Source organism: Melozone crissalis, unplaced genomic scaffold (genome assembly GCF_028551555.1).
Source record: "Melozone crissalis strain CALT ecotype California unplaced genomic scaffold, PUWL_Pcris_2 ptg000005l_1, whole genome shotgun sequence".
In the NCBI taxonomy this organism is placed as follows: Eukaryota; Metazoa; Chordata; class Aves; order Passeriformes; family Passerellidae; genus Melozone; species Melozone crissalis.
This window is the reverse complement of record NW_026535783.1, coordinates 49247758-49318418: the sequence shown is the minus strand read 5'-3', so window position 1 is coordinate 49318418 and position 70661 is coordinate 49247758. Positions and strand designations below refer to the sequence as shown.

At 39.1% G+C, this 70661-nt stretch overlaps 4 protein-coding genes across 6 annotated transcripts in view; 2 read left to right on the top strand and 2 right to left on the bottom strand.

Annotated features, from left to right (window-relative positions):
• FAM169A (family with sequence similarity 169 member A) overlaps positions 1-21538 on the top strand; it is a 34900-nt gene extending 13362 nt beyond the window's left edge. Inside the window, exons 2-13 of the mRNA XM_054286336.1 lie at positions 1131-1268; positions 2712-2811; positions 3883-3968; positions 5322-5493; positions 7361-7540; positions 8977-9105; positions 13511-13620; positions 16101-16155; positions 16494-16632; positions 18764-18929; positions 19800-20006; positions 20767-21538. Of these exons, the coding sequence (XP_054142311.1) occupies positions 1131-1268; positions 2712-2811; positions 3883-3968; positions 5322-5493; positions 7361-7540; positions 8977-9105; positions 13511-13620; positions 16101-16155; positions 16494-16632; positions 18764-18929; positions 19800-20006; positions 20767-21300 (2016 nt within the window). The 3' untranslated portion in view covers positions 21301-21538. The remainder of the gene's footprint in view (positions 1-1130; positions 1269-2711; positions 2812-3882; positions 3969-5321; positions 5494-7360; positions 7541-8976; positions 9106-13510; positions 13621-16100; positions 16156-16493; positions 16633-18763; positions 18930-19799; positions 20007-20766) is intronic.
• A 7906-nt stretch (positions 21539-29444) lies between these two features.
• Positions 29445-35179, bottom strand: NSA2 (NSA2 ribosome biogenesis factor). Its single transcript, XM_054288853.1, has 6 exons — positions 35095-35179; positions 34680-34867; positions 32895-33045; positions 32386-32565; positions 31132-31324; positions 29445-29713 (listed from the first exon to the last, which is right to left on the bottom strand). The coding sequence occupies exons 1-6, from the start codon at positions 35095-35097 to the stop codon at positions 29646-29648; spliced, it is 783 nt and encodes a 260-aa protein (XP_054144828.1). The 5' UTR covers positions 35098-35179; the 3' UTR covers positions 29445-29645.
• Positions 35180-35288: 109 nt separating this feature from the next.
• GFM2 (GTP dependent ribosome recycling factor mitochondrial 2) lies at positions 35289-52447 on the top strand. 2 transcript variants are annotated; one of them, XM_054288821.1, is made up of 22 exons: positions 35289-35691; positions 35881-35963; positions 36244-36333; positions 36900-36984; positions 37922-37967; positions 38918-39015; positions 40073-40198; positions 40599-40687; positions 42894-42982; positions 43209-43269; positions 43366-43518; positions 45202-45282; positions 45993-46141; positions 46679-46819; positions 46900-46999; positions 47527-47716; positions 48886-48962; positions 49458-49596; positions 49716-49901; positions 51318-51433; positions 51676-51858; positions 52313-52447. In XM_054288821.1, the coding sequence occupies exons 3-22, from the start codon at positions 36271-36273 to the stop codon at positions 52439-52441; spliced, it is 2301 nt and encodes a 766-aa protein (XP_054144796.1). In that variant the 5' UTR covers positions 35289-35691; positions 35881-35963; positions 36244-36270; the 3' UTR covers positions 52442-52447. The 2 variants fall into 2 exon arrangements, with proteins under 2 accessions (XP_054144796.1, XP_054144787.1); XM_054288812.1 differs by having other exon boundaries at positions 43366-43551.
• An 851-nt stretch (positions 52448-53298) lies between these two features.
• Positions 53299-69964, bottom strand: HEXB (hexosaminidase subunit beta). 2 transcript variants are annotated; one of them, XM_054288833.1, is made up of 14 exons: positions 69596-69964; positions 69345-69502; positions 65948-66013; positions 65121-65167; positions 64812-64922; positions 62199-62300; positions 60512-60641; positions 59660-59840; positions 58568-58654; positions 57924-57996; positions 57077-57251; positions 56193-56283; positions 55862-55966; positions 53459-53548 (listed from the first exon to the last, which is right to left on the bottom strand). In XM_054288833.1, the coding sequence occupies exons 1-14, from the start codon at positions 69886-69888 to the stop codon at positions 53485-53487; spliced, it is 1683 nt and encodes a 560-aa protein (XP_054144808.1). In that variant the 5' UTR covers positions 69889-69964; the 3' UTR covers positions 53459-53484. The 2 variants fall into 2 exon arrangements, with proteins under 2 accessions (XP_054144817.1, XP_054144808.1); XM_054288842.1 differs by lacking the exons at positions 64812-64922; positions 65121-65167; positions 65948-66013; positions 69345-69502; positions 69596-69964 and adding an exon at positions 63113-64776 and having other exon boundaries at positions 53299-53548.
• Positions 69965-70661: the final 697 nt, after the last annotated feature.

Here is a 70661-nt window from a genome sequence, read left to right as displayed (position 1 = left end):
AATGTAGACTTCTAATTTCTACTGATTGAGTCAGAATAAGATGGTTTTTTCACCCTTGATTTACCTGTGTCAGTAGAATAATGAATGGTGGATAAAATAGGCGGACTGAAGGTAAAGAGGAGAAAAAAATCATTGCACACTAAGGTTTAAAATAAAATTGAAAAATAAGCCTCCATTGAGAAGACTAGGAATCATAAAACTTATATGAAAACTTCTGTGTTCAGAAACTTGTGTGATGGGTTCATGGGAGCTGAGAAAGACAGAGTAAAATCCCTATGTTCCTCCAGAACACTGGAGAAGGTTCTCATGAACTTGTTTTTGTGTTTGTTCAGGCTTCTGAGATTGAGTCATATCTTTAAAGCAGCTGTGGGGTATCTTTCTGTATATAGTTTTGTAGAGCTGGAAGAACCTTACCTGAAGACCACACAGTGGATTCCAGGAGCTCTTGCTCATTTTAATTTCACACTGTTTTGACAAGGAAAATTTGAATCTAAGAGCTTTTAAGAAGTTATTGCCACTATGGTTTGGCTTCAGTGTTATAGTCTTGTCTCGTCACCTCCTTAAAGTGTCTCTCTTTAGTCTGTTGTGGGCTCTTGTTTTTAATGAGCTTGTGTAAGTTTCTGTTCACAGCTGAAATGCTTTTGGAAACAACCATCTGTTAAGAACACTAACTGGCCAGTTGATGAGAAAAATCCTGAGCAATGTTTTGGTTTCTTCAGAGATGGATTTAAATGCAAAGTCTCAAATTAACTCCATCTTGTTATCATCTGGGTAGTTTACTTTTTTTTACCACCTAGTTGTAACATGACTGGTGACATCATAAACATCATCTGGGAGGGAGATATAACCAAGTCTGCCACCTCAAAGCAGCATGTGCTTATGCAGCAAACATGAGGCTTGTATGTTGGAAATCTGCCACAAATGAGATCTAGGGGGATCTATAGGCTAATCTTATTCTTTTCTGTTTATGAGCCCAGATTTGATTATTTTACAGACTGGGTGTTACTGGTCACCATCCTAATTAATTGTAAATGCTGGAGCATTTCTCTTTTCTGTCATGGATGTAAGAGTCAATGGCAGAGTGTGTGTCTCAAAGTACCCACATTAATAATGTTGCTTTATTTCTCAAGAGCATGTCATTCCCTGTGGATATATTGAACAATTGCAGTCATGAGGACTTGGAGAACTCAGCAGAGGGCTGTCTCTTTGACCTTCGGTGGGCGAATCCAAACGCTCCTGAATTCTTTTCTCTGCCAGACCACCGCAAGGTAAAAACCAGCAAATACTGTAGTACTGGTATTCTTAATATCCTTATAGATCTAAAATTTAAGATATCTAGTCCTCTTGAATTTCAGAACTCTTTTATCAAAGCTTTCATATTTTCCAAATTCAAATTTTTTCACTCTGTAACTGGGTTTAAATCTGGGTTTCAGTTATTGTGTGCTTCTTCTAGGCAATGGATCTGTATATAAAGAGCAAAAAAACCCAACCTGACTATAACCTTAAATTTTCAACTGATGAATCAAACTTCATGCACTCTCAAAAACCTGTCATCACTAAGGGGTTCATGATTTACTTAAGCTAACTGGCTCTTTTTTTATCTCAGTCGTTCAGTGTTCTTTATGTTTGGGGTCAAGTTTTGATTAATAACTTCACTAATCTCAAAAGGTGGTTCTTTTTTCTTTATCTGAAACATCCTGCGCTGTTACTAATCTCTAGCAGAGAAGAGCTGTGACACTTTTATTGTTTTAAACACTTATCTTTTGTGATGAGTTGGTCAGTGTTGGTTCTGTCCAGACAAATGCTTTTATTAGAAATAGTACCAATAAAACCAGCAGTGTGTATAGTTTTAATGTAAAGTAAGTGAGCTGAGAGGATTTTCTGTGGGATCTAAAGGTCAGTGCCACAGATTCCTTGGCAGAATCAGAGTCTTGACTACTTTCCTACCTTTATACAAGTGCTGTATGCCTAAATGATTGCTTGTATTAATGTCCTCATTTGTGACAATGGCATGTCATAATCTTCTCAAATTTGTTAAGCAAGTCTATCTACATTCATGTCTGCCAAGTTTTGTATACATTAATTTAGTAATAGAAGCATGTGAATTTAAATATCAAAATGCATTTCTGCAGAGTTACTTGATTCCTTAAAAGAAGATTTTTTGACCCTTTCCATATTCTTTTCTGAGGAGGAATATCAAGTAGGCAACTTCAGAATTTCTAACATGTGTGTAACTTCAGGGAACAAAACCCTTTTGAATTTGCCTTCCCACTGTAGCACATTAGAACTTGCTAACAAACACAGTTTTGCTGTGCCAGCTTGTTTCAGTGCCTGACTGACTGCCTCATTCTTCTGTTGGCTTTGACAGCTTGCACAGTTGGGACTGTTGAAGGGAACATAATGCTGGCTCCTTGCACACCTTACTTCAGTTGTGCACACAAATGCAAACTGTCAGCAGAAAAGAGCTGTACAAATTACTGTAGCTAAATCTGCCACAGCTTGAGAGTCAGAGCTCTTTAAATGCAGTTTGTCTTTAGGAAGATGTGGAAGATGTGTCTAAAGAAAGGACTTAAAGAAAGGCTTGTCTTTTACAGCTAGCTGCTAAGGACTTAATTTTTAATGTTCTTCTTTTTTACCTTGATAAACTCTCTGTATTTTACTACTGTTGTTTTAGCAAAAGTCTACTGAATTATTGTACATTCTTCTTGCAGGTTCCTATTACCTTGACATCTGTGGGCTTTGTTCCTCTTTATGGTCAAGAGCAGACAAACAAAGTTCTTGCACTGTTTGCACCATGGGACTCACTCACAGGTTTAATTTTATCTCTGTGTTGCCTTTTTTTATTTTTGTGGAAAATGTGTGTAACCAGGCCCTTGCTCATTTCATGCTACTGTAGCCCATAACTTTTCCATTGTACATTTTTTGTTCCCTGTCTTTTTGTTCACATACTATTATTTTTTGTTGTATAGTTATATACAGAAGTGCTAGAACTTCACACACTAATCAGATCAGAACTGGACCCATTGAATTCAAAAGATATGTAGTAAAATAATTTGGTGCTTGTCTGGACCATAGTACAACATGTATCTCTTGGTCTCTTTATGTATGCTTCACCTCTCCAAAAGGTATTTATTGAACATTCTTAGAATCCATCAATTTGCACATGAATTTAAATGCTCTTTTTAAATAGTGATTGATCAGAGTTGTGTGTAAATTTGCCTTTAGCTTGAAGTCCTAGCATAGCTTTGGCTGAGATGATGGGTTTTGTGATTTTCTCCTCCCATTCTTCCTCCCTTCTTCCTCCTCTTCCAGCTCTCTACATTTCCTTCTTCCATTTATTGCCATGTTTATGATTGCCTAGTATGCCACTAATGCCTATATATCATACTCTTCCTAATTGCTGCTCAAGTGGCAGCCTTTTACATTCATCTAACTCCCTAAAACTTGCACAGTTTCAACATGAATATCTATTAGCCACCCAATAGTAAAATACATGTATGAGTGAGACTTACTTTGACAAGCAGTTTTTAGTGGAAGATGTTTGAGCACAGTGTTGAAGGGTAGTGCTTCTGTCTGAAAAATGGTTCCTGTATACCATATCACAAAAAAACCCCAAACAAACAAACAACCCCCCCCCTCTAGTGTTTATTAGACTCAGTTATCAAGAAAGGTTTTGGACCAGGGAGCATTTATATGGGTGAGGTGTACAGTGCCCCATTGGTTGTGCTAGGGTAGTAGGAGCTACATTAATATAGTGCCATCTAGAAGATGCCTAATGTGATTACTACATTGTTATTCCTGGGTATTTAGCAACTTTAATGAATATGTTTCTTTTGGAATAGCAAGAATCACTAACTTTGTATTTCCCTTGTTTCTTTCAAGCTGTAGCCCTGTATCTTGCTGACCAGTGGTGGTCAATTGATGACATTCTGAGAACATCTGTCCCTGCTAGACAGGGGCTTCATCAGGTAAAGCGCTCCAACATTCACCTAGAAATTAATCCTATACTCCAAGATAATGGCAGATAGATAGTGTGCAAGATATTACATGTTTTAGTTTAATTTGGAAATGAGAGGACTGTTGCAAGGGAATAGAGGAATAGATACAAGGGCGAAAGGAACCTCAATGTGAAGATAGTCTATAAAAATGACCTTTATAGAGTAGCTTCAGATGTAGACAACTTCGATGTTAGCTGTGTTACCATTTATTTTCTTTATTCTTTAGAATATTGTGATCTGGTTGTGTTGAAGCATCTTGGTAGAATAGTGCATTGTACCATAGCAGTACCTATTGATCTTATCAGGAGACTAGTAAACTAAAAATACTGTCAGGAATGTGTTGACAGAAGCAAGTTGGAGCTGGTGGCTTGCAGTGGCAACACGTGAAGTTTGGAACAGTAAGTTGCCTGGTATCTGCTTTATTGCCCATCATTGACCTTTGTTACCATTGTTTAACCCTGTGTAGCATGGAGTTTTCTAAAACTGGAAATTCCAGCAGTGTAATTTTTATCTGCTCATGGAATCTAGGCATTTGTCTTTGATTTTTGTGATTTTTAAAGTTTTCTCTTGAGAGTTTGGCATGTGGCCTGGCTTTCCACATAATTCTTAATGGTAGGAAAATCAGGAAAGCCAAGTCTTTTACAAGGGAGGTAGCTGAGACTAAGCATTGGAATAGATCATGGTTCCTCCTTCCTTTACAATAAGTAGAATAGTGGTGAACTCATATTTCATATATAAAAGGAACCCTGTAGGATAGATAAAAGAATATTTAATTCCTTTTAATTAATCCTTTAATAAAAAGGATATTTAATTCCACAGAAACTGTTGTAACAAGTTTTTTCATGGCATCGTGTCCTCTGCCTGCCACTCTATCAGGAGTGATTGAGTGTGCCAAGTCCTGCCACACTGAGGCTCATCATTTCTCCTTTGTAAGACTTCAGTTACCTGCTAACCTGGAAATTCTGAAGCTGGTGTACTACTGTTGTGCTTGTTGAATGTTTAAGTGCAAGTATAGGTTTGAGTTAGATCATAATATTCTCACTCCACTGCCCTTCTCACAGATTTTACACATTGGATTGGGAGTGACATTGAAGACATGAAATATCCTCTGTGGTTGTGATTTGTATTTAACCTATAACTTGAAGTTAACCTATAACTTCTGAGCATCTTCTGCCTAATAACAAACCTCAGAGAGTCATCTTGCCTTAACACTTACAGCCTTCCCTTGAAATCTGTCTGCAGCTGTGTTAAATAAGGTCTCTCCTGTATGGGTATTAACTAATCTGACCAATCTTCTGAAATGTTTTTTTTGTGTGCCTGTAGGTGAAGTCTGTTGGAGAGAGAGTTGTTCTCTATGTTCTAAATCGAATTATCTATCGAACCCAAGAAATGGAAAGAGATGAGATCCCATTTCTCTGTCATGGTAGCAGCCATTATGCTAAGATCATGTGGAAAAAAGGAGAAGCTATTGGGTTCTATTCTGTTAAACCTACAGGTAGAACATTTGAGGATTGTGGGATTTGGGAAGTAAAGGGGAGGAGATAGTTTGTTTGAAAAATATTGTATTAGTAGGCTTTATAAGCCTTTCAGGCCTAATTGAATTGGTGTTTTCCTGCGCTCATAAGAGATCAGATGGCTGTTAAAATCTCTAGCTGAAATAATTACATGCTTTAGCAGTATAAGCTCTTCATAATTACAAATTCTATTTAAAACTAAGAAACTTGATATACCCAACAGCATTTTTTCTTCTCTAGCATGATTATTTACACTTGGATTGGACTTGAGTTAGCAAAATGGAAGGCTTGAGTTAGCAAAAATGGAAGGCTTTTCTTTCAAAAAATTTTCAAAATTTCGCCCATGTTTGAGTGTGTGTTGTATTCTCCAAATGAGTAGCCTATGTGTGTGGAAAAGACCACTCTGTAAACGGACGTTTTGAGGAGTGGTGGAGCTCTTCAAGCATCCGAGAGGGTACCCAAGTAATGTGACCTCTCTGCTCAAGTTTCTCTTGCTTGAAAAATGAAAATAATAATAGACTCACAGAATGTTTTTGGTGGGAATGGACCATTAAACACCATCTGGTTTCAACCCCCCCTACCATGGGCAGAGACACCTTCCACTAGACCAGGACTCCATCCTGGAGCCTGGCATGAACATAGGGTGAGGCATTCACAACTTCACAGTTTGAACACAGTTTGAACATCCCCTTTCAGAGATGGGGCATTCATACCATCTTTGAGCAACCTGTCCCAGAGCCTCACCACCCTTGCAGTAAAATATTTCTTCCTAATACCCAATCCAAATCTACCCTCCTGTGGCTTAAGGCCCCTTATCCTATCACTACATGACCTTTCAAAAAGCCCTTCTGCAGCTCTCTTGTAGGCTCCTTTCACGTGCTGAAAGGCCACCATTAGGTCACCCCAGAGTCTTCTCCAGGCTGAACAGCCCCAGCTTTCCTTATGTGAGCAGTGCTCCAGCCCTCTGATTGTTTTCATGGCCCAAAAATAAGTATGTTCATGGGTCCTAAAAAATACAAGGTTGCAAAGACTATCTAAAGGGTTGTATAGACAATTTTGTTTCTCATTGGCCTTGTTAGAGAAGAGGGCAACTCTGCCATTGTTCACAGGTTCGCTGAAGGGCCTGAAAACAGATTGGCTATTAATGGACTGTTTTAATGCCATTATAAGGCCATCCTTTTCTCACTGCTGAGTTCATAGCTACCCTTGGAATGCTTTGATACTGAAGTACCTGTGTGTTGTCGCCATCTGTTCCACGTTTGTTTAATTTAGGATAATATATTGTTTACAGGAGAATTTCAGTGTAAAATGTCCTAGAATTATTTTGTGTCTTCATTTGAAAAATTGGAATCACTGTTTCAGTCTTTAAGCAAGAACTGAATTACTTTTCAAATTTGTACTGAGAAGTCATGTAATCAGCCTAAAAGTGTAGTTAAATAACTTTGTTTTCTCCTATTCCCTCCTCCATCTTTCAGCTCCATTTTTGCTAGTTTTCATATAGAACTCTATAGTGAGATTTCAAAGTGAGCCTTTCCTCTCTGTCTTGTCTATTCTTTTCTGGTGCTACAGACTTTTGCTGTTACATTATTGTATTGATGTATCTAGGAAACCTTATGAAGCTTGTTCAAAAAAGTTAATAAGTGACTATTAGAAATTACTTATTTTTAATAAAGTTATAAATTATTTTTATAACTTTACTTACTTGTACTTACTATTGTATAGTTTGGAATTTTTATAATTTATAAAAGTCTGTATTTAAATATGCTTAAATCCATGCTGCAGCCTGTCAGTCAGCATGCAGTTATGTCATCCTTACTGATGGATATTTTTTCTCTCTGATTATTTCAGGAAGTGTTTGTACCTCTCTTCCTGGTCAGAAGTATAAGTTGCCAGTGCTAGACACAATGTTTGTTAGAAAGAAACATCGTGAGAAATACTCTGGGTTAATCATGTTGGAAGACTTTGTGGATTCCTTTACTGAAGAGTCTCTTGGCCTACGATATCCACTGTCACCTTTCATGTACACAGGCAAGCTGTCTAATTTTTTCTTCTGATCTTATTTGTGATTTCTTTTCATGTCCAAATGAGTATTGTCATTCAACCTCCATATTTGTGGCCTTATCCTCAGGTTCTTCATTAAATTTTCTGCACTTTGGTGGAGGCTAAAAATCCTGATTTGTGTAAGATGAAGTAGTTTCTGATTCAATTTTTTTATCCTCTATGTAAAAGTGAATTATTTGAACTCTGTTGGCTTTCTGCTGCTGTGAAGTTTACCACCGTCCCATTTCCCCCATCAAGCCTGTGGCATGGGCAGAGGTGTTTCTCTGTGGGATCTAATGTCTATCTGCCTTGTATCACCATTTTCTTGCTCACACCTAAACCTCACGGGGTTGTTTAATTAATGTGTTCTCTGAACTTCTGGTGAAGAGGACACACTAGCCTCTGCTTTCACTTGTGTATCAGAAGGGACAGTTCTAAAACACAAGGAAAACACATATGGTTCTTCCATTAGCAGCCTAGGAGAACTATGTCATGCAGGAAATTACATGGAAACTATGTTCTTGGGACTGTGCTCAGACAAGAGGCACATTTCTTTTGCCCTGTTTCTCAAGGCATGCTCCTTCTTAGGCCATTTGCCAGTATTCCTTCTATGAACATTTTTGTCTGGCCTTCTTAACCGCTAGAAATTTTCTGCTGTTTGAAGCACCACAGTCTGTCACTGGATCTGGTAAGACCTAGTTGTTAGGCTTCAATGAGAAAAATTACTTGAGCAGAAATTAACGACTAATTCATTTTTGTAGTCAAGAAATGACACAGTGGGGGTCTTGTGCTCGGAAATTGTGTATCAGTATTGAACCCGGTGAAAAATGGTAGCTTTTTCTAACAAAGACCAAAAAATAGTGTCAAAGCATGCATGCCTCTTCCCTTGTATGTTTGATACAGGTATAGAGAGAAAAAAGATGGAAGGACAGCAGTGCAGAAAATGTTCTGGAAGTGAACAGTGATTAACCACTCAATGCTAACGTATTAACACTCCCAGGGAGTGCTTGTCACAGATGCCTAGAGAGTGTGAGGGGACAAAAAACACTTGATTACATCCTCTGCTTAAGAACCCTTCTGTCCTGAGTTTGGTTTTGTAGTTGGCAGGAACAGTAAATAGTGAGGTTTCAAAAATCTCAAGTGGGTACTAGGAAAAGAAGAAAATCCCATTCATCTTTGTTTGCAGATTAAGATAATAATGGAAAGTATTTAAACTTATATTCAGAAAGGGTTAATTAGGAGAGATGTGTAGGGTAAAGCAGAGTTTATTTCAGACATGACTGTTTTGTTAAACAGTTCTTTCTATTGTTGTTTGTGTATGATGGTAGATTGCAAAATAATTTTCTTTCAGATGAACTTTAAATCTGAGATATAGCTGAGTATATGGTAGCTATAATACAGTGTTTTTTGTTGTGTTTGCTCAGCTTGTAAGCAGTACCTTGAGAAGTACCCTGGGGATAAAAACCTTCTTTGGCAAGTGGAGGGAGGAGGAGATTGGTTCCAGAAAAAGTCTATTATGTCTATAGTGCAAAAGGAAAGTCTCAAAATTGCAGGTATGGATGCTTTGTTTTGTTGTTTTCTGACACTATGTAAAAGTTGAACAAATACTTTACAAGAGTAATTTCTGTGAACACTGTGTAGAAACTAGCAGAAAGATTTCTATTTGTCCTGAGACCGTTGAGATCATATTTGGAATGCTGTCGTATTTTAACCCCAGCTGGCAGCTAAGTACCATGCAGATGTTCTTCACCCTCTCCTCCCCCAGTAGGATGGGAAGGAGAGTCTGGGAAAAAAAAAAGTAAAACCTCTGGGTTGAGATAAGAACAGTTTAAGAATTTAAATAAGATAAAATATAATAATGGAAAGGGAGACAAAACCAGATAAATAAAACTGAAGAGAGAAAAGTGTTGCACAGGGCAGTTGCTCACTACCTGCTGACAAATGCTGAGGCAGTCACCAAGCAGCCCTTTCTAGCCAAGTGTCCCCTGTTTATGTACTGACCGTGATGTTCTGTGGTGTGGAATATCCCTGTGGCCACTTCAGGTCAGCTCTTCTAGCTATGGTCCCTCCCATCTTCTTGTGCACCTGTTCACTGGCAAAGCATGGGAAACCGAAAAGTCCTTCAGAAAGGTTAAACACCACTCAGCAGCAATGAAAACAGTGTGGCATCATTATTCTTGTACTGAATTCACAATGCAGCACTGTGTCAGCTACTAGGAACAGTAATAATTCTATCCCTTCTGAAAGTGGGATGATATCCACTCCTTATTTGCTGTGTCTTTTATGTCATACCCAGGTTCTGTTCTTTGCAGTTACCAGTTACTCTGACGCTGCTACCGTTCCTGTCTTCTGATATATACACATGCATCATGCACGTGTATCATTGCCTTTGGGCCATCTCTCTAAAATGAGTTTCTTTAGTCCATGACTTTGAGTTCTATCTGTTGTAACTGTCTTCCAGGGCAGAAAAGATTTTGCATCAAGTTGGATTGTTGCGTGCTGGAGCCAGTTCTGCTTCTGTCACCACTGCACTTGTTTGCCTTTGCAAAGTTAATTCTTCATTGATCTGGGTGATTTTTACTGTAATACCCTTGATATGGCAATTGAATGGGAATCAGGTTCTGATCCCCGAATTCAGAATGGTGAAAGCAGGTGCTGTGAGGTACCCAGTTGAGTGATAGGTGCATAACCATGAAAGAGACAGTATGAAGTGTTATATGGCAATTAATTTATTGGCTTCATGCAATTTAATTTATTGGCTACTCACACCCAAAATCAAATCCCCATAAGGAATGCAAGTGATTTCCCCATCTTCCTGTATTACCTGCTAAGTGGAGCCAAGTGCTTGAGCAAACTCAGTTCCACAAATTGCTTTTCCTGAAGCAGGAATAACCCAGACTGTTTCCCTCAGCACACCACAGGAAATTTATCTCTTTCTACAATGTGTAAAAGTGTGGACTGTGATGTGTCAGACTGACTGTCAGATTCCCTAGTGTTTACTTAACAGGTGGCTTCTGCTAAATGTGTGTCCGAATGTTTGAAGGTCCTGCCATCCACTGTTCCAGGATAAATGGATTATTGTATCATTTCATTTTTCTGGAGGGTGGTACATGACAGAGAATGTGATATCCCCAGTCAATGCCATGGTCTTTGGCCCAGTTGTCTATGATGTTGTTTAGAAAATTAGTTGCACTACCTCATTCTGGAATTTCTGTCATCTTCTTAAGGTTTCCTTCTTAAGGCCCACTGTTCCTGGTGGTGGCATGGGGTTCAGGCTATGTTTTCTCCTCTCTAAGTGTTGCTTCCACCATTATAAGGACATGACATTTTTCCCTGGAGTTTTGAGGGAGTGTGATATAGTCTATGTGCCCAGTCTCCCCATATTTCTATTTCAGTTGTCATTCTCCATACTAGAGAGGTTTTAACCACTTGGCTTCTTTAATTGCATGTTTCACATTTATGAATAATCTGTGCAATTGTGTCCATGGTCGAGTCCACCCCTGGATCATGTGTCCACCTATAATTTGCATCTCATCCTTGATTATCTGAGGTGTCATAGGTGTGCACCAAGCTAGAAATAATTTTCCCTTTTATTGACAATTCTGATCCACCTGAGTTGCTTCCATCTTAGCAGCCTGATGCACTTTCTGGTTATTCAGATGTTCCTCTGTGGCCTATTTCTTGGGTGCATCAGTTGCTACATTGAGGTACTTTCACAACCAAGTTCTCCACCTAGACAGAATTACCTTGTCACAATGTGGCAGCTCAGATGGCTTTACCTTTTTGCTGCCATCACTGCAACCACCCCACAGGGCATTTGCCACTACACAAGTCAGTATAGAACTAAAATATTGCTCATTTTTCTTATTCAGCAATGTCTAAAGCCAGCTGGATGGCCTTCACCTCTGCAAACTCACTTGATTCACCTTCTCCTTCAGCAATTTGTTGTAGGAGACTTGATCTCTGATCCTTTCCTACAATGTGGCAGAACAATCAGTAAATAAGGCATATTTCTTCTCATTTTCTGGTAATTTATTACACAGTGAGTCCTCTTCAGTATGGGTCACCTCCTCTAGTGATATTCAAAAATCTTTTCAGGCCAGTCCTTGATCACTTTCAAGATTCCTGGACAATCTAGTTGGTGCAGTATTTCTGCTGGTGCACCGTTGTGGTAGTGACTGGCACCTTTTATTCTTGAAGAGCCCCACAACAGAAGGGTCCTCTGAGAGAAAAAGCCAGGCAGACAGATGCTTAATTTCCCCTGTCTACAAGGCAGCTGTAGTGAAAGCCCAATGCTACCCTTTTGGGTCCGTGAAATGTCCTCTTTTGAAATGGTCTTTGCCAAAGGTGCACAGGGTCTCTGGGCCAGTCACAGTGACATGCTTTTGCCAGTCAGGCTAGTTTCAGCCTCCATTATAGTCAGCTGTTGGGACCTCCCTGTCACCCCAGAACTACATTGGGTTATTGTCCTCTATAGCAGGATGGCATTATGGCGCACTGTGCACTAATGTCTATTAGACCGTTATACTCTTGTGGGTTTGACATTGTAGGCTACTGAATCCTCACATTCCTGTGAACTGAACTGATCATCATCTCCCACTGAAAGGAGGCAGGGCCCTCTAGTACTGGACATAGAATTCTCCACCCACTTTTTGTGAACAAGGATCAGAATTCTTTACCATAGAATCAGGGTAAGATTAGCCATTCCTTTCTGTCTGGGAAGTTGCGTGCTAGAGACTGGAGCAACAATTTTCCTGGAAGAATCCACATTTTTCTGTGACTGTTTTTCCTTACAGTTCATGCCTCTAGGGTGCAGGTGGATTTCCCATATAATTTTTTCATATCCTTTCTGTGGTCCCACAGGATTTTAAAAGCCATGGTGTGTACCCTTTATCCTCTTTTTTGAGCAAAAGAATGCTCTCTTAATAGCTGAGATACTTGTCTATACAGGTGAGGAGTAGAACCTGTCTTCTTTTTGTTGCTTTTTTGCTCCAGCAAACTCCTGGACCTGTTTTTCATACCTTTTGAACAGATTTTTTCACAACTGAGAGGCAAGACCATAGCTAGGAAGAAAGACTTTCTTTGTATTCCCAGAATTAGCAAACCACTTAATCCCCTGCAGATATTCCTTCATCTCTCTAGGTCATGAATGCCAGTGAATTGAGATGATGGTGTGCTACATATACAAATATCTACCATGTGGGTTATGTGCATTGGACTTTGTCTAAATCTGTGTGTGACTGCACATTCTTTGGCTCATAACAAATCATCTCTAGCAGAGCTAGCTCCCTCAGGTACTAGACATCTCTCTGTCCGTGGTGTCCACTTGCCTGGCTGATATGGAATGTCTTCCTTGAAGGCCTTTCCTTCACACTCGACAAGCAACTAAGTGCCACATATCTGCTTGTTCCCCCCTTGGTGGGGTGGGGAGGAGAATCTGAAAAAAACGCAAAACCACTGTATTGAGACAAGAACAGTTTAATAATTGAAATAAAATTAAACAGAAGCATAATGTAACAATAATCATAATGAGAAGGGAGACAGCAAAATGAGAAAAATGAAACGCGAGAGAGAGAACTGATACACAATGCAGTTGCAGTGATTAGCCCCTCCCAGTTTCTGTACTGGGATTAACAATGTGGTATGGAATATTTCTTTGGTCAGTTGTCCTGGCTGTGTCTTGTTCCTAGCTTCTTGTGCAACTGCTCACTCAGCATAAGAAAGTGAAAAGTCCTTGAATTAGAGTAACCCTTATTTAGCACAACTAAAACATCAATGTGTTATCTTACTCTAAATTCAAGACAGAGCACTGTATAAGCTATTAGGAAGAAAAGTAACTCTATCCCATGATAGAAAAGTAACTCTATCCACGTACAATGTCCTGAAAGCAGGACAAACAGTTGTTATATAAAGGTACTAATTTTCTCTTGTGCTGTTTACTCTTTAAAATCTTCACAGCAGAGACCTCAAGGGCGGAAAATAAGAGTTTGCAAGCAGAGGACAATTTTTGTCAGTCTGCAGTATCTGAAGCAGGTGGACCCAGTACTGAGGTAGAAACACAACTAAGTGTAGGTACACTGTCTGTTACCTCTTTTTTTTTAGTGTATTGTTACTGGAAAAACAGTTATGAGAAATTATTTTTGCTTACGTTTGCTTACTTGTTACTTTCTGTGTGGATGTAATGCTTCCCAGTGATGTAATGCTAATGACTAAGATGGGTTGGTGGTTTTTTGTTTTGGATTTGTTTTGTTTGTTTTTTGCTTTGTTTGGTTTTGGTTGGGCTCTTGGTCTTGGCTTTTTTGTTGGTGTTTCTTGTGGACAGGTGGGGTTTCCCCATGCATGTAGAGTCTGTGCTGCAGCTGTCAGGGTCTGCAATTTGAGCCTTTTACCAGCAGATTACATAAAGGAGAGTATTTCAACTATCTCTGAGATTGAACTGTTTAGAGAGTTTTTAGAGGTACATGTCCATGTCACAGTTCAGTACAATGGCTGATGTTAAGTTTGCATGAAGAGTTAAACATTGTCTGTACAAAAAGATTGCAGCTTTCTTTGTATGTATTTTATATAGCAACCAGATTACAGCTGCTTGTGGACATGTGCTTATGAATATGTTTGGGTCATTAAATATTATGAAGCTCTTCCTTTATTTCATTTGTATTCTGAAGGCACACAGAATCTGCTTGACAATAATTCATAGCTCCAAATACCATGGGCATGGATTCGCATGCTTTAAGAAATGTCTGTGTTACTGACAGGCTTTTATAGAAGTCACTGCTTTAATTAAAAATGGGAAATAATGGCTAAATCAATACTCTCAGATATTAACGTTTAAACTTTGGGTTTGGAATTTAAGTCAAGTTTTCCCAATTGAGAAATTAGTATTTCCCAAAGCAAAATTAACAGGAAAAATAGTGATGTTTTAAATCTCTCAATGACAGGAAGCAATAACTCTTAGTTGTCCTTCATTTGTAACCGTGTCTCTAGCCTCATCTCTGTGTTTTAGATAGATTCCAGTTATTATCATATCAGCAAAATTATCTAAAAACTTAAATGTTTTGGTTATAGAGCTATATGGATATACCCGGAGAAAATAGAAGAGCGACAGTAGTTCTTTTGATTTTTGTTGCTGTGAGTTAAGAAGTCAAGCCCTGCCTCTTGCCCTTTTCCAGAGGAAAAGACAGTAGATACCAAAGTGGTCCAGCTCCTCATAGCTTGGTAAAACTGCTGGCAGCTCTAAAATTGGCATCTGCAGTATCTATAAGCAGTTCTGCAAGAGTTTGAAAATTGCTGGACCACCTAAGAAAGTAAAATACCCCACCTTCCCCCAAACCATGAAAAAACCATCTCCCAGCTTTAATTTTCACCTTTCCATTAGTGCTCCCCATTTTGTGCATTTGATTCTAGAAGAATTTTTTGTTAGTTTACAAATTTTAATGTATTTAGTAGTCACTTGACACTACTTGTCTTGGTTTGAAAAGACAGGTGTCTGCTAAGGAAGGCAGGAGCCTCCCTTGAACTGGAAACTGTAAACCCCCTCCCTCTCAGTTGTTATAAATTTGAAATTAAGGGGCTCTCAAAAGATATGGGAGCAGGAATAACAGTTCTTGTTTGGTTTGTGGAAGAGATAAAGTGCCCACTTAACAGAAGATAACTGCCACACCTCTAACTGATGGCAAATAGAATACACGTTGCTTTGCAATCTAGGACACTACTTCCAATAGCGGAATGTAGACATGGACACTTTTTGCCAGCCTTCTTCCACAGTATTGGAAGTGAGACTAGAAAAGTGGACCAGGATGCTGGTAATTGCTGTTCCAGATTATTACTAGCAGCTAAGAAAAAACAATGTACGTAATTTTATTTTAATGTGTCCAGCTTGTACTCACTTTACTGTATCAAGTGCTGAATCCTCAGCTAACTTGCAGAAAAAAATTGAGGTATTTAAGGGCTGGTGTGGAGAAACAGGATACAAAAAAAGCTCTTGGGAGAGGGAGCTAAGCAGCCTCCCTCTGAGGGAGTGCTGACTGTGCATGTAAGCTGCATTACTGATGAATCACCAAGCTCTGACTTTTCTTATTTTCTATATGGGTTGCCATATTCTGTTGGGTGTCATGATAAAAATAAAACTATAGAATAGCATAAAAATATAAAAATAAGACTTTGCAAATAAATTTTGCCAACCACTACAGTGTAGTCCCTTGGGTTTATACAGAAAGGGGAAACAAACAGAAAGAGTTTGTCAACAATACAGAAAGACCTGTATTGTTGACAGGTCACTTTGAAATCTTATCTTCTACATTGAGGCCAGAAGTAAAACACAGAAAAACTAGTCATCCATGACATAAAGATAACTTTTAAAAAAGATAAAATTTGCTGAGATGAGGCAGAAGACTTACTTAGCTACAAATTAAGAATTATTTCAGCAGCTGTTTTATAGAATCATTACTATGAGTGCTTTAGAAAGGTGCGACCATAGGTAGGATGATGAAGGTATTTTAATAAATTCAGAAGATTTTAGAATAACATTAGCTTTGCTTTTGTTCCACAGGCTGACTCTCAAAAAGGTAAAGAATCAACAGATGTTCATGCAAGCACATCTGAAGGTAAAGCTTTGATTATCAGTATTGCAATTACTCTAGATGGGTAGTTTTGCAGGCTATTTCACAGCTTTTCATTTTACTTCATTCATCTGTAAAATGGATATAAAAACATGCTTTCCTCCAAGGTGCTGAGATTCAACTCCTATACCTTTTAGAGGAATTCAGATAAAATTATGAGTCTTAGTAAAGATACTATTCAGATAAAAAGTACCACAACGAAATGCTGTTTAAGTGGCACTCAATTTCTTTCATGAACTATTTTGGGTGGGGAGGTCATATGTAGATCTTAGTCTGAATTTTTGTGTTGTGTTGTTGAATTTTTTTTGTGTTGTTCTCCTAAGACCCTAATGCAACTCCTGCTTCCATCTGGATACGAAGCAGTCATTTAAAACGTCAGAGGCTAAGTAGAAATAGACAGGAACCTGGACTTGAAACTTCCCAAGAAGATGAGGAAAATGCTCTTCAAATGTCCAAAAGAAGGTACCAGGAGCCCATTTTTACTGATTTCTTATTTTGTTGCTTGGGCAGCCATGAACTACATTAGTGTCACAGGATGTGCAACTGGTATTTCTTCTCCTTTCTCCCTACTTTACTTGCTTGATTTTAAGATTACTAAAAGTAAAGTCTAACGCAAGATGGGAAGTTAGAAAAGTGAGACATCATTTAAAGAGTGATTGCATCAAAATGTAGTACCCGTGAAAGCTCAGTAGATACTAGAAATAATAGGAAAAGAGTGAAGGCTGAGAGTGTCCTTTTGTAACTGAATCTGTACAATAGTAAAAATATTTGTATTCGCAGCACAGTTTCTTGAGATAATATATCTGGACTTACATCCATAATACTCTGTGTGGTCTTTGAGGAAGTATCCCTTCCCCACTTCTTGTTACAGTCTTGTTTCTTCTTTATTGCAGTAAAATATGGTCTGACTGTTCAGCTGAGGAGCTGGTTACTGCTTGTCAGCTAATAACAAGTGTTATAGGGGGCCATGTCTTCAAAGGAAAGCCCTTTGCTCAGACAATATTTTAAACCATCATATCTGATCTAACATCCTGAAAAGAACCCAAAACCATTTCCAGTTTAAATGATGTTAGCCTGTGTAACAATCATCAGATGTGGATGTGAAGAGTAGTGTAACTTGTGTGCTGTAACAGTTCTTACAGAACAGGGCTTGGAGTAATAATTTGTACTGGCTTTCCATTCAGAATATCTATTTTAAGTAAATAAGTAGCCCCTTCCTCCCTCATAGACACACTGTGCCCACCCCACCCTGCTCCATGTGTATGTCTTCCTCTCATTCTCTTCCAAAGAAATCCACTTCAACCTTAAAGCCTCTTCAGACCAGCTGAGGATAACTTGATTACCTTATAGGAAATCACTCAAGCTTGTGACATGAGGCTTCTTTAAACAGAATTTGTTGTGGGGGTTTTCTTTGTGCAGCTGAGGCCTTGCACTAGGCAGTGCCTAATTTTTGTTTAAATTGCTCTGTGAAATTACAGATATTTTATTGCTGTGCTGCACTGTGAGGGCACTGCCCTAAGCTGGTTCAAATAGGTCAAGCAACACATTTGATGCTGCCTCAGCTTAAGAAATGCTGTTACTACTAATAATTGGCTAATTTGTATGTGAGAGGACTAACCTGATATGATTGGTTAGTAAACTAACCTAATTTGAATGTCAAATTTTGGGCCTTGCAAAATTAAGGCAATGAGGTAGCAGCAAAGTTTTGCTGTTACACAAGATGCGTTACATGGTATTTTTAAGCAGAGCTAAGAGGAGCACTAAAATGAAGGCACCAGAACAGCATATGAGCTTGGTACTTTCCATGCACACCAACAAATGAATCAGGGTCTTCTCATTCTCTTTCCTATTGAGTCCTACTTTCATCTCAAGACTGGCATGTAGGATAAAACCCTCCAGTACTGCCTTTACTATGAGATCACAAAGTAGACTCCTGTGAATCTATTACATGCACTTTTTTTCTTTGCTTGTATGTAATAGTTTCAGTTCATCTAAACTTTATCGTCTTGAAAATGAGAACTGAATATTTGAGTTACTGTTACTACCCTGCAGTAGTGGCAGTGCACCAGCACTTCATCTTTAGATATTTGCTAATGTAACCTCTAGCTGATGGTAACTTATTAATTCATGATGTGTTTATTGCCTTGAGTTATTTTCCAGTCATGGTCTTTGCAATATCTGTATTTTCAGTGATTGTACAAATACAGTTGTTTTCATAATTCCATTATTTGAAACTGTTTCTACAGTAGGGATGAGGGGAAAAAGAAGTTGCTGCTTTTCTTAACCCTTTGTAGCTTTCAAATATGTAATACATCACTACTTTCTAAATTTAAAATAACAAACTTAGAGAAATTTCAGATTTCTTTCCCATAAAATGGAAGTGAGACAGATATAAATTCATAATTGCCAAAGTAGTTTTCCTAGTTATTATTTTTTTCCTAGTGAGGAGTTAGCCATTTTTAGATGCATTTAGTTTTCTAGATTTGTATTTCCTATGGCAAGTGTGTACTACATAATTGGTCATGAAAGAATTTCCCTGCTGAGATCACCAAAATCATGTATTTATCTAAAATATATATCTTAATACCTACAGGCCACAACTTCTTTTCCCCATATCTGAAAGCCCTGAAGACCTATTAGAAGTGCCTAAGGTGGATACTGTTGAGAAGGATGAGGAAATAATTGTTGAAAATGAGGACCAGTCTGTATTAGAAGTGGAAATGCATGTATCACCCTCTGAGAAACAAAGTGAGATGGAGGTGAGCTGGATGGGATAGCAATAGCAGATGGGTGTGGAATGCAGCAACAGTTTCTGTTAAATGTGGTCCTTGCTACCTTGCTCCATGTGATTCTCAGCTCTTTGGTTTTTTTGCACCAGTGCTTCATTAAGAGGTGTATCTGAGAAGTTAAGGCTAGTACAGAATTAGTTTCAGAGAATATTTCACTGTACGTATTTTGAGCAATAAAGTTTATAGGATCTTCAGTAAGATGAATTTCTAGTTTGTCTACCATCCTAATTTTCTTCATTGATTTCTCCTAATAAGAAATTCCAGAGAACTGGGATAAGATCAAGATCTGATCCAGTATCTCTAATCTTAAAAAAAATTTTTTTCAAGACATCAGTACCTGGTATGCTTCAGTGACTTCTATTGGTTCTTTTTACTTCTCTACTTAAAAATTGCCTGTTGGATTTAAACATCAACTTTAAATCCAGCTTTTAGCTTCATCTTCATGCTAATAACTTGAATTTAAATTTCTGAATATTCTTTATGCCTAGCAGTGCCTCAGGGTTTTTTGTTCTTACTGATGGAAGAGAAAGTGGACTTTATGTATATTAGTTTCAAGGAATGATTGCAGGAGGCATGAGAGGTGCATTGAAAACTTCTTGTCTTGGCTCCTAACTGTAGGCTGTGGTCATATATTTAGTACAGGTGACAATAACAAACTAATAGTCTAGCTAAGTTAGCCAATCTGCATTAAGTTCTGTCTTCTTAGTACACAATTCTAGATATCTCAGCTATCTGCTTCTCACATTAAGCTACAAATTTAGATCGCATGTACATCCATTAGTGCTGGGGAACAGTAGCTGGCCATAATTTTGACTAACAAATATGACCTTTTTTTTTTAGGAAATGCCATCAGAACCTCTTAATGGTGAGGTAGCAGAAGAAACTGGTAAGACCTCACTCATGGCTGAAGGGGAGATGGTAAATGAAGTTCCAAGTGGCGAATCAACATTGCTGTCTGAGAATCAAGGAAAAGAACCTGTAACGCCATTTGTTCCATTAACCCCTGATGCTCCAGCAAAACCCCCAGAAGACACTGAATCAGAGAAGGTGAGAGAACTGAAACAAAATGTGAAGTCATTTTTACTTCAAAGTGTATTTATCTTGCAGGGATTTTTTTTCTTTTGTTAAGTAAAAGAAAGTAGCCCCTGACATTGTATGAAATTACTGGGAGAAGCAATTATTAGGCCAGATGATGTAAATCCATAGGGAGAATACACTAACATTTCTGTTTCAATGTGCAGAAGTGGGATCTATATGCATGTGATACCCAAAAGAAAGATATGTTTGCAGTAGTTTTCCTTGCTAGTCACGAAACTGCTGTATCTCACTAAAATACTGGTTTGGTGGGAGTGAAAAGCCACATACTTATTTTGTCTAGCAATTTGTGCCTGATGAGGTGTACAAATAATTAACTACTGCTAAAATGCCTTTGGTTTCAAAACCCAGGTTTTATTGTTTTCTTGTTTATAGTGCAAAAGCAGATTATTATATGCTAGCAAAACAATAGTTGCATTTGTCTAAATTAATTTTTTTCCCTTGGGATTAATATCAGAGTGTTTTTTCTGTACCTCAAATTATTCAACTCTTTTGAACAATTAGAAAATCAGAGAGCAACTCTGGATATGAAATGCAGGTCACAAAATAGTCTTGTGCAAAAAGGAGGACTGTTTTTTCAAGTTATGTATGTAGAATTAAAAACCTGCTGAATGCCAAACTGTCCTCTGATGTTAATTACTAGAGGCAGTAGTTGTTCAGTGTCTTTTACCTTCAACTGATTGTCTTTTTAATTGTTTTCCTCCACCCATAGGTTTTAAATGAAAATGATTCAGAAGTGCTGACTGAAGAAGTTACATCAGTAGAGAAGGATGGCACCGAAGAACAGCAAGAATCTGAAAAGGCCAGCACTGAAAATGCAGCTGCTGTGGCATCAAAGGAAGAGCCCTCTGACAATGGCCTGCCCAACTCTGTGGTAACTGAAGCAGCAGAAGAATCTGTTTCTGAAAACCTACCTTCGTCATTAGAAGATCAAAATGAGGAAGCAGGGCACAACTCGCAGGAGGCCCCTGCTGCCTTGAGTCAGAGCTCCTTGGTAATGGTTGAACTTGAGGGTGTTTCTTTTCAGCAGCCTTCTGGTCAGGAAGCGCAGAACAACCAGTTGGAAGAGCCCTCAGAAGAGTCTGCAGAGCAGCCACATCACTACACGCAGACAGTGGCAGAGCGGGCTGCAGACAGCAGCTCTGAGGAAGCAGAAATCGAGGTACCCGTTGTAGATCGGAGAAACTTGCGAAGAAAGGCTAAAGGCTACAAAGGTCCACCCAAGAAAAAAGGGAAGCCAGCTTAAAAATCAAATAGTGATAATTTATCTATTTATAACAAGGCTATTTTGTGTAAAATGTTAAGGTGTAACTGCACCATATCTGGCACAGGACACATGTGCTTAAAATTCTGTGTTGGATTTCCTCTTGGGTTCATCACCTTTCCTCAAGTTTTGATTTGTTTGTTTTTTAAATTTAACCACTACAAATTGAGCTTCTTCATAGTATGAAAGTAAATAGCCAGTCTCCTCCCTTCATAAAGGATACATGATGAATAAATACAGTTGTGCTTTCAAAGGGAATAGTTTGTATATTTGAAGTGGTAGTCATGGAAGAAAAATGCAGTGTAAAATTCTGGCCCTGTCAAGGTCCCTTAAATTGCTATAGACATCCTTGTCACTGGACATGACTTGAGATAATTTTTTTTAATAGCTTTGTGTTCTCTACTGTGGAGAAAAGCAGAACAAGAAAAACCCTTCATTGTTTCTTGTTCCCTTCCCACAGGCTTAAGATATTAAAAGAATGTAAGATTCTTCATTCTAGGTCTCAAAATGTACAAGAAAGTGTAGCTCAGAAGATCAATGCAACGTGAGCAGCACTTGTCTTTCATGAGAATCACTTGAAACAGCTGAGTCGGTAGAGTGCAGTGCAGTGTCTGCCACAGCACTTCCTGATAGTGGATTTCTTGAGCAAAGATTAAGAGATGCCTACGCAGCAAACTATTTGTAGCTTCCAAAGCAAGCATTTTGGTAAGCCCAAGTTTTTCCAGAGTATATGGAATGGAGCCTCCATATGGAATCATTTGAACTGCCTTCCTAACTACTTGCATGTGTTAAGTGGATAGTTGCTTCCTTGTTGGGTTACAGGAAAAGGATATGACTACCCTTGACCTTGTTTTGGTCTGAATGGAAGTGGTTCTTTGTGTTTTCCCAATACTTGGCTGGTGCTGTGGGGTAACTACTAAAATGTTATGTCTTCCAGGTGTGTGACTCCTGTGAGCACTGACATTTCAGGTGGTTGTGGATATTCATTAGTGTATTAGTGGGTATTTCAGCAAATGCTTGCTTGCCAAACTTCTATGCCTTTAGGAGTTAGTGGGTGATACCTTGCAAATGCTTCTAATTCCCACATTTGTTTTCTAACTTGAGTGTAATTTCTGGGATGATAGCTCCCCAGTTGATGACTTTTCTTAAAAGCAGCAACCAAAATTCACTGTATGCCAACAGGAATAAACCCAGACTTTTCATGCTCATTTCCCGTCTGAGGTTCTCTTGGCAAACTGTATTTAACTTGTCACACATACCTAAGTTGGCCTTAGTTTGCTGTGTGTTTCTTTCCAATAAATGCAGATCTTTTTGTAATAGGCTAAAAACTCAGAAATAAAAGAACAGTGATTCTGAGAACAGAAAATTACACCTTTTGTCCTGCATATGCCTTTTCCAAGATGTGTGAACTAGTCTTTTGCAAAAACAGAGGTACAAGGTTCACTTGAATAGTTGCAATGCTGTCTTAACTTTCATCCCTTTATGAAGTTAATGTAAGAATCTGGTTTTGGATTTTATGCTTATTTTATGCTTTAACTCTATTTATATGATATTTTAACTAAGATACATTCATTCACTTTTTATTTTTCAGGTGATGAACTGAAGTACTATGCTCCTTTTTAATCTGTTAAGAGCAACTTACAGGAAAAAAAAAGGTGGCTAAAAAAAATGTGTTACTTTAGATTCAGGGTATGTGAGATTACTGAGTTAAGTATGAATTTCTTGAACTATTGCATGTAGCTATAGTGTCTTATCAATATACATATACAGGTACTCATTGTGAACCCCATGATTGATAAATATTCAAGAGCTTTCCTGATTGTGTGTAAACATATTCAAGTGAACCTTAAGCATTTCTAAAACTCATAAAGCTTTTTATATAAAGCATTATAAGACAAAACTTTTGATATTTTCTGTATGATTTCTCTTTTACTGCTGAGATTAATTGTTTTAAAAAAAGAAGTGGCTAGAAAACACATCTATTACATTGCTAAGAATTGGGGATTTTTGAGGACTGGTGGTCCTCAAAAAAAGAGTGGTTGTATACAATATACTGCAACTCATCTTCCATTTTTAGGACAAGCTTTACTGAAGATTCATCTTCTGAGTCTTTCAATGATACAAATGTATCCACTTTGAAAAAGTTAAGTACTCTTTTACTTCTGAGGCCCAGTAATTTCAATTACTTCTAGGTGGATTTTTGATATGTATGTTTATTGCTTATATTCCTGGTTGGAAAACTGGTTGGAAAACTGTTCATAACAAGGTAATTTCACTCACCCAGATTTTACTTTCATGGTTAAGTTGGAATTATTTCAATTAGTACCTTTCTTTTGAGACATTTGCAGAGTAAATACATAAATATTATGAGATTATGATATTAGGATAGTTTTAATTTCTATTGAGAAGATAAAATCTCTGATTTAATTTCAGTGAGTCAGTTTTAAATACTGAGCTTAAATTCACATGTTAAAAATACACCCTTGAGTAGATATCTTTATAAATCTGGGGTGCCTGGGATAATAGCTGATGAGCAGACTTTTACAAACAGAATGTGGCCAGTTGTGGTGCAATTAGCAATTCCAATAACCAGTATGGTCATGAAAGATGGACACTGTTCTAGCAGTGATCACAGCAGTACTTTGCACCAAAGAACATGTTTTATTTCTACAACTTCTTTGGCATCAAACTTTCTCCAGTAAACACAGACTAGCAAAATCAAAATACTGACTTTAAGTAATAGTTTGTATTGCTGTACTGATTGTCCCACAGGAACTGTAGTTCAATACCTTATTAATTCTGTTACACTTATATAAGGGGACGTGTTTGACAATTATATTGACTGGAGTGCTTTACCTTGGGGACTATTAACTGTCTTATTAATATCAAACTCTTAAACAATTTTAAAGATCCTATTGCACCAGCAATGAAAGATTAAAAGATCAACTTTATACAAGTTTGTACCAAATGTTATTACAACATGCTGTGGAACTATGTGTGTACAGTGAAAGCAGGCAGTATTATTTTTGAGCTTTATTTAGTCTAGGAATAGAGTTTAAAGAGCATTAATTTGTAACTTCAGCCTTGCACTTAAATGGTAAATGGTTTTGTACTTGAATCCAATATTTGTTCAAATGTCTGTCTTGTACTGCTTCTCCCATATTCTCTCTTGGTCCATTTTAATTTAATGCAGAATTCTTGTTTGCTGTTCTCCTGTTTCAGAGTCCTTCGCATGAAAGTGTAAAATCTTATTTCAAAAGCGCTTAACTTATTTCAAATGATGTCCGACCTTGCTGCTTTTTTGTACCATTTCTTTTGTAAATGTCAGTAAACAAATTGATCATTTACAATGTCATGGACACTATTAGCAACAAATTGGCCTAAGTTCCAGCTTCCTTGCTTCTAAGTGACTGTTCTAAAATATTACTATGGGGATACACTTTAAATTTATTTCCACAAATGTGGTGTTAGATGTTTTCTAAACTGGTGATACCCTGTTTATAAATCTTATGAAAGATGTATTGCTATTGCATAGTATTGTACCTTAGTCTTGTTACTGTGTTAATTTTTCCTCTTTTTTTTTTGGTACTGTCTTGGCTGCTTTTGAAATGTTTTGAAGTAGTAATAAACTTATTTTGTGATTATTTTTTGCTTGGTTCTTAATATTTGAGTCCTTTTCCTCTATATAGGAAGCACATTTTAAAGTGGTTCAATGCACTGGAACATGAATTTTGCCACCTGTCTTCTACGAAGAGGTTTTTAAGAAATCACAAATTTTTAATTAAAAACCCTTGTATCAATGAAAATAATTTTATTTAGCTTTTGCATCAGATTTTATTTTAAAAAAGCAGCTGAATCAGCTCTTCTGAGCATTATGGCATGCATTCTGCTGTTTATGTCAGTTCTGCAACATGATTAAAATGTCTTAAGTGCAGTTGTGATATTCAGCCAACAAGTTATGTATTTATAGCACTAAATATAGTAAAGGTTTTCAAGACAGCTGTAGGAAATTAAAATATTCTCTTCATGTTGTTAATGTTCAGCAAAGACTGAAGTAACAAGAACTTTGCTTTATAAAAATAAATGGAGATTAATGTATTCTGACAAAATGCCCTCTCTCCAAGCTAGTAACTTGCTGGTTTGTTACCCTCTCTTACTTTCAAATACTTGTAAGTTATTAAGTCTAGAGTGGGGCAGTGTGTTACACCAATAAAATAGTGACAGGTTGTGGTTACAGTTAGTGTGTTTGTAGGATCCTACAAGAGAAGTTATGAAGATGGTACAAAAGCAGCTACCTTGACTTCCTGTCTGAGTTCCAGATCTGAAACCTGACAGGAGAAGCGTCTGTGATAGAAGAGATCTCCTCTCTGGAGAAGAGAAAGCTCAGGAGGGTCTTAACCTTGTGTACACTTCCCTGGTGGAAGGGAAGTGTATGTCACAAGTAGTTTAGGTTGCTTAATGAACCACTGTCAAAGGTATTAACAAAAGCAGGTTTAATATAAATTTGCAAATCATTACTTTAAAAAGCTTGATGGCAAGATTCGCTCCATTACTTACTAGAGAGATGAAGCATACAAAGAAAAATTGAATTAGAATCCATCTGAAATTATTCACAGAGATAGGGAATGCAAAAAGATTAGAGAGACCTCCTGCTGAGTCATGACATTCAAAGAGGACCCCCTTACTTTTGTAGAAGCATAGAAGATAAGGTTTGTTGGTAATTACACAGTGAGCAAGAGCAGGACATGGATTGAGATGGGTACATACAAAGGTAGGGCAGCACTTTTTCAGGACAAACATCCTTGTTCTGGCATCTGGAAATAAAGCACAACACGGTACAGTGCAGGAATGGGGCTGAGGTATGCCCATGACTCCATGAAGCTCAGATGCACATGTGCCCCAGGACCTGGGCACCCCATCAGCTGGATTTTCCTTTCCCTTTTCCCCCTCCCTCATCACTCTTCCTTTTCACCCTACCCTTTATCCAAACTCCACTGCTGAGTCTAGGAGATCAAGGACTAACATACCAATTTCCATGCTAAGTATGGAATTTTGAGGATCCTCTGACTTTTATCATTCTGTTCAACCACAAGCACATATGAATTTTGGATGCTTCCTTCTCCTTACAGATGGGATGCCACAGCTTTCTAAACTGCTGATAGAGCATGATTGAGAACAGTCACAGTTCTGGACTTCGTCAGTGGTTTATCTGTAAAGGACTTGGCAACACTCAATCATTGACTAGTTTATGAAGAGATTCGATAGGATTTACTCAACAATATAACATAATTATAGATCTGAGATGGCAATGCTTATAGTGTACTTGCTATAGAGTGTTTAAATCAACTCACAGATATGTGTGTATATGTACATACGTACAAAGATAAAGATACCTACTAAATTTCCCCTTAAGTTCAGTGAAATACTCATATTGAATGCCTTTGCATTTCTGAAGGAGTGAGGGTTGAGCCTTAAGCAGTATGGGGAGCTATCAGTTCAGGTCCCATCTTTAGCTTTTGACATGGGTCCTCTGAGTATTGCAAACTCTTGAGTTGGTGAGCTGTGGGAAGTGTTTCACTCAGAGGAGCCTGCTGTGGCCCAGGAGGGTTAAAAGGGCTTCACTTAGGACCATTGTTTATAGGATTGCAAGTTGACTGACTTAAGACATCAATTAATCATCATCCTGGCTGTAAGCAATTACTGGAATTCTTCCAAAGTCCAGTAATAATAATACTGTTCCACTGGCTATGGTTCAGGTAAGTAATGTTCGAAGACTATTGGGGATGAGCAATCATCTCCTGTGCCCCTCCTTGGTTAGGCATCAGAAGTTCCTGTTTATGGAATGTTTCTGGTAAGCTCAAGGGAAGTTTAACTGTGCAGGAATCATTAATCAAGGCAAAAACCTAATGAGATCTATGGAGGAGGCAGAGGCTATGTATCACTGCAGGATATAAAGATGGATTAAGACTCTGTGATGCCCAGTTGGGGAAAAACTGGAATATAGGAAATTCTATTTAAATAAAAACCAGCTTAAACTAGAAGTGGTCAAATGCTGTATCAGGTTGCTCAGAGGTGGTGGAATCTCCCCACCTGGATATATTCAAATCTGCTGTAGGTGACTACTGCCTGTATAAACTGGAAGAAATTTATTAGGATTTGATTTGCAATTTGTCCTAAAAACTCTTTGGCTAGAAGTGAAGTACTATTTAAGAGTAAGAATATAAAGTAGTGACTATGGATATTTATAGTGATAAAATATTTCTGCTTGCCACTAAATCCATGACTGGAATATTACCAATTCGGTTGTAACATTGCTGAAAGCTTCCAGTTTAGAAGTAGCCTTTGATTCTTTTATTTCAAGAATGCAAGCTAAATATATATTGATCAGCTAAAGCTTGTGACCTTTAGCTTCTCTTCAGTATTTCTTAAAGCCACCAAAATTGCTACAAATAATTGTAGTATCAAGACTGTCAAACCATTTTCAAAGTTCACATATTTAAGCCCTTTTAAATTCATAAATATTAACTTCTGAAACTGTTCTCTTGCTTGAAATTAAGGTGCTACACTCTCCTAGATTAATTCATTCCATTAATGCAGTCGTGGAAAGAAAGGGGAGAAGGGCAGGAGGTAAGGAGGCAGGTAGAGAGTAGCTGCCCTTGTGGTTATCTTTCACCCTGCTCTGTGGTAGTGCATCCCCTGCTCCTTTTCCAGGCACCACAGTGATATGACAAAAGCCTGCTGGGCCTCAGCCATGACTGAACAGCATCAGGGCTCAGCTCCTCTACGGCTCATCAGGAACACTGCCCGCTCCCAGAAACAGCTGACAACAAGCTCCTGTTTTCATAATGAAGAGCCTTGAAAACAGTTACTCTTGCCTGACTGCCCTAACATCTTTGCTCTAACACTTTCAAATAAAGTGGCTGACCAAAACTATGGCCAGGATGAAACATTGTTATGACTGAAATCCACTCTCTTGGGCCCACAAACAGAGGTCAAAAATAAGATCTCCTGAGCTCTCCTGAGCTGCAGCAGGCTGCAAATAGCAACTTCTAAGTGGGGCCTCTCAGAGCCAGCTAACCCTTGTTTGTTGTATACACAGGATTGCTGAACAAGAATACCCTCACTCCTTGAGGCCCAACCCTTTGGCTGCTGAGGACATCAAAAGCATCCAGACTGAGTATTTCACTACCTTTGAGGACAATGTTTCACAGGTACCTTATGCACTAGTTCTCTGTGTGCATGCATGTGCACATATGTTGCAGAAAATCTAGGAGAAATTCTGCTTTCTTAGATGTTTAAGTATCTTAGGTATCTAACTTAGGCCTGTAAGGTAAAGACATAAGCTAAGTTAAATGTTGTCAAGTGTTGCTCTTTTGCTAAGTTGTTAAGCTACAAGTTAGGTTAAGTCCTGTTAAACGTTATTCCTCTGTTAAATTGTTAAGGCTAAGTTATAAGTTCAGTTATGATTGAAGTTTAAGCTATAAGTTACACATGGTTATGTTTGATTGCTGCTGGGCTTTTAGGCTGTTTTCTTTTTTATCCTTGCCCTTTCTATCCTTTTGTTACACACACACAGATACATATACCCTTGATAGTTCTTGGTTAATTTCTGTTTTGATTTACTAGATTTTGTTTTTTGGTTTGTTATGTCTCTTTTTCCTTAGTGTGCCTTAATTGTCTCATAAAAGTAGAGCAAATCTTGCCAATCAACTTCGTTGTGCTGTTGCTTAATATCAAATCTGTTTCTTTCAGGTGCCCTTGCCAGTGATTTTTTAAGCAATCTCAAACACTCATTTGTAACACACACCCCCATTGCTGCTCACATGTTCCCAAGCCCATGATTCTGCAGGGGCAGGTATCAAACTTGGTGCTTAGTTTCTAATGTCAGTCTGCAGTAACATTCCAGCTGCAGCCTCCCAGGTCTTCTTTCCCAGAAGATCTGTACCTTCTTCTGTACCTTTAGTTGTTACAGCAGGACATTGTGTGAGATGGTGGCTGTATTTCCCATATGGGAGATTTCCCCTATGGGAATGTGACCTGAATTAAGTACAACATACTTAAGCAAGGAAACTGCTATTGTAAAAACACCAAGAAGGTTTAGATCAAATACATACCACATGAGGAAATAAAAATTAAATCTCTTTATTTGGACAATGTTCAACTGAGCAAACATAAATATAAAAATGTGAGCAGTTGTTTCTGGCTGAAGTTCCTCATCAGCTTGTAGGGTCACTCTTCTGGAATGGCTGAAGGTTCCAAAGATTTTGTAAATTTGGGTAAAGTCCACTTATTTTGTAGGTGTCCACATCCAACACTTGGTATCCAATTTAAACAAGTAGAATTGCATTAATACAGCCATCATTTTCTGGATTATTAGTTACTTGGGCGTATTTTCCTAGAGAGAAAAGGGAATTACATGTGTACAAAACCTAGAAGTAGTTCTTACAGATTAGATCTTTCTATGTTTGCAAATTCAATCAACAAGTCCCTACAGCACAGGGACTCAAATGCATTTTGAAATCTAAATCTACCTTCTACTGACCTGTAAACTTATGTTCCCAAAACATTATATTAAGGCTCTTTTTTTATAAATGGATCATTTAGAGTTCTGAGAGTTCTGAGATTAAAAAAAAAACCCTTAGGTTTCCTACTGTCCAAGTGAACTCCTCTGTTAAATGAAGTCTGTCTGATCCTATGAAGATCACAGAATATGCTAAACTGGAAGTGATCCACCAGGATCATTGAGTCCAACTTCTGGCCTTGCACAGGACACCCCCAAGAATCACAGCATGTGCCTGAAAGCATTGTTCAAATGCCTCTTGAAATCTGTCAGGCTGGTGCTGTGATCACTTCCCTGGGGAGCCTGTTCCATTGCTCAGCCACAGCCTAGGTGAAGAACCTTTTTCCTGATACCAATTTAAACCTCCCTTGACTCAGCTTGGTGCGATTACCTGAAATCCTGTCACCTTACACCACTGTCACTGGTCATAAGAGTGAAGAGATCAGGACCTGCCCCTCAGCTTCCTCTTGTGAGGACACTGAAGACCACAGTGACATCTCCCTTAGTCTCCTCTGCTCCAGGCTGAACAAACCAAATGACCTCAGCCCCTCCTCAAACAGCTTCCCCTCCAGACCCTGCACCATGTTTGTGGCCCTCCTTTGGACACTCCCCCATAGTTTTGTATCTCTCTTACACTGTGGCACCCAGAGCTGCCCCCAGCACTCGAGGTGAGGCTGCCCCAGTGCAGAGCACAGCAGGACAATGCCCTCCCTTGCCTGGCTGATGCCCCCAGGACACGGGTGGCCCTCCTGGCTGCCAGGGCACTGCTGACCATGTTTAACTTGACATCAACCAGGGCCCCCATGTTCCTTTCCATGGCACTGCTTTCCAGCCTACTGTTCCCAGTCCATACATATAACCATGGATGCCCCATCCCAGGTGCAGAATCTGTTAATGAGGTTCCTACACAGAACTTCCACTGCAAGTGTAATTCAATTGCTCATGGTTCACATGGTAACAGATTTGTGATATTGCTCAATATGATATACAAGCAAGTAAGCTGAGTCTTTGCTCTGAACTTTATCCAATTTGATTTTGCAAGTGTGAATGGAAAGCACAAGATTAACACTTAAAGCATGTATTTTTAGAGTTGCTATTAGTTGCTTCTGCTACAGCCCAAACCTAACTTTTAACAATCCATCAACTATGACTAGAGGATGAGATCTTGACAACACATGATGCAATGAAGATCAAAAACTTTAAAAAGTTAGGTTAGTTATAGTTCAGCAGTATAACTAGTTAAATTTACTTACCCCAGATAACTTTGCCCCCTTGTGTCACAAGGCCAAGCTCGCTCACGTTCACCTCAATGACAGTACCCTTAGTAATTACTCCCAGCTGTGTATACAAAGGAGATGATGGATTCTTTTTTACACCAAGGATAGGCAGGCAAAAAGTAGCTTTAAGTTCAGGATGTGTCACATGTGCCTTCTTGAAACGTAAGCCCTGTTGCATAAAGAGTGTTAGAATGAGTTAATATTTGCTTTAAACTCTCACAATTGATCTAGTTAAACACTGGGAATTATGTCCTCATCTCTATATGTTTAGAAAGACTAGGAAGAATGAAACAACTTAGAATACAGAATGCCATCTACCTATTGTAGACTGACAGACTTATTTTAAAATCTGGTTAATAAAAAGATAAGGCTTTCCATGTATGTTTTCAGGATGTCAATTTTTAGTAGCAGCCCAACAATAATACTTGTTGCCTTGGACAATTTCTGTTCCATGAAGAAGTATGACAAAATATGAAATACCCATCTCCTAGAGCAGTTTTTATCTAGTGACCTGCACTTCATAGAGGGTACTTTACCCTATTTTTCTGTATCAAAAAAATCTTTCCAAGAGTGGTGTGTAAGACCATCAAACTAGCAGTGAAGACAATTCAATGGGCAGCCTGCACAGTGACTGTTGACTCCTGGAAGGAAACAGGAATGGCTCTTTATATAAAACCAACACTATCTCACTGAATCCAGCTCTTCTGCCTGTGTGCTGCCAGGCTGATAGAACCCAGGCGCTGCTCCTGCAGCTGAGTAAGTAAAGGCTGGACTGGAGGCACAGCTCCTCCCTTCACAGTCACAACTGTGCTTCAAGCTTATTTAAGCCAAAAGGAGGGAATTCTGAAATCCTATAACAGAGTGGGCTTCTGCAGTTCAGAGAATCAGTGCAGCTTGAAAAAGACACCGTCATCTTTCAAATATATGCTAAGTATTTTTGAAAAAGATTTTCCTATGCTAATTCAAAAGCTTATAGCTTTAACTTACTAGCATCATATGAGTTATAGGAAAAAAAGCAGGAATTTCAACATAGACTGGCACTCTAGAGGCATCTCCCCACCCGCCATGCTATTAGAGGTTTATATTTTGGCAAGGAAACCAACAGGAGTGTTCTACATGAGTAATGATCAAGTGCATAATCACACAAGAAAGTTTCTTTAACACAGAAAATCAAAGCAGTAACTCAAAAGAATTATTACTTAAATGTTCTTTAAGGCTCTAAAACATTACCATTGGTCGAATGAATCGCTCGTACTTAGGAGGCTTCCTAGTAAAGCCATCTCCAACGAAACAAACTTTTGTAACCATCCTCTTCCATGCCTTCTTCTTTCTCTTTCCTGTACGAATCACCTTTAAAACTTCTGTTTCTCCTTGTGCACGAACTTTTGGCACAGGCACCTCCCACTTCCCCTGGAAGGAGGGTAAAACAAAACAAAAAAAGGTCAATATTCTTACCTGTCACATATTTAAATGAAAGGGGAAAAAACAAAGCACAAAATCAAATTTCTGGAAAGCAAAGGGTTAGACCATAGTTGTTATGCAACTCATAGCCACTTATTTAATTAGCACTTTAAAGGTCCAAAAACCAAGATACTGCATTTGCTCACATTGTCCTAAAATGTTCAGTCACTCAAGATTTCATGTTTTAATCAGTCTTTGCTTGTTACATAACCTTGGCATCAGCAATATAAAGTGGTTATTGTTCTTTTAGGTATCTGAACTTTGATACATTTACTTACAGCTTTTTCCTTTCTTTTTTGTTTGATCATGTTAGAGAGGACCTTGGCCCGGGACTGGCCCTCTCTGTCCAGCAGGTATGCTGGTACAGCTCCTTTGGGTGTTTTTTCATCACTCTTCTGCTTTGTATTTCTCTTCTCATGCATCTTAATGCTGCAAAGAAAGAAAACCAATATTAACAACACAAGGAAAAAGACTTATTTTTAGATATACCATTTTAACTTAGCCTGTGCCTGCTCAAAGTTTTCTTTAAGAGGTATTTGTGAAGTATTATATATTAATATTTAAGGAATTATATATATATATATAGGAATTATATATATATATATGGAATAATACTAAATAATTTTCAAGGAAAACTACTAATTTCACTTAATCTTGTCATTTCCTACCAGGACAGAAACACAAGAAAGACATGCACCTCTTTAAGGAATTTCTGTGCGACCCAAAGCAAACAGCCAAGCACTTTGAGAGAGGGCAGCCTTCCCCTCTGCTGACAAAAAACCCCCATTCTATGCCTCTTCTGAGATTTGATGGCAATGCTTACACATGTGAGGAATGTGTGTTTGTAAGAGGAGCCAAGTTTTGTTAATTTTGAGGCTGTTTACTGGGGGGAAGAAAAGACCCACAAACTAATAACGGGTTGATAAACCCATCACCTCTAAAAGTAGCAGAGGAAAGCAGCTATCTACACTTTGAAACCAGAAAAAACTACACGGTGGATAGGTATGAAGTTCATTAGCAATTAATGAGAATGTTAATGATGCCAAGGCAACAAGATAATGCTTGAGCTATGCAAAAAGCTGTAGCTATGCAGAAAGAAGTAGTTACTTTGTAGCAGGGTATGTGAATGAAGCATGTTTTAATAACCTGCAAATTTAGCACAACAAGCTAACTGCAGAAAGCTAACCACTGGCTACTGGACCAGACAATATTACAGAGCACCTGCAGGAACTGGGGTGAAAAGTTCAAGGCTGAGGAAGACCAAGGAGCCTGCACCAAAAACAACCACCAGGAGGCTGGCGACCACCTCCTGCGGAAACCATGCATGTGCTACAAGGGCTCACGTAATCATGCAGTTAGAAACTATGTCGCAAAATGAAGGCTACGAAAGTGTAATGTGCGCATTAAGTAAGAAAAGCAGACAAGCTTTTCTCTGTGAAAAAAACGGACAGGTGAGTTTGTGGTGCAGCTGTCCCCCTCACTCCCAGCATCGAATAAACAAAGACCTGCTCTACAGGCTTTACACTATGGAGTACTACTTTCTTGCCTAGTTTTCAGGCATCATTAACAGCTTTGATTTCAAGTTCTGGATAACAGATAAAATTTACAGAAAAATGCTTTTATCGTCTATTATTGACACTGCTGTTTATCGTTGCAGACAGGCCTCATCTTCTGCTTAAATACTTCGTATGCTACTGTATATTTGCTATTGACCACTAAAAAATACTGCCTCTTGTTACAGTAACACAGCAGCTGATATAAAAGCTCCAAAGAATTGCATTCACTTTTTTTGTCATGATTACATTAGTCACGGTTACTGCCCATCAACACTTGCCTCAGGAAGTACTTCTAGAAGCTAAATTGTTAACATTCATTTAAAAGAGAGGGACACTGAAATGTGTCTGCTGCGGCAAAGCCCCCTTCCTTCTACATCCTGATCGCTATTTAAGACCATAACATGCGACTCAAGCAATAATGAGCTCTTTGTAACAATATCAACGCCTCATCTCATCCTTCTAGCGTCAAGATGACGGGACGGTATCAGAGAGGAGGCGGACACTCACGTCTTTTTCATCTGTATCTTCTCGGCATGCCGCTGCTTATGGTACAGCTTCGCCTTCAGCCCGATCATCTTCTTGGCCTTGCGGGACCGCTCGTGCGCCTCCCGGCCCTCCTTCTTCCTCCGCTTCTCGTGGTAGTCCAGCCGGTAGCCATAGCGCTTGCGGTGGAGCTCGATGTGCTCGTTCTGCGGCTGTGGGCACAAAGGCAGCGCGGTCAGCGGGCACGGCCGCCCGCGGGCCGGTGACGGCTCCTCCGCCGCATGCGGGGAGGCCGCGGCCCGACGGCGGTACCCTCACTGCGGGCCCCACCCGGCCTCCCGCAGTCTCCCATCCCTCCCCTGCACCGCCGTTTGCATCCCGCCGCCCGACCCCGCGCCCCGCGCCCGCGGCGGCCGCATCCCCCAGCGCCGGCTCCCACCATGTCGGCAGCCCCGCGGCCTCCTCCGCGGCGGAAAGGGCGGGCCTTCTGGAAAGTGGCGCCGAGTGGAAACGCTTCCGTGCGCCTGTTTAGTTCCTCCCCGCGGAGAGGCTGCGGTCCGCGTCTCCCGAGGGCCTCGCGCCGGGCTTGGCGAGGCCAGGGAGAGGGGGAGAAACAGAGCGAGAGAGGTTCAATAGGCGCTTTTTGCTGCCTGGTCTGTCAGGTTGTGGCGGGAGAGCGGAACGCGGGAGGGAGGTGGGGTAGCGGGGGAAGGCAGAAGCAGGTTGCCTTCCGGCGGCTGCGCTGCCGGGGCAGGTCCGGCGCAGTCGCGGGCCGGGCCGAGGGGGCGGTTCGGGAGCAGAAGGTGACCCGGAGCCAGCGCACGAAACGCCCCGGGGGTTCGGAACGCGGCCGGGAAGGCGGTGTCGCTTTGCAGAGAGCCTCCGAGGGTCGGCGTCTGGCGGGACTCGGCTGGGCTCGGCTTGCGGACTCTTCACGGACAACGTGAAGGCAGCGCGCCCCTCTCGCTCCCCCGCTCAGCAAACTGCGCTGGCACCATCAGGAGACGTGTGCGAATCGCAAGATGAGGGAGTGGAGGTGAGCGTGTGCGCGGAGCCCTTACTCTGCATTGTGAAACTACTCCGAAACAGAAAGTCACGGGAGCTGGACAGTGATGTCTCCTCTAATAACCGACAGCCATCTAGGAATGCTTTTGACGCTGCTGCACTTGGCTATGCCTAAAAGGTCATAGTACTTAATATTTTCTATTGTCTCTGACCTAAATAGGTACTTTTCCCTGCCATCCTTCGTTCTTCAAGACTAGAAAAGCTATTTGCACTTTGCTCACCAGCTCTGGAACTTATCTGAGAGTGAGTGTAAATTCTCTAATTTTCGTTATTCTGCTTTAATTTTTCCGTGAGAAATATATTTAGTGTTTGTGGGCATGCATTCATGCTGCATTGTTAAGACTTAATAATATTGTTATTACAGATCTGACACTGATTTAACTTGCAAAGCAATAACCTGAAAAATATTAACCTGATTTCCCATGAAAAAGAATGAAGTTTTGTGATTGAGTTATGTCAGAGGAACATGGTTAGCCTGTTTCCTGTCAGAAACATTTTATACAACGTTTACTTACCTTGCCAGGGAACAGCTTTAGAGACGGGAGGCAGAATGTTGAGAATTATGGGGAAATTTTCAGTGAATGCATTGAAGTCATCAAGTTTGTGCAATAAGGTAAGCTTTTCCCCCCGTTTTGATACTTCCTCTGTGAGCAGGGGAAACACTTGTGTTATTCTGAGTAAGCTTTTTTAATTGATGTGTTGGTTTTTGTTTGGGTTTTTTTGTCTTTGATGGTTGGCCTCTGGACAATCCATACTTTCATTTTGGAATGGGACTTCAGAATTGGGAACTGAATTTGTAAATTTTGTGTAAATTTTTTGACTGCTTAACTCTTGTAATTGTTAAATTATTGACAAAAGTAATTAGACGTATTTAAAAATTTTTGGCAATTGAAAAATATTTTTGATGCTGCCGTAAATTTTTACTGATTATCCCAAATACTATTTGGATCAACTTTGGTTTAAACCTCAGTTTAAACTTGGTTTAAACCTCAGTGGACATCAACTTCAAGCATCTGATTTTAAATAGTTGTTTTTTTGACCTTATATAAATACCCAGCAACAATATCTGTTTCTGTAGATTTGTTTTTTGAGATTATTTTTCTACAGCTGCCAGAAATGTGGCTGCAAAGTAGCTAGTCATAACAATTAATGTTCTGTATAATTCTTTTTTCTTTCAAGTACATGTATTTCAGAAATACAAAAACAAGAGTCATGGGTGTGACACAGCGAAGCTGTAGTCTGAGAAACTACAGTTCTGCACCAGGTATAAGTTTATGTGGTTTTCTTTATAGTAAGGATTAATTTAAAAGTGAATAAAAATAAGAAATTCTTTCTATTTCTGTAAAGTTTCTGTTTTATTGTATTCTTTTGGTCATTTTTTCTAGAATTTAATGCATGAAACATAAATAGAGCACTTAGTTCAAGGACTGAAGAGTTTTCTGTTGCTGCTCTTTTCTCAGTATATTCACAGTATAAAGCCTTTAGAAAGCAATAATCAGCAAAGGTACATGTAATTAGAAGTCAGGTGATAAGACTGATGATCTGTAGGTGGTAAAAGAATGTTGGCTTAAATATTGTTGAATTCTGTGTGGCCTATCAAGGATGAACTATATTACTTTTTTCCTGAAACACAACTTCAGTAGCTTGAAGAACTGAATTTGGGTTAGTTTCATAAAAAATTACTGTGACAACTTATTTTATAGTTAAGCTGTGTGAGAAAGAACGTATCTTGCAAGAAAATAGCTTTTAAAACTTCCCAGTCCCATATTTTCTCAGCACAGTTTAGCTTGCCTTTTATCCCTGAGAGTTATGCTGTATAGCTTTAAGGCTTAAAGAAGAAATAACTTTTCAAACTAATTATCTAATCACCAGTTCAGATGAATGTCAACATTACAGTTGTCTTGAACTGAGATATGCTTCTGCAGAGTAAGATGATGATACTTTCCTGTGTTGCCTTTTTTCTGTTCTTTCTAAATTACAGCTGTTTTCTCAACCATTTCTCTTTTTTTGAGATGGGGAGAGGTTTATTTAAAATTAGGTTCATATCTTTAAAAATTTGAGGTGGTAGAGATTACAGATTGTCATGACTTGTGGCTCTGAATCTTTTTTTTAAATAAGGTTTTTAGAAGTTTTCTTAAATATATTTCCACATTGGATTCTGTCTGAAAAGTTTTTTCTTATTTTCTTTTTTTTGTTTCCAGGAGATGTTAAGTCTCTGCATTCTGTCATTAATCCTCATATATCCAGGTACATCAAGCTAGTTTATTGTTGGTATGTAATTTCAGTCAGAACAGTTGATGTGATAAAGCATTGTAGGTTGTTGCCATACCTGTCTGATGTGCATGTTTAATATAAAGTTAGTACTTGCTTACCTTTACCCTTGTGGCATTCCAGTAGAGAGTGCTTGCTCGTGGCACAAAGGTCCTGTGTTGTCCCTTGCTTGCACCATCCTAACCAAAACCAGGCTGTTAGGGAAGCTCCCAATCCATGGTATTGCTGGGAGGTGGAGAAGGGGGAAGGATGTCTTGGTAGCTAGAGGGCTGCGGGTAGGCAGGGCTGTGCGCTTTGTTTTCATGGCACGTTTGATGAGGGGAAGGCAATTAGGGGCTAAGCTGCCAAAGAAGTGCCTTAGGGATGAAGTTCCCTTGGAAGTGTACCTGAGGGTGAGGTCAAGGCAGCATTAGTGGTGAACATGGGGCTGATCACAAGCTGTGCTGTGCAAAACAAGCAAAGCAGTTTTGGAAGCTACTGGTGAAGTACTTCAGGAAGGAAGAGTAGGCTGAACGGGATCAAGGACAGCTTCATGGGAACTTGGGTGTGCTGTATTTGGGGTGTAAAGCGTATCTATGCAATAGGTTGTTTAGAGCACCAGGGATTAGGATAGATAAGAAAGAGGAGGGGCTGTTTCTGTTTGTCGGGAGGGCAGATGGGTGAGCATGATCCCAAGAGGGGGTCTTCCATGAAGTGGAGCTTGGAAACCTGTTGCAACACTGTTCAGTACTATTGATTTGAAGAAAATCCACCATATCAATACTGACATTTTTCAGTGTTAGAGTGTACACTATATCAGATATGAAGCAGAGAAACAATGCTATTAATCTGGTGCGCTGTTCTTGGGGAATATTAATTATACAAATAAGAATTATCACAGGCTTAAAAAATGACTGCACTAACCACAATGTTTTCACTTAATGCAGAATCCGAAACATTGGCATTATGGCCCACATTGATGCAGGCAAAACTACAACAACAGAGAGAATGCTGTATTATTCTGGATATATAAGAACACTTGGAGGTTAGAAATGCTTTTTGTATTTCATTAGGTTTAAGAAATTTATAGTGTACCATTACATGCAGTACAGTTGCTGATGGAATATCTCATGTAGGAGGCAGTTGTTCCAAAGTTGTGCTGCAGTTTAATTGAATTTTAATGCATGTTCCTTTTTGCACTAAGGCAGTTTTGATTTTAGATATCATAGGTTGATATTTTTCTTTTACTTTCAGCATGTTATGTTTTATTTAACATTTAATTACAGAATCTCCTTATTTTGCTGGTTGCTAATTGCCTATTCTGGTAAAGCAGTTTGTTGAGTTCTTTTTTGATCTGTGAAGAGGGCAGAGTAAGAAAAAGTATCCATTTCTTTTGAAAGCCATGACACAGAAAGACTTCTTTGCTACAGCAAGTTCAATAGAATTCTTCAAGATTGAAATGCTCACAGCAGCCTCTGTTTGGGTTTCGTTTTGACATTTTAAGTTTTATACCCTGTTCGCAACTGTATATGACTGATACTCAGGATCCCGCTAATTTAAAAATGTTAGCTGCTTCTCTTGTTATTAAAAAGTAAGCAAAGCCCAGCCTCTTACTTGGTGGTTTGTTTGTTTGTACTTTACTTTTGATTTAATTACCTTTTGATTATCAAATTTCAAAATGTCAGTCACATTCCATACAGTGAGTGCAGCCAGGTTTTTTAAAGTTGTAGTTTGTTCATGATTTTGGACTTTGTTTAATTTTTAAGGTGCTCATGGTGCTACTGGGATTAAGAACAACAAAAAGGTTGTTGGAATAGCTTGTCTTTTACTTGCAGGGCATTTATTCCTAGGAAAGGGAGCCTGGGTAAATTACCTGGCATTGTAATGTTTTCAAAAAGGCTAATTTTCGTAGCTTACACACAGCCACACACACACACACATACATCTGTGTGTGTGTGCGTGTATATATATATATATATATATATATGTATATATACACACATGTAAAAGAGACTATTTCCAACTCTCTCTTGACATCTGTATTCAAAGACAATTTCAGATTTTGAGTTGATTACCTACCCAGTCCTGGTTTCTGTTTGCAGATGTTGATGATGGAGACACAGTGACAGATTTTATGGCACAAGAACGAGAACGTGGTATTACCATTCAGTCTGCTGCTGTTACATTTGACTGGAAGGACTACAGAATCAATCTGATTGACACCCCAGGTACTGTTCTTTAGTTGCACTCATGTATTAAGGGAGAGAGGGTGAGGTGGAGTGTCACAGAGTGTCTTTGTCTTAAATGTGGTGCAAAATTTAATTGGTTTAATTGCATCCATAAAAACACCTATACTAAGCTCTGTTCAGCTTTGGATAATTATTACTTGCTGACTCCTAGCTGTATAAAGTGAGCTCAGATGTTTCCACGTTAAATCGTTCTCAGTTCTATGTATGCATTATAATAATCTTGTTTATTTCAAAGACTGATAGGTGTATTTCTCTGCAAGTAAAGAAAAAGTTGTTTTGACTTTATTTGAAAGAAAAAAAAATGTTGTTTAAATGTGTAATGACCTATTGATGGTGCCTGTTTGAATTATGATGGTATAAAAGGAAGATTGTTTTTTAGGCCATGTGGACTTTACAGTGGAAGTTGAGCGTTGTTTAAGAGTCCTAGATGGAGCCGTAGCAGTATTTGATGCTTCAGCTGGTGTTGAGGTAAAATCAACTGTTATAATTTGTGTGTGTGTGTGTGCAGTCTGTCATGGTAAAGGGGAGAGATTTTCTCAAACCCTTTGTGTTTGATTAGTCTTTCAGTTCCCCAGGAAAGCTTAAATCCTTGTGCCCAATTCAGTCTCTCAGTGTTCTGTTATGGAGACCCAGGGACCCTTCACTGAACAATCTACTGGATCAGAGCAGGGTTCAATTACCTTGTTCAGGGTCATATGCAAACAGAAAGACACCCTCCTAAGGGGTCGTTAATTGGTCTGTTGGTGCCTCAGGAAAGATCCAGGAAGACATGCCAACAGGTTAAGAGAGATCCTGGGCCTTCACAGTGCAGTATGTTACCTGCTGCCAGCAACTGTTAGCGCCCTTAAAGGACTAAGACTTAACAGTTTATGCAGTTTATGGAATAGCACTCCTCATTAATGTAATTGAAAACTGTTACATTAAGGTTTGAAGACTTCTGGTGATAGCATTTGGCTGCAAAAGTGTCTTGAAAGCAATATGCTAACCAGCTCTAATCCCTAACCAAAACTAGCTTGAGTTAGTCACTCAGCATGGACAGAATACAGTTTTTACCCAATAGATGTCGCTGTAGGAATGAGGACAAGTTCAGCCTGTTGTCTGATCCCAGAAGTTCCCAGGAGCCAACTTCTCCCCATTTTTAATTTACTTTAATACTATTTTTGCATCTAAGTGGAGCTTCAGTGACTGCAGTCATGCATCATGTTCAGTGGGAGTGGTCGTACCTTCTAGCTGGGTAATATTAGTGTTACATCTAAGGTCACCTTTTTCTCCCTTGGTTGACAGCTCCTGTGTGGTTTGCCAGCTACAGCGTACCACTGAGTTCCCTCTCTTGCAAGGATTTAAACAGAACCTGGACACAGGGTCTTCACTCTGCTCAGCATGTATTGTGTGGGAAGTCAGGCATGCTGACCACATCCTATCTGGGGAATAGCAACGGCATCTCACCGTGTAGTTTCCACAGTTACAAATTCTCTTAGAGGGTGAATGTGCCTTCCCAGTTTTCTCTGATTTTATCTCCAGTGACTCGTAATGAAACTCTCCTGCAGTGTTTAATGACTTCAATCAGGCGGAAATAATGTACAGAGATTTTTCTCTGTATTCTCTCAATGCTTTTATAAAAATTCAGCTTCAGGAAGCTGAGATTTAATTTTAAATCATGTGGTGCGCACAAATTCTGTGGTAATGAACAGCAAGTGTGATTATCATTATAAGTTTGGAATGGTTTTGTTATTTTGTTGCTGTCTTTTACAACTGTTGATTGAGGTGAATGCTTCTGACTAGCTCCACAAATGGAATGAAATTAATATAGGCCAATTTCTCATTTTCACATTTCATGTAGAAAATAGATAATTTTCAGGCACGTTTTCTTCCTCCCCAGTGTCCTTTTTAACAGAGCGCAGAAAAAGTGGAGGCAAGCTAGAACTGGACTTTCTACAGCATGCGGTGTTTCAGTAGTTCAATCCTGTAGAAAAGTTACATGTGAAGTCCCTCTTGCATGGGACATAGGTTTTTCCTGGATGAGGGAACTCCTAATCACTGTAAGTCACATTATTTAACTTCTTACTGGAAAACATGTAGGTGCCACTAAATATGAACCTGAACTGAGTAATTGCCTCCACCCTCAAAAACAAAGCAATTAGATCTTCTTGTTTTTTTCTAAAACTCTGTAGCAAGTTCTTACATTATTCCTTGTAGTGGTAAGAGACTATTAATGAATCTGAACTGATTTTTCTATATGCCTTCAAATAAAAATACATATGATAAATGGCTCAGCCGTGCACAAATTACTGTTAAAACCACAGTAGTTTTTAGTGTTGTATGTGTTGCCACAGAAATGCTTGCCTTGGTGTGTGCCTAAGTAATTTGGCAATAAAGCATAAAGTCACTGCATTACAGAGTTTTCCCCATATATGCCCCCCATAATGCTTAGTTTCTCTTCACATTCCCTTGCCACTATGCCTGCATGCCCTTAGTGCAGAAAAGAAAATGACACCAGCTGAGAGACAAGCTAAGACAAAGCTGCTTTTGGAGTTCATCTGTGATGCTAGAAATGGGATTCTCACAATGTGCAACACAGTTCCCTTCTCTACTCTCAACTCAGACCTTCAGTGGTGTTGGGGAGCATGTAGTGCAGCTGTTGACCCTAATGTTTCCATTTTGTGTTTTGCTTTAGGCACAAACTCTGACAGTCTGGAGACAAGCGGACAAACACCAGATACCACGAATTTGCTTTTTAAACAAGATGGACAAAAACAGGGCAAGGTATTCAGGCAGTTATTTTAATCATTGTTAAGAAGCTTATAAGGGAATGTCTAGCATTTTCCATTAAGCATAGAGCAACCCAATTATGTTAATACTATATACTTCTTTGGTTATGGAAATGCATATTTTTATATAATTCTAGGAGTAATTTTTGAGTAAGTAGGGAAGGGTGAGCCTATCATACTAATATCATGAAGTTTTGTTTACCTTAGTATCTTTTCTGTAGTTTTACATATGCTGTTGAGAGCATCAAACAAAAGTTGAAGACAAAACCTTTACTGTTACAGGTAAGCTTAGAAATTAAATGCTCGTTTCATTTCTTTTGAATGGAACTACTTTCTTAATTTTTTTCCATGAGTCTAAAGTCTCAGTTTGATTTGCAGTTGCCTATTGGGGAAGCCAAGACCTTCAGAGGACTGGTTGATGTTGTGACTAAGGAGCGAATAATTTGGAAACCTACTTCTGATGTGGATGACGGAAAAAATTTTGAGCGAAAACTGCTGCTGGAGACTGATGATCCAAACCTGTTCCAAGAGGTCCAGGATGCAAGAAATACCTTAATAGAACAAGTAAAGTTCTAAAGTAAATACATAATATATTTAAACCCATTACTCAGAGCAGTAGGAAAAGTAGGCTGAAAGAGACCTCTGGAGGTGTCTGGTTAAGTGATCTGCTTAAAGCAGGTCGACTTGTTCAGGCTTGTTCAGTTGAGTTTTCAAGTCAAGGGATGATGATTCTCTGTAGGCAGCCTTTCCCAGTGCTTGACCATAATTTCTTTATGTCAAGTGGGATTTTACTGTGGTGCAAGCTGGAACTGCCAGGCTGGTTCTTTCCTTGTGTACCTCTGAGGAGAATCTGATTCTGTTTTCTCTGAAGAAGGGCCACTACTACTAGTTTAAATAGTAAGATACAGTATTTGCATCCCGATTTAGCTTCTCCAAGCCAGACAAACCTGTCTCTCTGGGCCTCCAGCCCCATTAGTGGTTTTCCAATGGAATTCCTACAATTTGTCTGTCTCTTTTGTGCTGGGGAAGCTAAAAGCAGATGGTGTTTGTACTGTCTTAGATGCCAAAATATATTTGGTACATTTACAAGAAACATGACAAATGTGACTTGAAACCTGCAGGGTATCCATACTCTTTTGAAATGACAGCTAAAAGCTGGATGGGATGTTGCAGCCTGGTCAAAATGACACTAAATGCTGCATTAGAAGCAGCTCAATTGATCCTTAAATAAATCGATCCTTTTGTTGGAGAGGCTGCCATCCACCCAACTTTGAATATCGTGCAAGTGCATAAACAGATTATGGTAGTTCTGTTTCCTTTGAAATTGTAGAGATCTATTTTATATTGCTCTGACTTCAGTAGAACATATACACAATCTGGTTTTCAAACTTAGTAGGTTTTGAAATGGCAGTGTTAATACCCAGCCTTTTTTCTTAAGAAATGTGTTGTCAGGTAGAAAGGTTTGTAAGAATAGTATTGGTTTTTTCCCCTTTGTTTTCTGGGCCCTTCCTGAAGGAGGAAGGGCTGTACCAGTAGTGTGATAATTGAGATAACCTTGTATTTGTAAAACATTTTTTTAAATGCTTTCTGTGCTCTTTATATTCCTTATCAAAACCCTGTAAACTAGCATTTTGAATACTGGCCGTTTTGCACACGTTACTTTCACTTAATTAAATGAACTATTTCCTTTATCTTTCATGTTTTAATTGTTAACTTGATAAGACTTCTAATTTCTTATCAAGGGTTTATTTCAGAATTTGGCCAATTGGTGTGTAGCCAATAGAGAGGGCAAAGTGCTTTCCTGTGCTTGGGTGTCCTGAACCTGTGACAGTGCAGTATGTTAGATGGTTAAGGAGTTAAGTTACATGTCAAGCTAACTGGTACAATTTGAAAACAGAGACATGCTCTTGGACCTACAAACCCTTGACATGAAGAAGGCCAAAATGCCATGATGCTTGTCTGTTTCTTCTTGCTCAATGTTTGTTGGCTTGTAAAGGTTGCTTGCTGCTTACTTCAGGCTTCCCTGAGTTTTTTCCCTCCATCCTTTCTTGAAGCCTTCATTTCCATAATTTTATATGATCTGAATTTATAATTGCTGATGTCTTTAAAGGCGTTGTTTCTGCTCTGTTTGGCTATATATTTTAAGTAAGTTAGATATGTAACTTTTCTGTGAAACTGCTGTATGCCAAATAATAAAGAACTATTCTGTTGAAGGTTGCAGATCTGGATGATGAATTTGCTGAACTGGTTCTAGGAGAAAATAGTGAAAATTTTGACTTAATACCAGCTGACAAGGTATTTTTTTACATTTACAAGTGTTTACTAGTTCTTATTGCAAGGGTTTGGGTTATTCTTCCTTGACACATGCAGATTATGATTTTGCAGATTTTTCAATAAAATGAGATCACACCATTTACACAGTAAATTAACAGTAGTGTGGATGTAGAACAATGTATTCAGAGTTAGTAGGAATTTTATAAAGATATGCTATGATTCTTAGGCATGCTAGGTTTTATTTTAAAAGTTGGGTACATTTATTTAGGAAGGTGGGGTTTTCTGTTTTTTTGGAAGTTAGACTGCTACAAAAGAGTTTAGGGAAAGGTGAATGGAACTTTCAGGTAGACTCAGTGCAGTTTGTGACTGAGCTGCTGATTCTCACTAACAAAAATAGCATCTCAGCTACTTTGAAATGGTTGGATCTTTAGACACTGCATGTTGAAAGCAGTGAGTTACAACATACTGAATTCAAAGGATTGTTATAACAAGAACAGCAGCAGATTTGTGTGCAATGTTTAGAATTCTTAAAGCCAGTGTCTTCTGTTTTAGCATCTAAATGTTTGGGTTTATGGTTTGGAGCTTGCTAAAAGCGGTGAAAGGGTTTTGGATGAGTGATGTATTTACAAACATACTTTTTAGCTTTTTGGAGATTGGTTAGCAGTATCTAATAGTTGGAGTGCAACTAAATTGTAGATCATGTATTAACAGAAGATAATTTTTTTTTGCAGCTGCAGTCTGCTATCCGCAGAATCACGCTAGCTCAGAAGGCTGTCCCTGTGCTCTGTGGCAGTGCGCTGAAGAACAAAGGGGTGCAGCCATTACTGGATGCTATTACTTTGTACCTGCCTGCACCTAATGAGCGTTCATATGAGTTTCTGTAAGTACAGGTAGAAAAGGAGATTCAGAAAAAAAGAAGGAAAGATAAATAGGAAAACACAAAAGCAGAAAATGAAATATATTAAAAAAGCATTCATATTTTAAAAAAATATTTACTGTCTTTAGGTATTAAGTAATAGTAGAGATGTGTGGACAGAAAAATACACTTGAGTACTGAACCTGCTTTGTTCAGTTCTGCTGGAATTGGATGCATTTATCTCCAAATGTCAAACTTGCACTTTGGAGTTCTTTAGTCTTTTTTTTAATCTGAGGACATTGTCATTTCACAAAAACATGATCTAGGAATCCTGTTTAGTATTGTCTGAATCACATAACATCTTACATAACGTGTCCTATTGGAGGTGGAACTGCTTAGATTATTATTTTTTGGTACAAATTACAGGTTTTGAAAATCTGCCTCCACTAACATTGCAGTAAGAAGCATATCACCTCTTAAATGAGTGAAAGTTTAGATAAATATGCTTGTGAGCAGATAAATCCTACAAGTATGCTTTTTGTTGTGCTTTCTATTTTGCAGACAGTGGTACAAGGATGATCTGTGTGCCCTGGCATTCAAAGTTCTTCATGATAAATGTCGTGGACCACTAGTTTTTGTTCGTGTTTACTCAGGTTCATTGAAACCTCAGTCCGCTGTATATAATATTAACAAAAGTTGCACGTGAGTAAGATAGAGGTGTGGTTCTATGTAGTATTGGAATGCCTGTTAAAGTCCTGAGTAACAGAGAATTTAATTTTCAGAGAGAGAATGAGCCGGCTGCTCCTGCCTTTTGCTGATCAGCAGATTGAAATACCATCACTAATGCCTGGCAACATTGCTCTGACTGTTGGGTTAAAACAGGTAATGAAGAATACGGGTACTGTAAAGGAGCTTGTTTCACTAGTGTGCTTTCTACTTCTATGATATCATATCTCTGATGTTCTTGATTGTGGTGACATATGTAAACTTGCTTTATTTGAAGTACGTTTAGATGTACTTCCTCCTAAAATTAAATACCACAGTCTACAAATATCAGTAATTGACCTGGAAACTTCAGTGCTGATTGGAAAGGACTGAAAGCTGAAGGTGTATTTTGTTAGGGTTGGGCTCGTATTAATACTGTAACTCTTAAAATACAGTGTAATATCACAAGAGACCTCCTGTGGGGAAGGGGAATGATGGTCTGAATCAGTTACCCAAAAGGAACAGTTTCAAGTTCAAAGAAATGTGTTTTGTGCTTGCTTCTATTAGTTTAATAATTTCTTACTATCTGAATAGGCTGCATGAATCTCATTTATACAGATTTTCTAAAATGTAACCAGCTTTAGCATACATTTTGAGTTTGGTGTTGTTTTTTTTTTCACATCACTTCCTTTGTTGATCTCTAGAGTGCCACTGGAGATACCATAGTGTCATCAAAGGCTTCAGCTGTTGCTGCAGCACGCCGAGCTGGAAGGGATGCTGGGGAAAAGAAGAGGTCTGGTAGTGGTGTAGACAGTCTTCTGCTGGCAGGTGTTGAGGTCCCTGAGCCTGTCTTCTTCTGTACCATTGAACCACCTTCAATGGCCAGACAACAAGGTACAATGCAGCCACCTAACTGGATGACTTAACAGACTTTACAACCCAGTGATCTAGTATGGTTCTTTCTGGTGTTTTTGTACTGAGGGTATACTTCAGATCATGATTGTCCATATCCTTTGTTATAACTGCATCAAGCAGTAGTGGTACTACTACTTTTCTAGTTTTTGTGTCTAGAAGAGTAGTAGTTCTTCATTTAAAAATAGAAGGATACTTATTCTGAGTTTTGCTGCAGTTACAGTGGTGGGCTGTACATAGTGTCCCAAATACAAATAGCCTTGAAATGGGTTTTTTTTTTTCAGCTGGCACTCTCAATTTTACTCTATAAAGTCTTTATATACCGAGAATTCTTTGTGTCTAGTTAGGGTTCATCTTTGCATCCTTACGGTCCTGTAATCATACTGTCTTTCTCAACAGTAGATGGATTGGTGATATGACTCTTTTTGGAAATACCCTTTAAATTCTGTATCTTTGTTCTACCAATGCTGAGCTTGTTTGGGGGTGAAGAGGAGGAGGGGAAGTATCAGTGTACTGTGACAGAATGGAGTGAGGTAGAAAACAGATTTGGAGCAACATGTCTGCAGGCTGAACCACTGGGTTATAAGGTGTTACTGATTTTGTGGTGTTTGGATGTTTTACTTTGCTTTTGTTTGTTTACTTTTGTGGCTTTTCCCCCCAAAGACTGTAAGGTATGACGGATGCAGTCTTGGCTCTTGAGTCATCATTCTGCTGCTTTCCTCAGCAGTTAAGATAATGGGGAATCAGAAAAAAACCCCAAAACCATGTATAAAAATGATTTACATTTTCATTTGGACCATTTCATGTTATCTTGAAGTTCTTAGGTATATCATGTAACAGTTGGCATTTATCAGTTATTTACTGGTTTCATTAATAATTTGTAGGTTCCAGTCTGTCTTCATAGAAACACAAAATACCACTCTGAAAATAGCATGTATAATAATTAAATTCAAGCACTTTGTAGCACAGTTAATTTGTGGGATAAAATCAGAAGTTGCTGGTTACTTGTAATTTGACCTGAATTTTTTGTCAAAATCTATGCTCCTCTAGGATTCTTTTGTTTGTTTTGAGGAAAGTGATATTTAGACACTTACTCTGATCTTCAGATTACTGAATTTGCTTCAAATAAAATGTTTGATATTTCTGTACAGACTTGGATAATGCATTGAGCTGCCTTCAGCGTGAAGATCCAAGTTTAAAAGTGAAGCCAGATCCTGACACAGGACAAGTAAGATGAATCTTCTATTGCTCATCTTATAAAATTATTTTAGAACATTAAGACCACGCTTTAGTTAGTTCATATGCATATTGAGGTGTTCTTGATTAAAAAGGACTCTCTGAATGTTCCTATGATATGTGTATGAAACTAAAATAGTCTTTGGCACTTGTGCTTTACTCAACAGAGGAAGTCAGCCCATGTTCTGCATGTTTTTGACAATTCTGTATTTAAAAAGGTTTGAATTACATAGTCTTTAAGATTCGGTAAGATTAACTTTTTTATGATGAGCACAGTACTGGTAACAACACTCTCACTTAAATGGTGTTTATGTTACATGACTTAGAGCAATGTCTAGGGTCCTTAGAATTTGAAGTATTATGGCCATTTGAATTAGAAGCATTTTTAAAGACAGTTTGAAGCATGCAGGTCATTGCTTAAAGAATTTGTATTAAAACCTGAGTTTTGCATGTTTTTCCACTTCTCTCTTAATTATCGTCTCACCAGACTATCCTCTGTGGCATGGGAGAGCTGCACATAGAAATTATTCATGACCGAATCAAACGTGAATATGGAATTGAGACTTACTTGGGACCTCTTCAAATAGCATACCGAGAAACCATCTTAAATGCTGCCCAAGCTACAGGTAAAATGAGTGAATGCAAGGCACATCTTGTTTCTGGTTGTGTAGCTTGATTTACTTTAAATGATATATGAGTAGCTTTCAGATGAATTTTATGTATTATTTTTTTCCTCCCCCTGCAGATATATTGGACAAAACAGTAGGTGATAAACGACACTGTGTAACTGCAGAGATAGAGGTGAGGCCCACGTCAGGAGAAGGGGCAGCAACAAAACCCATCATCAGCTATGCTGAGAATGTCAGTGAAGTACTGCCCAAGGAACTCCAAGGAGCTATAGAAAACGGAATCACAAATTCATGCATTCAAGGTAAAGGAAATGTTATGATAGCTATACTGGTCTAATATTTTTGTAAGAATCCATTTTCTGGAAGGAAAAACTGCTTGAAAAAAAGATAGTGCATATATATACGACTAATGTATAAGGTACAAAGGAAAATTACAAAAACTACAAAAAATTCTACTACAAAATTTGCCAAACGTCTTTTTCTCTTTGCCTGGAATGGAAATCAGCATGCCTTTGGTTTGCTTTTAAGGTTGTTGTCTTCTCAGTCACTTAACAGTGAGCTTGGAGTTCTTTTGGTTTATTTTTTAATGTGGTATAAGAGATAAGACATTTACTTCATGACATCATGTAAACCATAGTGATATAACAGAAATGGTTTCATAGGCCAGCATGTATTACATTTCTATTACGGTTACAATACTAATGCATTTTTTTAATTTTCAAATATGCTAAATCCATGAGTTTTCAGTAAAAACTTGACGTAATTGGAAAGTCTGTGTTTTCTTAAGGATTAAAGTCCCCTTGAATAAATTAAAAGTGTCTCTGACTTTTAATTAAAAATAGGAAGTCTTATGTAACTTGTGGACAAAAAACTGCCTTACAGTATTATCAGTAGGTTGTGGATTAACAAAGGAGATTTTAAGTACCAGCTGAAGTGATTTTTCATATTTGTTCTGTGGAATTCGAAAGCATCTCCCATCTTTGGCTGTAGAATGTCTTAACCATGTGCTTTCTTTATGCTTCTTGAAGAAACTTCAGAACTGTGCTGTCTCCAGCCTAAAATTGATGCCATTAAGTGCTTTAAAAAATAAAAATACCTGGCCATGTTCTCTGTTAAAAAAAAGTAATGTTTCTTTTCTCAGATGTGGTTCAGGCCTCATATGTAGTCTAAGACAGTTTGGTCTAGTTGAGAGTCCTGGGTTGGAGGTAATCTGCCTTAGGACACTCGTTTATGAAATTGAATTACCCCTGGAGTTTTGGTTGTGTGTTAGTATTAGGCATTGGGGAAAATACAGAAAAGATTCTGTCTTCTGGTTAAAGAAAAGTTTTTCTTGCTTTCTCAAATGATGTCTTGTTAAAGAGACTTGTTTTAGAAAAAAAACTGTATTTAAAAATAACTTTTTGGTAATGGTTGTCTGGATGAGTATATAGCAGGAGGTTCTGAAAATTATCTGTGCTTTTGGTAAAGAGAGTTAAGAAAAGTATGAGGCTGCATTCCTTTGTCTCTTTTGGTAAAGTTAGTAATGACAAAACCTCTAAATGAGGAACATGACCAGTAGCCACACCCCTGGGGAGAGGACAGGAAAGGAAAGAGCAAAGAGGAAAGTGAGAAACTTCCAGTTAATTCTGAAAAATTTTTGCACACGTCTTAATATTCTGAAAACAAATGGGCTTGGTGGTTTTTTTTCCCATTTATCTCTTCTTCATGGCCCTACCCAGGACCTTTGCTTGGATTCCCAGTTCAAGATATAGATGTGACAGTGCAATCACTGACAGTGCACCCAGACACGTCGCACACAATGGTATCAGCCTGTGTCTCCCGTTGCTTGCAAAAGGTACAGTGAAACTGTAAGCTTCTCTGAACACAGTAGCATGATCTACTGCTGGGAGAATACATGTGTATCAATGTCTGGTCACTGTTCCTCTTTGCATGCTCTCCTAATGCCCTTGCTGGGGAATTTACGGCTTTTGCAAGTAGAGAGTTTGAGTCAGCTTCAGTGATACAAGTACTTATGTCAATTTTATTTAAAAAAGCCCATAGGAGTACATCAGCATAACTTCCTTCCTTTCCACGTAGGCTTTGAAAAAAGCTGGTATACAAATACTGGAGCCCCTGATGAACCTAGAAATCACAGTAAGTGAAGATCATCTCAGTGCAGCACTTGCTGATCTTGCACAGCGGAGAGGTAATATTCAGGAAATCCAGTCTCGTCAAGACAACAGAGTTGTGGTCGCTGCTGTTCCACTAGCAGAAATGATGGTATGTGATTACCTTAGCAATGATAAAACTGATCTTTTTTATAAGCTTTAAGATATTTGGCTTCAGTTCACTTTTCTTTAGTTATGGATAAGTAAATTTAGAATGGATTTTTTAAATTGTATTTTAATTGTTGAAGGTCAGAAGGACGTGTCCTCAAATTGAGTAGCTTTTTTTAATGCCAAATTCAGATTGCTAAACCAGCTTTAAGCTAGAGAACTAATAAATACTACAAAAACAGGTATTATGGAGAACAGTTTTTAAAAAAGATTATTATTGACTCATGCATGTGTTGCGATTCTAATACAGTAATATTGGAAAGTTAACTTACTACTACACTGCAGTATTTTATTATTTGACGCTTTTTTTTCTCTCTCTGTGGTCTAAGCAGCTTCCTGTGCTAACTTATCTTCCCCTTATCCTAACCTAAGTGATGTGTATTCTCCATTTTGTCCAGGGCTACTCAACAGTTTTGCGTTCTCTAACATCGGGCTCAGCAACCTTCACATTGGAGCTTGCCAGTTATCAAGCCCTGAGCAGTCAAGAGCAAAGTGCACTTCTTCAGAGGAGGATGGGGTTGGTGTGATCTTTACTCTCTAGGAACAGTGTTTTCTGTCCTCCTGTTAAATATTTTTGTATGTACGTCAGTGTGTTCGTCTGGGACCTACTGGTGATGGCAAATAATGAGTTAGCAGCTGTATGAACTGTCTGAGACTGCTTTTAACTGTCCAGGGAGGGAGGTTCAAGAGACTGCTCTGCTGGCAGAACCTCATGACTGCAAAGCAGTGATGCAACCACAAATTGCTGCTCTGCAAATTCTTGTCTTGTAGACATTTGTAATGAGAAGTGATGCACATCATCTTCACAGAAATGAGCACTAAGTCCACCTTAATGTGCCACTGGGACTGTGTTCCTGATCTACTAAATAAAATTTGTGGAAGTTTTGTTTATCCCTGAAATAACTTTACAGTTTTGGCACTCTGTATTTTGATTTGGTTTCAGCTGTACAAAGGATATGGTTAATAAGCACTTCACATTGTACAACTTACAGGTATTACTTCTACTGATAGAAACCACTTATGAACCAGAGTTCAGGACTGGGTGTAATTTTTACCTAAGTTTATCAGGTAAGAAATGGATACTTCTGCAAATCAAGATCTGTGGAAAAAAAAATATAAGAAAGGCAGTTCTTCCAGAACTAATTCCTACCTACCATCCTGCAGTATGTTAAGAACAGATTTGTTTGTTTGTTTACCTTTTTGAATTAGTAAATTAAGCTGTAATGATTCTGATTTGCTATAGGTTGCAATTGTCTGATTACCTAGAAAAGGGGCAAGTGATACTTTGAAATAAAAAAGATAGTTTGCTCCAAATTTAAATAATGTCTTAGCTTTATTTTCTTCAGCCTTAGAGTTTACAGAATTAGTAACTCTATGGTATCAAGTTTGATGATTTCACAGTGAAGAATCCCTACTTTTGAAAGGTTAAAAATGATAATTTTTACTCCAACAAGGCTGTAAAATAATTTTATTTTAAAAGTGAAAATTTTAAGTCTTGATTCAGATATGAAACCACACATACATATCCCCAGAGGCACTTCAGGCTGTTGACAAGAAGTCTTTGCAGCAGTTATGGCCCTCTTGCTTCGTGGGCACAGTATCCAACAAACACCGGTTCGGCCGCTATGCCACGGCTGTTAAAATAAAGCAGAATGGGAATGACTATAATCAAACAACTGGCTGTTTGTGTAGGCAGGAAGAGAGATACTGGCAATCTATTTTAATAACTATATAAACAAAACTACTCTTAGAAAACAACAGATGAGCTATTTAGGGAGTGAAAAAGGGCCCTATTCTACTTTTCACTGAACCTCTGTTTCAATCAGAGGCACAACATATCAGGGCAATCAGGACAACATATCTTTTTATTAAGGTAGTTACTTTCTAACAGGAATTGTTCATCCTAAGTCAGCAAAATAGTTTTTCCTTGGACTACTTTCTGTTGCTAAATATGTGCAACAAGTACAGGGAGTAGTCCTTAGTCTGCCCCTGCATTCTGCATGTCTCATGCCAGCATTAGGAGAGCAGCTGCTGTTATCTGGACCAGCTCCCTTTACAGCAATACAAGTACCAGTGTTAAGGAAGACGATGCAGATGCAGCAGTGGAGTCAACCAGGTCCAGGAACAGCATAGCTTAGTTCATTGTAAAACCCTAATCCTAGTGGTACAGCCACTGTACACTTAACTGCTCAGTAGCAGTGTTTTCCTAGGCCCCATCAAGAGACGCACCACCCTGCTAAGTAACAGGACATAAGTTTTGAAATCCCCTTAATATGGTTTTTAACATGTATTTGTCAACTCTCTCTTATTGTATCTATTTTTCTCATGACTGAGGGAGATAGCACAACTTACATACAGCTATTTTCCTCACATGATTATTTTAAGCCAGTTTGAAATAACCCAGTCAAGTCAAAACTTCCAAGTCCTTCAATCACTCTTGATTAAAGAGTGACAGCAAGCTAAACATATACTATATACTCTAAATTAAAGTGCTGTGTCCAGTTTTGGGCCCTCAGTTTGGGAAGGACCTTGAGACGCTTGAGCACATCCAGAGGAGGCAACGAGGCTGGAGAGGGGCTGGGAACACAAACCCTGTGAGGAACGGCTGAGGGAGCTGGGGGTGTTTAGCCTGGAGAAAAAGAGACTCAGGGGTGCCCTTACCACTCTCTGTAACTCCCTGGAAGGTGGCTGTAGTCGGGGGGGGGGGTGGTTGGTCTCTTTCTCCAGGGAACAACTGACAGAACCAGAGGTCACAGTCTCAAGCTGCGCCAAGGGAAATATAGGTTGGACATTAGGGAAAAGTTTTTTACGGAAAGAGTGATAAAGTTCTGGAACGGCCTGCCCGGGGACGTGGTGGAGTCACCGTCCCTGGATGTGTTTAAGAAAAGACTGGATGTGGCACTCAGTGCCATGGTTTAGTTGAAATGTTAGGGCTGGGTTGAACTCGATGATCTTTAAGGTCTCTTCCAACCTAGTGACTCTGTGATTCCAACAGATAATTGTGCTAAGACATCTTCATGAACATGAGTAGACAGCCTGAGTTTCAAGTGCTGACTATAACTGCTGTTGTATCCTGTTCTTTAAAGAAATTATTTGTATCTAACTTGAACTACTACCACACAGAGTGGACATTTTCTGTGAGTTGTCATAAATTTCTGTAGAGAAATAAAATGGTATGTTTCATGCTTGTTGCAGTTCAACTATTCAGCTCTCTGACTGTATACCTCAAAAGTGGAGTCAAACTTGGACTTAAAACCTAGAAATCACTCATATCTGCTGCTGTGAATGTACAAAAACAACATTAGCAATAAACAACCAGTAACTTGCTTAGGTACTTTCTAGGAAAAGAACTGGGAGAAGAATGTGTTATGACTACTGTAAACAAATCAGTACATACATGAATTAAAATTTGTCATGGACTGCTTATCTACCCCTTTCAGCCCCTAAAGTAAGGCAATACCTGAAAGGATAGCTTGCCCAAGCTCAACTCTCATGCAAACAGCTCCAATTGATTACCTGCTGCAGGTCTTTAATTATTATTTATAACAAATAAGTAACACCACCTTTTTTTTTTTTTCAGAAGTCTGCTCTTCCTTCTGTCAGTGTACTCCTCTCACATACACCCTTTAATATAATTTTTGTCTGAAAGAAGTTAAAAATGGTGTTCATTTTTCCTTTACAGGAAAGAGAAACACAGAAGAGTCTTAGTATTTCACTGAAAAAAGTGAGTTCTGAAAATTTTAGTTGCAAAACTGTCCAGAGCTCCTGTCTTAATGTGTCTGTCTTCCTCTTCTGTCGATACAAAATCAAATGGGATTGCCTTTACAGTCAGGTTAAACTGCTAGCTCTCTTCCCTTCATCTCCAGGCCAGCAGTTTATGCCTGTACTTTTATTCTATTTGTTATAAAACCTGAGAACCAAGACACACAGTACCTACTAAATCTTACCGGAGCATGCGGCATCGGTGATTAGTTAGCCTATTGTAGGCATCCTGCAAGTTGGTCACATTGCTGCTGCTCCAGAGTCTTTCCCCAACAGCACTTGCTCGAGGCCTGCAAAGGTATACTAAGTTTCAGAGTAGGTATGATCTATAACCAAGAATGGATAATTTTTTTTAATACCAGGTCTAATATAATACCTCAATATCCAGAAGCATTATTTTTCATAGCTGCTTAGGTCCAGCCCAAAGCACTGTTAGCAATAGCATACAGTCCTGTGGGATTAATTAATGCTTCTTATAGCTGGTTTCTTAAAATCTAATGATAAAGCAGTCCATACCATAATCTTGGTGTCAGGTTAGTTGCATCCACAAATTCTCCCCACAGGCAAGCTTCTCCACCTATTAAAAGTTTCTTCTGTTCTTCAGATCCTGAATTCAAACCAGAAAGTGAACATTCTTCTCTGTCCAGAAGATGGGCATATATCAACAATTAGATAGGACTGATGTTCAGTTGTTTTCATATAAAATACCTGAGCTATTCTGAGCATTCACTTACATTTTGGCAGTCTTGTTACTGAATGGGAGAACCACCAAGCCATTTGCCCAGAGAAGCTATTTCTCTGCTCTGTCAGAAAGGATTTTACCTTTTATGCTCTGAAGAGATTCCTTAGCTTTTTAACATTCCTCAGAGATTTAAAACCTGATGGAAACTGTTCATTCTATCACATGGAGAACATTCTTTGAAAAAATTATTTAGTCAGGTATTGCGCTCTAAAAGTCTGAGAGCTCCCTCGCACAAAATGAAAGCCCCATGGAAAGCATAAGACATTTGTATCAACTTTAGATACAAAGTTGAAGGGAAGAGAACGTCTTTTTCTAGACTAGTTTAACAATCAAGTAAATAACAAATTCAGTGTCAATCTATGAACAGCCATTTTGCACAACTCTGCTCCTAAAGCATCTGCCCACCTAGTCCAGCATTCCGTCTTACGCAAAACACTAGTATCAGATGCTTGAGGAAGGTAATACTTTTCCCTGTGCAAAGTGCAAAGTTCCTTTTTTTTAAGAGTTTTTCAGAGTTCTAGCTGACCATAATTCCTTTGATGGTACTATAATCACAGTGATGGAATGGCCACTCTAAACAGCCCTATTCTTCGCGTTCACACTGTATATAAACCAAGGAGTTTCATGCACAGAACACACGTATAAAAAAATGACAAACCAGGGAAGTTAAGTGGTTCAACACTGTAGTATTTCTTCCAGTCTTGCCCATAACTAATGTAGTCTAAGTACCACGGTGCTGACAGAACAGCAGTGAACCCAGCTCTTGTGACCCTACTCAGTTCACGAGCGTAGTTATTTGCCATCCACACTTGAACTACGGTGTCCGGTTTCAGCTAAAAGAGGAAAAGACAAACTAACCAACTTAACCAAAACTACTAATGGCAATCCTAATTGCTGTTATCAAGGAAAAGGACCATGACTTTCAAAATTCTCTATTCTGTTTCAAAGAGGAACATTTTGGAAACTACTTCTTGTCATCCCTCCCCCCTCCCTCCCGGTCTAAAGCTGATTAGCTTTTTGCTGGTTTTAAACACTCAGCTAGAGTGAAGCCTAGGTTATGCTATAGACAGTTAATGCTCTAAGAGGATTCCGACAAGCACCACGTATCTGACCAGCTGTTAAATGCTGAGTATTTGGTGTTACTAGACCAGACACATAATTACATGAGACAAAAAAAAAAAACCCAAAAAACCAAAAAAAACCAACAACAACAAAAAAAACTCGTAGAAACTTCTCCACCCTTTACTCAGATGTTTTAAACCTATTTTATTAACTGTGTTCACCTTTAAAGAGCACTTCAACGCTGGTGTTCCTGTTTCACCTATTACATATTCAACAAATGATGATTTCAAGGGATTGAAATTACCCACAGCTGGAGAGACTTGCTAATGTCAGCAGACTCTGCTTTAACTCATAAGACACAAATCCAGATCTACTTAATAGTCTGCTCTGGAAGCCTCATTGTGGTGTTATGCAAGAGTACCTTACTAATTTTCCCATCTTACTTGTGCTTTGTGATCAAAGACTTCTTGCCAGACCATTTGTCCTTTTTTGTAGGAGGAAACAATGTCCAAAATGCTAGAATTTAGAAATAAGATCAGGTTTGTTAACTTCAATGAGATAAGTAGAAGCACTCAAAGTAGCAACATTTTCTACCCCATGGCATATCAGACCTTTCCCACCACTGCACAGGGGACCACGAAAAAGCAGGTTGTTCTGGTTTCAGAGCCATGCTTGCAGAGCATGTTCTACCATGTAGAACAATGGGCACATGCATTAACACAAACCAGCAATTCATACAGTGACTAAGTGATGGGTGACTAAGTCCACGATATTTAAGGAGAGAAAGAAGTGTCTGCAAAAACTTCCTCCCCACCCTTGTGCTGACACTACTGCAGATACCTAGTTTAAGGCACCCAATACATTCACAGTGTATGTAAAACTGGTTTACATATCCACGCTGTGTCCAACATTTTAAAGCCATGAACTTCAGACCTGGTATTTTAAAATAAAGTAGATAGTTCCAAATATGTGGCAATTTTTCAAAATAATATGATAGATAGTAAGTCAGCTTCCATATCTGCACCCCAAAGCCACCCTCTAATAATGGCTGTGAAAAACTGAAGCAAGAATTAAAAAGTCAACATACTTCTGAACATAGTAAGATTCCAGTTTAGCATAGTCAATGCCAAAACCTTGCTTCTTCATGAACTCTTTCACCTCAGGGTTAGATTTCCTTAAATAATAACAAGAAAACATGTTTAAAAAAAGATTATTTTTTTATGTCTTAAATCAGATTTCCCAATCATTTCTACCTATACACAGCACACTAACTGGTGCCTTAGCATGCCGCAGCCTGGAACACATTGCAGAGCAGAAGCAGCAGGTTAACGTGACTTAGATATTTTGAAAGAGTTTCATCCAGATTTGAAATAAAGCCAACAGACCTAATCTCAGGTAAATCTGGTGGAGTCTCTGTTCTGAAGCAGTCTGTGGCAGGCTGCCTCCTAAGAGCTTTGGGGTTCCTACCATCTCAGCTACTTTGTGCCAACGTTATCAGCAGTCTGAGAACTCAACAATTTTGTGTTTCTACCACAAAAAGCAAACCAACATTTCTGTGCTACAGCATTTGCCAGTTTTTCTTCTCTATAAAAATTAAATAATGTCCTGAGTGTTTGGATTTGATCTTTAAAGATAATGTAGCAATACTAACTAGATCAATTTGAAGACTCATCAAAATGCTCCAAATCTGTTATTATTAGTTAGTCTCTCCATAAGAAAGACTCCAAAATATTCAACATCCACAACTGAATTAAGAACACCATTAATACATGCTGTACTTCTAATACAAACACGTATGAATCTGTTTGGTAATTCTTACTGTTACCTGATTTTCTGGTGGGCAGAACTCAATATAAACACCTACTTTAACACAAACAATTTAAATGATAATTGTCTTATCTAATATTTTTCTAACATACTAGTCCTCTGTCCCGCCAGGGTAGGAGGACTAGTATTCTAAATCCTTTAGAATACCTGAATATTTATGGAACTACAAGTCAAAGCAAAATTCTGCACATCAGTTGCTTTTTGAGGATCACAAACGATCTGCTTGTAAATTGTTACAGAGGTAGGAGTGAAGATCTTTTGGTTATGCTGTGAAAACTATCTTATGCAACTGAGTTGCAGGTGGACAGGTTTAGGAGGCACTAGGTATTTGTTCCTTGAATTGTCACCATACCAACAACTGAAGTCCACTTCATCTCCTCCCAAATGAATGAATTCATCTGGAAATACACTGCTGATCTCCTTAAAGAACTTAGTCATGAAGTCGTAAGTTGTATTCCAAACAGGATTTACAGGTCCAAAGGACCCAGTTGGCTGTCCTCCATTGTAACAAGGAGTGAGAAGATCTTTTTGACCTAATAAAAACAATTAATAGATGATACTCAGTTTCATATTGCTATGCTAACTTTGCTAGCAGGGAGAAGCAGTTAGTCACATTAAAAAGGTAAATATTCATTACCTAAATGCTCACCTATTTTAAATATAACCATATAGAGGCAGGATGAAATAAAACAACTTGTAAAAGGTTGAAAAACCCTCTAACTGGCAGTCAGGATTCTGACTTTCACATCTATGATTTAACACAACCTAACATACGTAACACGTCACAATACCTGGAAAACAGCATTTGGATAACTACTTCAACAAAAGAAAAAGCTTTAATAAACATCAGAAGAAAGCCAGTTAGAAGAAAGCCAAACATAATGAATATGCTTCAGAGGCTTCTCTTCTCTTTTTATTACTCTCGGTTTTTAACACCTAAGTCAGTGTGAGGTACATAGCTCAAGGTAGAATGATGTCTGAAGCAGAATCTGTACCCTTGCACACACATCTAGCATAGAACATGTTTCTTCATTCATTTTATTTCCTGTAACCTGTAAAGGTCATGACATCACTTAATGCCTCTTCCTTACCTCTCTCTTATCAAGGACCTTCCAAAGCACTTTATTGGTTAGGCCTTAAAAAATTAAATTTTTTGCTACTACTTACCACAGTTTCTTAACAATTAATACTTTCTTGGGCATACCTTTTCCCCAAGACTGTGTGTGTCCTGGTGTATCAAACTCCGGGATAACTCTGATGCCTCTTAACCGGGCATACTCAATCACCAGACGGACATCAGTAGGAGTATAGATGAGATTAGAGGAGTATGCCCCCTGTAAAATATTCAAATTTTGAGACAACACACTATACCAGCAGACCACAAAATTTGGACGGAAGTATTTTAACTGAGACTGGAGAGCAGTTTTACAAGTCGGCCGTGGTTTATCAACTGCACAGACATAACTTTTCACTTAACTTGTGGAGAGGAAAAAACCCCACCAAAACAACAAACTCAAAACACTAAGACAGATTGCCTTAAGGAGACCTTCCTTTCCTCCTTAGCTTGCAGTTACTGAAGAACACAGAATAGCTAGTTTCTTTTCCTTCAGAATTTTGAAACATATGGTTCTCAATTCTTCTGTACAGAGGCAAGTTATTTTTGCCCATTAACTCTGAAATATAGGGCCCTCACTACATAACATACAAGACTAATGGAAAAATTCTGCCAAGTCAGAAAGAACTCCCAGCACCTCTGCTTCTCGGTTTTGTGTGTGACTAATTTAGCATCAGGTTGTGTTTCTTTCGTGACACTAAATTTGAGTGTAATTGCACACCCACACAGCCAACAAATGTGACAATGACCCAGATTACTACATTTTGGTGAAACAGATACTTCCCAAAGATGCTCTTCATGATTAATAGCACCTTAAGCTTTTGCTTATCTGAAAATGGTTTCCACAGCCGAGTTACTCAAAAAAGGAAACAGTAGACAATAAGCCTTTCAAAGAGAAGCTTGTTGAGACAAAGACCATCGCCCTCTCTCTACTGTCAGTGCGATATATGACAGAACTCTACTAGAGTTTGCTTTTACCACAAAAAATAATCTGACTGCACTATGCAACATCTACAATTTTTGAATTATAAAATTCTTCACAGCATCTACTCTAGCACTGCCAACATAATTTTCATGAGAGTCAGATTCTAGCAGGCATTTTAAAACAGAATCACAAATCTTGTACTTAGGCTTAGTCTACTTAACTATTCTTAACTACATTTGATTTGGCTCCTATTGTACCGTGACTGAGCAAGAACCTCATGGTGGCTCTCAGAAATGTAACAAAGCTTACTACAAGTCTAGAAATAAAGAGACACATTCCACTGTATTCACTTCAGGAAACAACCTTGCACTTTTGGATCTCTTACAGACATGATGTGTTTTGTAAGGATAATATTACTATTGCAGTGGTGCTAAGAGCTGGCAGGAAAACATCTCACATTTGTTTGAGTGGCAGAAGTCAACCAATTTAAAGAAATCCATCAACAGAAATCCACGCAGTGTTCACTACTTATTTGCTTATTAGTGTTCACTACTTATTCACTACTTATCATTAGAGTTTGAAGGCCTGCAAACACTGAGGATCATTCAGAAAATTTGCACAGAAGAGTAAAGGTGGTCATTTACCCTGTATCCAAAAGAAGACTTAAAAATGGTCCACATAGAAACTCAGGCAGGATCCTAAATATGGACTTGCTGGTTACTGGTGCCATGGTACTGTTTCACAGTCAGCCAAAGCAGATGCACCCAAGCATTGGTTAACTCTTCATGTTATTTACACTAAATATGTGCCAGATTTCTGCTCTTCTACACTGCTCCAATGATGTTCACTCACCTTATCACTTAATTCAGGGAAATAAATGCTCTGGTAAGGGAAGGACTGATCATCTACTATATGCCAGTGGAGAACATTGAACTTATTAAAAGCCATGGCATCCTGTAAGAAATAACACAATAGAGACTGGTTAAACACCTCATTCTCATAGAAAATCTATGCAAAAAAGTGGTCTTGTCCCAGCATATCCCATATGCCTAGAGCAACAACTAAGAAAGAAAAAAACCTCAACCAAACCAAACCACTCAAAAAACCAACCAAAACTCACCAATCCCCCCACCAACAAACCAAAAAAGTATTCTATGTTTCATTTAGTATCACATACCTCTACTGCTCCACCCCTCTGCAATCTATTTTCACCACTGCTGTCAACAAACTCTTCATTTGACCCTCATTCTACCAGCCTGTGTAGTGTGAACTGCCATGAACACTTAAGAATTTTTTCCACTTCAGAACATGTACCCTGGGATTAGCTCAGTGTTTACAGCACTCTGCTACACCAAGGTCACAGATTTGACTCTCATGGATCATTCATTTAAAAGTTGGACTTGATGATCCTTCTGGGTCCCTTCCAACACAGATGGTTCTGTGGGTTATTTTCTATGCACCATCAACTATTTCAGCTTACAGAAAAGCTTATACATTTATAACTAAATACCATGGATTTGAAAACAGAACAGCATGAGAGTTTCCTACTACATCATACATCCCTTCTCACTAGTGACTTCTGCAGAATCCTTTTCAAATGCATGCAAAATAAACTAAGCGTTTTCCCTGCAAAAGACAGTGCTTCTTTTATGTTTTCCTTCATAACAGTGTCAGTACTTCCTTTTTTTCATCTTGAAGATGATCAAGATGAATGTTTACACACTTATTTTAGAATTAAGACTCCAACTGGACCGTCACACACATACCTTGAGTTATGCTGGCTTGCTAGTCACTCGCAGGGTGTGCTGTGAGCAGACCAAATAAGTATTTACATCGTTCATGACTGGCAGCAACACAGCTGCTCCCAAGCCCTTGCTACACTACAGTTGTTTTCCCCACCCATTCCTCTCATTTTTTCACCTAGGTGTATTTAAGGAGGTGATAAAATCTCTTCAGGAACTCCCACCAAATACAAAGGAAGATTTATATCTTGTCTATTCCCTAGATTGATTTCATCTGTTTCATTACACTGCAGAAGTTTTAATTGCCATGTCTTCATGCATTTCTAACCAAGACCATCCTTCAACATAAAAAATTACATCTCTGGACCTTCAATTCACCGAGCCCTTTCTCAAGAACAATGCTGTTTCTAGAAATACAGTGCAGTAGTTGAACACAAACAAGAAATCAACTTGAACTGCTGCCCTAAGTATCTAATCACCACATGTCAGAGAAGATGTTACTGATGCTTTTTATTAATTGAGATTCAAGCAGGCACAGAGCTGGGAAGAAAAGCATATCTCTTAAACCAGCAAACATCATGAAACATAGGTCTAATAATGTATAAGAGACAATGCAATTTAAGGAAAGGAAGCAGAACAGCAGCAGTTACAGAAACACAAAAATAGTTAGAAATGCAAGTCTCTTTGGACATCTCTTTTAGACAAGACAAAAAATATTGACACAAATATTTGAGGCTTTGAAGCACCCTCTGTCGCAAATGTAACATTACTCAAGCATTACTTGCTGAACAGGCGTTGACCTTGAATGTGAAAACAAGGTGGTAAATACCTAAAGGACAAGTTCTGAGCATAGCTCGAGAATGACCTCAGAAATTAAAGACTGTTTTTATCTGCACTCTTTCTGCCTATCCTATACCTATTTTCAAAGTTCTGCAACATGGAGGGGAAATTTCAAGCATTATTTCATCTTGGAGAAGCAAGACAGAGACAAGACGGGAAACCACCTGTTCCTTCACTTCAATCAACTAAATAATCCCTCCTACAAGGACTTCAACCAAAAAAAAGGAGGAGTGCAAAACAGTAAAAACCCCATCTTTGGCTGCTAAGCTTATACAAATACATCACCTTTCCATCAGGGCTGGAGTACATTAATTCTTAATGCGCTTGCTTACGCTTTTTGGAAGAAGTTTAGTTTGGTTTTATTGGTTAGTCTTGGCTTATTATTCAGTAGCTTCCCATGAACATTTCAAATTTCCTCCCTTGCTCTGTAATACTTAATTACTGGCTTGCACTTAGCAGCCTAAGAAAGGATTACCTAAGCCTGCTGCTGGACTACTAAAGTCTGCTCCAAAAGACTGGAGTTCTCCTGAAATCACTGGCACTGAAGCAAGGTGTCCCTTGTATTGCTTGATGACAGTCAGACATCTTAAAACATGCTTCCAAGATATTGTACATAAGCTGGTTTAGGCATCAGAAAATACAGAGACTCTAAGGTACCACGAATACCAGTCCCCATCAGAGAGTCAATAATCACTGTGTCTGCCCACTTGACTCCTCTCCAGTCTATGTTCAGACCTTTGCTTAGCAAAGTGCACTCTGTCCTTTTGCAGTCAGACAGAAGAGATAGGTTCTTCTTTCATACCATCTCCAGTTGCTACCTCCTTCAGGAGCCAAAACACAACAAAAAGCCTTTATTATTAATGATATAAAACTGCCTACTTACCAGGTTTGTAAGAATAGATTTCAATGGTAAATAATGCCTTGAAGTATCTAATAGGACTCCTCTATGAGCAAATCTTGGGAAGTCATTGATTTCAGATTCATTGACAAGAAACTATGAGAACAAAATTTAAAAATTAGAATTTTATATTAATTTCATATTCATTTCAAACAGGAAGTGCTTTTTCTTTTTCAGAAAATGATTCTTGGAAATATGTAACAAACTGAAATGTTGCTGAATGAAACTGATCTGCTCAGTCTAGAGAAGCACCCAGTTACCAGGACAGTGGATTTAGTTAATAGCCATACTTACACTTCCATAGTCATCTTCATGAACCAACTGGCTGAAGGTTTCCAAACCTGGCAAAATACCCAAGAAAGGGATCGCAATTACAGCCCAGTACTTGCCCTTAAAATTTTAGTTACAAACAGCACAACTATGTACAGGCATTCATCTAGCTAGAAAGAATGCTTTGTAGTTGAGTTTCTTTCTCTTTAGCACAGTTCCCTTAATTGCTCAAGCATCACCATTTAAAAATTCTGGAGAGAACCATTCAAATTCTCTATTATGCAGATACTGAATACCTGTGCTACTGCTCAGCTGCAGCAGATTAATCCCTAAATAGTAAGAAAGTTACTGAGAGTAAGGTGGGAATCTCTGGTCCTGTTGTACATCTATTCCTGTAATTTCTGGAATTGGTGAAATTTCTAATTCAGCATGAAAAATCTGTTGATTAATAGGTAACTAATATATAGACTTAACATTCCAATAAAAACAGCAGACTAAAATGTCAGGATTGTTATTCTTTGTGATTGTAATGCATTCAGCATCTCCACTTTATAGGTGTAGTCAGAAAATAATCTGTTCACACTATAGTTTAAAAAGCTTTTTGTTGGTCTGACTTATTTCAGGTACAGCAAGCATGTACTTGCAGTGTGCCACTGGATCTGAGATGCTGAGCATCTGGACCTAGGGTCTAACTGATAAACATCTGAGTATCCTTCTGGCCCTCATTCATTACTTCCAATGAAGTAATGAATGAGGTGAGGGCAAGGCCCAGTGATCAGCTGGTTCTTGGTCTGCCATGAAGTTTGTATAAACCCTAAACAAATAGCTCAATGTGAAAAGCATCAGCTTACCTCTTAAAGCACCCCATACCTCAGGAGCTTTCAGTATAGCCACAGGTTCAGTTACAGTTAAATGATCTAAAGAAAAGAAAAAAAAAGCTTACTCTTTAAAAAAGAATGAATTGCAAGGACAATGCCAAAAGGCATTAAAAAGATTCTTCAAGTGCAACATCTCCCTTTGTGTATTAAATTCCAATCAATCCTGCTTTTAATGGTGATAGCATGCAATTATTTTTCATCTCTGTTTTCCTGTGAATCAAACTGATGCACTGTTCAGAGAGTCAACAGCTCATTAGAAAGAAGAAAAAAGAAGTAAGGTGCTTAGTAAAAGCAATGCTAAAATATTGTACATGAGCCAGAATTCCAGCAAAGTTTAACCCAACTGACTTAAAACGTAACATACTATATTTCTGCATTTAAGACATGCGTGATAAAGGCTGGGTGCTTAAGCCAAACTTTTCATGATTATGAAAAGTTTACTTCTCCTTTTACCTCCTTTCATATAGTTAATGATTTCATATTTTTTAAAGATAAAAGTTGTCATATAATATTGCCAGGTGCTTACTATTAAGGTCTTATTAAAAAAAATTACTAATCAAAATACAGAATCACAGAGTGCGCTGAGTTGGAAGGGATGCATCAAGATCATTGAGTCCAACTTCTGGCCGTGCACAGGACACCCCCAAGAATCACAGCATGTGCCTGAAAGCATTGTTCAAATGCTCTTGAAATCTGTCAGGCTGGTGCTGTGATCACTTCCCTGGGGAGCCTGTTCCATTGCTCAGCCACAGCCTAGGTGAAGAACCTTTTCCCTGATATCCAGCCTAAACCTCCCTTGACTCAGCTTTCTGCTGTTACCTCAAGTCCTGTCACTGGTTATGAGAATGAAGAGATCAGGACCTGCCCTTCAACCTCCCCTTGTGAAGACCACAATGAGGTTTCCTCTGAGTCTCCTCCAGGCTGAACAGAACAAGTGACCTCAGCTGTTCTTCATACAAGGAAGGATTACTCTCAAGCCCCCTCACCATGTTTGTGGCCCTCCTTTGGACACTCCCCCATAGTTCTGCATCTCTCTTATACTGTGGCACCCAGAGCTGCCCCCAGCACTCGAGGTGAGGCTGCCCCAGTGCAGAGCACAGCAGGACAATCCCCTCCCTTGCCTGGCTGGCCATGCTGTCCCTGATGCACCTAAAGGGTGCCAGGTCACTGTCTCGACCTGAGCACCGGTATTGAGACAGTAAGATGAAGCACAGTAAATAAAATGAAGAATGGTACTTGAAGGAATCCATAAGAATCTTCCCTGAAGTTGAGTACTGCAGTACAGTACAAAGTACTAACGAAAAAAGAAAGCTAAAATAATTTTGGTTTCAAATTTTGAGGCGATTTAGTAGTTTTTTGAGAAGAAACAAACATATGTTAAGTATTTTTTAAAATCACATACATATATATGCATAAAAATATACTACATCTATAGATTTATATTATTATTCAAAATCAAAGCAATAATTGCACATCTGAAAGAGCAGAGAAAAAAATCAAGAGGTTGAATTACTGTAAAATGATTTACATAATCTGTGCCAGTATGAAAGAATGGTTGGCTACAATTTACACAGTTCAAACATTTATCTAAACTACCAGAGAAAAGCCATTTAGTGACATGAAGAAAGTACCTCAAGCGTCCATATTAACCTAAGAACTGATTACACGTACTGGATGTTCGGGGTAAGAAAGAAAATTTAGAAGACTACTGCAATCTCCACAAGTAAACTGTAGGGAAAATGTTTGTTTACCCTAAATAAAATAAATAAATTGTCAAGGATTTATTTCCAACACAGCAGGTTTGTTTGGGTTTTCTTTTTTTTCCCTGAAAAAGTATTATACCTTAGAGGAACTTGGAAAGTGTTATAATACTTGAAACATTTTGCACAAACAGGTAAGCAGGCAGGAGGGGAGATAACCTGTACTCTGATTGCATATCCAATACTCTTGCCACAGGACAGTGACTAACTGGTCCATACTATCTTTATTGATAAGCCAGACCACCAAGTCACCAAAACCAGCATTTTTCAGAATCTGTATCCTCAAAAAGATAGCCCATTAAAAACCAGGAAATTAAAACTTACTGAAGCCTGGAATGCTCAGCTTATTATATGAAGAAAACACGTTATTTGTAACAGCAAACTTATTTCTTAAACCACTAGGAAAAAAACTGCTTGTTCTAAAGAATGCAACCTGAAAATCACATGGTCTGACAGATTCCATCACAAGACCCAGCTTTGATTAAAATCTTAAGTTCACAAACAAGCTCAAAGTTCAAATAATAATAAAGCAGCACAATAACCTGAGTGGCAGAACAAGGTCAAGAGCATTAGCATTTTTGCTCCTATGTTTAATTTGCATTGAAAGATATTATAAGTTTGCACATAAAAACCAAAGTCTTTGGCTATATGTTCCAAAAGGATTGAGTAAATTTAATATCAGTACATTCTTTCACAACTCAGGTGGAATTAATCCTGCTGCAGGATGTATGACTTGAGATTAAAAGGATCTTTTTTCTAAGGATCTGTATCCTGGATACCAAACAACAGAAGATTATCTTAAAACAGGTCTAGATTAACTGAATATGTTTAACTGAATATGTTGACTTTTGTGTTAGCCTGTCCAGACAAAAAGCAATATTACTGCTCAATCTTATTTCTGTTAAGGAAATTGTCTGGCGATCAGTACTTTAATACTTAGAGTACTTCTCCACTCTGGACTTTAGTCACAGAACTAAAGAAGCACAGAAAAATAAGTCCAATATAAACATCGTGTTTTAAGTCCTTTCTTGTATCTACACATAGAAAGGAAGTGGATTTATAGGACTGCAAGTTCAACAAACACTTTCTGGTTTTCCTGGAAAAACAGGAAATACCATGTACATATCTCAGTGTAAGTAACTTCAATTTAAATGCAGTCACTTCTTAGGAGATGGTAAGCAGTGACAGCCTTCTCTCAATAAATACCCTGTACTGAAAGGGATCATCTCCTGACTAGGCACAAATCTCACCAAAGATAACCGGCTACTGCATACTGTAGTATCTCTGATTCCTAATGACAGCTGCTAGAAAAAAATAGTAGCAGTTAAGTGATCTGTACGATAGCTGAAATGCAAAAATCACAGGCGAGCTTCACCATTCACTATGGGCTGAGATTGCCCACAGTATCAAGAGCAAGAATTATCTTCTGGTGGCCACTGTTGTGAAATGTTTTTGCGGGCTTCCGAGAGCCTTTGCTTTCCAGTTCCTTAAAAAAACCACCCCCAAACCTGCTGACTTCCACAGCGGACACGTGATAGGAAAGCAAGCGCGTAACGGTGCTGCCGAAGCCGGGGAAGGAGGGGCGCGGTGAGCGGCGAGCGGGTACTCACAGGCCTCGCTGGAGGCGAGCTGCGGGTGCCTGTCACAGCCAGGGTCCCCCGCCTCGATCACCACCTGCAGCTGGAACAGCTCGGGCTCCGCTCGGGCAGCCAGCGGCCTGCGGCCCCACGTCCGCCGCCGGGAATGCCCGAATATGTACTCATAGTACCTGCCGGGGAAGCAGAGGCGCCGGCGGGGCCCTGAGGCAGCTGCTCCCGTTCCCGGGCCGCCGTTGCAGCACCCCGGCCCCGCCGCCGCTCACCTGCGGAAGGCGTCCTGCAGCAGCCCGCAGCTCGGTCCTGCCGAGGAGCCGGCGCCATGCACCAGCTGGAAGCGGCTGGGCGCTAGTTGCAGCTGGCGAGGATACGTGCGGACCCACTGCGGCAGCGGCCACAGCGAGTCCTCGGGGACGGCGTCTGCCGCCAGCTCCCAGCCGGACGGCTCCGGCTCGGCCTCGTTCCGCGGGACGCCGTGGCGGAGGCTGGTGCTCACCAGCACGGCGGGAACCACGACGAGTCCCAGCAGCAGCCCAGCCAGCCCCATGGCTCTGCCCATAGTGGGGCACCTGCCTCAGCCCGCCCGCTACCCTGACAGGGCAGCCCGACTCCGCCTCCGGTACCACGGGGCGGTCAGGGCGGGCTCTGGAGCCTCAGTGCCCGCCCGCGGTACCGCCCGCCCTGCGGCCCCTCGGGGGGGCGGGGGGCGCGGCCAGGGAAGGGGCCCGAGAGACCGTCTGAGTGAGGGCGTCCTTCATGCTCCTCTGAGGGGTTTTCCCACATAAAACCCATTAACTATTAGCGTCCAAAGGAGAGCCACGAGGATGGTGAAGGGTCTGGGTGAGAAGATGTATGATGACCGGCTGAGGTCACTTGGTCGGTCCAACCTGGAGGAGACTGAGGGGAGACTTCATTGTGGTTTTCAACATCCTGCTGAGGGGAAACAGAGGGGCAGATCCCTATCTCTTCACTCGGGTAACTAGTGACAGGATTTGAGGTAACAGTATGCAGCTGAGTTATGAGAAGTTCACGTTATTACCAGGAAAATGTTCTTCATACAGAGGGTGGTTGGGCACTGGAACAGACTCCCCAGGGAAATGGTCACAGCACCAGCCTGACAGTGTTCAAGAGGCATTTGAACAATGCTTTCAGGCACGTGGTGTGATTCATGGGACTATCCTGTTCAGAGCTATGAGTTGGACTTCAGTGATCCTGATGGGTCCCTTCCAGCTCAGCATATTCCATGACTTTCCATCAGCCAGCACCATAATGTGCTGCACGTGGCATCGCTCTACAGAATAAGAGAGTGTGGCAGGGCCAGCTTAATTTCTG

Bases quoted from the DNA above. Each gene is read 5' to 3' on its own strand.
- GFM2 (XM_054288812.1), top strand. From the start codon at position 36,271: ATGTTGAGAATTATGGGGAAATTTTCAGTGAATGCATTGAAGTCATCA. The intron at 37,968-38,917 runs GTACATCAAGCT...CACTTAATGCAG, and splicing joins ATTAATCCTCATATATCCAG to AATCCGAAACATTGGCATTA. The intron at 43,552-45,201 runs GTAAAGTTCTAA...ATTCTGTTGAAG, and splicing joins GAAATACCTTAATAGAACAA to GTTGCAGATCTGGATGATGA.
- NSA2 (XM_054288853.1), bottom strand. The intron at 31,325-32,385 runs GTAATGTTTTAG...TTTATGCAACAG, and splicing joins AGCGATTCATTCGACCAATG to GGCTTACGTTTCAAGAAGGC. The intron at 29,714-31,131 runs GTAAGTAAATTT...TTTTCTCTCTAG, and splicing joins AGGGGGCAAAGTTATCTGGG to GAAAATACGCCCAAGTAACT.
- HEXB (XM_054288833.1), bottom strand. From the start codon at position 69,888: ATGGGCAGAGCCATGGGGCTGGCTGGGCTGCTGCTGGGACTCGTCGTG. The intron at 69,503-69,595 runs GTGAGCGGCGGC...CTTCCCCGGCAG, and splicing joins CTGCAGGACGCCTTCCGCAG to GTACTATGAGTACATATTCG. The intron at 56,284-57,076 runs GTTTGTCATTTT...GTTTGAATTCAG, and splicing joins TGAACCACTTAACTTCCCTG to GATCTGAAGAACAGAAGAAA.